Genomic DNA, 57,716 nt, shown 5'->3' on the forward strand with positions numbered 1-57,716 from the left:
GCAAAAATTCACTTTTGATGACTTTGTCGAGCGTTGATGTTGTGTGGATCGCTGCGACGACAGACAAAATAACAATTGAATCCTTTAACAAAAGCGAGAGAGAGCACCCTATCGACGACAATGGCAAATGGATCCGGGCTAGCCAAAAATGAGTTGTTCCATGGGCAAGGCTGAACAAACAAAACGCGAGGCAAAAACACAGTTGCCAATCGGCTGCTGCCGATGCTGCTGCAAAATTGTTGAAATTGCGTTGGCCAAAGTAAATAGAAATGTTGAATGCATCACTAGAGAGATAGGTTGAGTACGTTCATATGTGTGTGTGTGTGTGTGTTGATGCCACTGACACACATCTAGTAGAGGAAACCTACCCTAACCCATAGCACCCATAGCATCAATGCTTGCGGGGATTTAGAATTAAATATGCTTCGTTGCTGCTGCCATTTCGACTTTGCCAAGGTCCACACACTCGCAAACTCAACTGAACTCAACTCGGCTCGGCTTGGATGCTGTTCCTGCTCTGCTTGTTGTTGTTTCTATTGCCGATGCTGCTGCTGCTGCTGGGTTGTTGAGCCCTTTTAAGTCCTAATGGCCCTTTATTATCTGCCTTTAGACTTTTAATAGACTCAGAGGCGACGTTTCATACAGCTATATCTGTGTATTTGTCTCCCTCTCTCTCTCTCTATTTGCAATTGTGGTTGTTCGTCCTTCGTCCTTCTGTGTTGGTTTAATCCTCATCATTCTGTCATCAGTGACGTTTTTCTGCACATTGTTGCCCCTTGCCATTGTTTAGTTCTTAATTTGTAATTTTCCCTTTTTATCGCAGTTTGCAAAAACGCCATGAAACGTATTTTCACTTTTTGATTTCGCCCAACTTGAAGACTTGGGTGTGTGTATTGAAATTCTGAGACTAACTTGTACAGCAAAATCAATCCATGCTCTAGAAGTAGAGCCCCGTTGAGTCCCAGCTAGTCCCATCTAGTCTCGTCTCTAGTCTGTGGGTCAGTGGGTGTGTGTTGCTCTTAAGCCCAGCTCAGAGCGACAGCACAACTCTTCAGCTCAAGTGGTTTTTCGCCAGAATCCTGTGACGGATTTTCAGTAACACTTTTAATTCATAGATTTTCGTCGATTAAGTAATCCGCGCAGTCCGCTGATCAATGAAGGCCCATGATTAACGCAATTCGCGTAAGACGCATCCTTGCAGATGCCTCGCGACTCTTTCGCTCTACCTCCTTGCAGGCAGGTGTGGAAAGTACACGTCTCGCTGGCGACGGCAGGTTTTCTGTAGCACACAAGCTTAAGCCAAGCAAACAGGTCGAGACTCAGACCGAGAACGAGTCGAAGTCCAAGTCCTCGTTCATGTCCTCTGCCTTGTGGATCATTGCGTGCAATTACCTAGCGAAACAAAAACGCTGAGTATGCAAATAGATTTTAATGGGCTGGATTACCCTTTTGCTAAATGCTCAAATCCTGCCCGGGCGGTCTATGAGAGAAGAGAGACAACGCAGAGCGTAGAATTCTAGCAGCAAAGCAAGCGTTTTGCCCATTTGCTTATTGTTTTCAAATATAATGAGAATGTCTTTAAGCCAAAATATTAAACATCCGTTTGATCCTTGGCCAAGCAAGCCGATGCAAATCCGGCTTCCGTTTGCCTCATTGTTGTACCTGAAGTCAGTTTGGTTGAGAGAGAGAAAGAGAGGGGGAAAAATGTATAGAGAGTGGGAGGGAAAGAGAGGGAGATAGAGAAAGAGAGCGAGAGAAAGATCTGCACTGAACTGCAGCTAGCAAAAGTCAAAGCGAAACGACGTCGGCGGTTGTTTTTGTAAATTGAGTAGCTCGATTTATCGCCAGATCAATTTTCTATATCTGCCGCCTAGATAAGCAAAAGAGACAGAGAAGTAAAACTAATACTCTTACTCCTTCTGTAAGCATTCTAATTGTTGTGTGGCTTATGCTAAGCCTTAGCCGCTGGCTCTATACTCGTAGCTAGGATAGTCAGAAAGGTAGCTCAACCCGCAGCAGCTCGGCAGCTTAACTTACTTTAGTGGGCAAATGGCAGTTTTTCGTTTGAAAAATTCGTTTACATAGAAAATGGCATTGTTTGTGCCGCTTAGCTCGATAATTTGGCTTTTGGTTCGATCTAATGATGATCATTAGTAGCATGTATGTATTCGATTAAAGCAGCTGTCAAAGATCAGCAAATCAATTTCATTTAGTTTCCCAAGATCAGCAGCAGTTCATTTTGATCAGTTTCCCAAGTGACAATAAGGCGCAGACTTTTGCTTTAGGGCGGACAATCAAAAGCCAGTGAAGCGTCTGCTAATTGAAAGTACTTAGTCGACGAAGATCTTCTCGATCGTTGCTTGCGTCTTTTATACTCTTGCAGCAGTACTTGATGGCCCAAGTCTAAGTCTATCGTAAATCCTCAGTCTTCTTACATTTTTTATTGTTACAAACTGCGAAGCGAAGGGACAATAGGGTAACGAGGGCAGCTGATGAGTGGACCTCCTGGAGGTGAGAAAAATAGTATTGAGTGCAAATCCGTAATGTTGAACAATATCCCTTGGCAGCCAATCGAGCTCAAGTGCAACTTGCGTTTAACCTCAAGAAAGTTGCGATTGCCCGCATGTTTCATTCGCTCGAGATTCGCTTGAATTTCTCGGCTAACAAGTGTTATGCGATCGTCATGTCATGAAAGATTACGAAAGCTATCGAACAGCGGGATTAAACAGGACCACCAGGAGGACAGATCGTTGTGTGTGTTCCGAGCATAGGGGCAAAGTATGGGAAACTTTAGACAACTGTTTGCATTTGCCAGGATTGAAAAAAGGAAGCAGGATGCTGCTTCTGTCTGTTGATGTGGCTGCCTCGAGGCATTTTTCGATGACGTCGCAATCCTAATTGAATTTGTTGCCTTTCACATTTGATGTTGTCTTTCGCTCTCTACTTTATATCGTTATCATAACAAAAGCCGACCGCTACTGGCCCCCCAGGCGTCGAAAGCGACTGCGCAGATAGTTCATTAGGGTAACTCTCGGAAATCTGTCGGCAAAAAAAAAAGAAACAAGGTCTTATTCTCATCTCAAAATGGCGTCGCAGCTGCAGTAGCAGCGGGTAAACTATTAATTTGATAGGCAACTACTTGATATTATTATGTTGAGTTTTGCCTTTAATTAAGTTGTCGCACGAAGCGTCCCCATTCCCAATCCATTCCCCCGTGTTTTGTGGGGTTGGAAAAGTTTGAAACTTTTCAACTTCCGGTCAATGCAATGCAGGTGGTCATCATTAGGTGCATGGCATGGCGCATCCGTGCTTTCGATGAAGCCATTATCAAAGCGGGGAGACAACACGCAAGTCCTGGGAACTGTGGCTCAAGTTGACCGACAACGGCAATAAGTGAAAAGCAGTCGCGTCATTCCTCGCTTGCAATGGAGTGCACCACCTTTTGGCCTCGGGAGTTGCGACATTAACAAACGACATCATCATCATGAACCTCATCGATAGGGCCATATGTCAAAATAACAAGCAAGCGATTCACCCCTGGGCCGTAACGGTAATTTAGTCCAAGCAATGCAACCCTGCACGGCTGCATTCCAAAGCAGCGCGACAATTGACGAGAGTGCAATGCAAATATTGGAACTGGGCAGGGAGAATGGGGAGTTGGCAGGGAAAAAAGATTGGAGAGTGGAGAGTGGGAAGTGTAACGGTAACGGTAACGAGCTTTGCCCCCTTGAGATTGTAACAAATCGACTTTGACAAAGCTTCTGTGGGCACACACGGCGTATGAGAACGTTTGGGCGTGGCTGGGCCACTTCAGCGCCCAAGTGGCCACTTATCACACGAAACAACTCGAACAACCGTCAACCGTCGCAACACACACACTCACACACATTATTAGTTTTGCATTTGCGCGCTCCCAGGATATCGAGCGAAGAAACAAAAAGGGTTGCATTCTTTTTTGGGATATTGGCAAACCAATTTTCGAGAGCTTTTGTTACGCTGAACGACGCGAGTAAGCCACAAAGGATCAACAATGCTCGAGAATTATTTTGTAGTGCCAGCAAGCGAGGCACTTTAAAATTAATTTTCTATATGCGGTAACTTTGTTTCCAACTTGGCGAAATTTTTTGCACAAAACTGGCGACCGAGTTTGTTGGCGTCTGAAGTGCAGCAGCAACTCGCAATTTGTTGCACCTTTAAGCGCAGCTGTCAGTTTTTGCCACACAAAACCAAAAACCCAACAAAATCAACTTCAATTTTATGATTATGTTCACAACCACAATAAATTTCCTACTTTTTATCGCAGCCATTTTGTCAAATAAAAGGGATTTGTGCACTAATCCGCAAATGGGACCAAACTAGACTAAAAAAAAAGAAGGCCACGAGTTACTTTCTCTCTCTTCTCGAGACTGATCTGTGTGACATAGCAATTGACGCAGGGCCAGAACAACAGCTGGTTAACTGACTGCTGTTGACAGCAGTAAAAAGAGAGAAAGAAAAAAAAACGCTTACAATCAAAATTTGCGCCAGCAGCGAGATTAGCGAGCAATGAGAATTTTCCCCTCTCTATCTCTCTGTCTCTTGCAATTTAAACGCTTACATGGGAACTAATTTCTGAAGTGCCCTTGAACACTTCATAAAATACATAGACGACACATAGACACACGTATGTATTTGCATCATTTTGTGGCAAGCGGCGCGACAGCCCGCTGCGGGGATTAGCAGTTGAGCAAACATGGCGACAGTCAGCCAGAGAGACAGATAAACCGAGAGAGAGGTAGAGAGAGAGAGAGAGGAGGGAACATCTAACGGATCGCGTTAGGTGGCACTGACTTGGCATGGCTTGTCAGCTTCATGTGGGCTGCAGTCCTTTGGGGTGGCAATCAAATGTAAACAAGGATGCGCATGGTCTGTGGTCCAATGATGCTGCTTCCGCCGCGTGCTGTTGCTGTTGCTGCTGTGACTGAGTTGAGCTGCTTAAAAAAGTGCCATGACCCGTCACTGTTTACCATTCGGATCACACTCGAAAACCGTTGACAAAACTGTTAAGCTCACGCAAAGCAATTGCCATGCAGTTCACACAGACAACAAGGATGCGCTACAGCATTTAATTTAGTTGCGATTGCTAAGCGTAGCGCACTCAATAGTTGTCTACGACGGGTTCAAAGTGCGCCTCATTGTGCGTTGGCTCGTTTAATTTTAATGAGTGGCACTCCGACTCGCTGTCTAACTGTTTTGTCTGACTGTCGCAACTGTTTCAGCTTTGTACTGGTTCCGTTTTCAAGGGTGTCTCTCTCTGTCTCCCTCTCTACCATATTTAGGGAGGGAGGAAGCGACAACCCCGCTCGATTTGTCTGCTATGTAAATTGTCACATTATTGTCATAATTCTCAGGCTCTGGATATGGAAATGTGGAAAAACCCATCAACATGAAAATACTTATGACATAATTTGTGCTTTGTTGTGGTTAATTGCCAGTTTGCTATATATGGGGCGTGAGATTAACGACGCGCCAAACAATGCCAAACAACTTCGCTGCCTTAAGAAACTTATCCATCAGGTTTGAGCTGAGCACATTTTTTGGATAAATATATTAGGAAATTTCGAGCATAAGCAAAGTGGAAATGTGGTAACTATTAGACTGAGAAATAGATTGCAATTAGAGAGGAATTGTTGAAAAACAATCTGGGAATCGTTTGAAAATAATGCAAATGATTTAAATATATTGGTAAAATGTGAAAAATGAAAAAAAAACTCATAATTGTCGAAGCTAGAAACCTAATTTAATTTATTCTCTTTTAAGAAAGAGAACATATAATGTTTTATCATGTATGTATTATTTAATTTAAGAATATGTTTCCTTCTCAACTTGTCATATTGTCATTAATCACTAAAAGGCATATATCTGCAACTATTCTAATCTATATTTTCTCAAACAACATTTTACAAAAACTAAAATAGTTAAATATGAAAATGCTTACGATGTTTTCATTACGACCTTACATTTATCAAAGGGCGTAAGGAATGAAAATAAGTCGACAACATTTTTAATAAACACATTTTTTCCTTGGATTTATCAAGTATTTCTTTGCTCTTAATATGTGCATAAATTTTATTTATTTGTCCTTTTTTTGTGGTGCATATTTCTTTATCAGTTATGGCTATATAATACTGGCTATTAAATAGTTGCATTTGAAATTTTTTTTGATCCACATTTGCAATGTAATCTTTACTGTTCAAGTTTAAATTAATTCCTCCTGCTATGGGTTTATGAAACTATCTGTTGCATGACAAACTTATATTAAATAAAGCAACATAAGTTTAATAGGACAACTGTTTTGTTTAATATTGAGTAAGATTTTCAGATTACACTTAACAAAGGGCATACAATATAATCTAAATAGCAAATAAAACATAGATAGTCGACAATTTCAAGAAATATAATATAATCTAAATAGCAAAACAAACATAGGTTGTCGACAGTTTCAAGAAATACTTGTTTTCTCATAGATATCAAGCATATCTGGGCCCTCAACATCTCCCCAGTAGCCTCAGCCAATTAACTTGAAATCAATGAGCTGTAAAATCGCGCAATGCCAAAGACGCCGTTTGGAACAAACAACGAGCGAGCAGAAATTCTGCTGGCATTACTTTCAACATCTTAACAGGTATGTAAAAGATCTGGTCTTTGGTATGTGTTCGCAAACCCGAAATAATTGAAACCAATTAGTTTCGAAAAACCTTTTAATTGTGTGTGTGTCCATGTCCATGGCTGTGTGTGTGTGTGAGTGTTTCAATGCCCGTCGAAGCATGTGTAAATATTTTCGTAGAGAGCGGACAATGAGAAGAATGCAATGAAACGGACAAACATGTGAGAACATGGCAATGACCAAAATAATCCAGTTGATGAAAGGAAAATGCATTGCATTTTCTTTTTCGGACAAAATGGTGTAAGATATTGCCAAATAATTTTAGCCCAGCTACTGAGGCGAAGGCATAAAGACAGAAAATCAACCACAAGACTTTTGTCTTCGAACTCAAAGAAGACTGACAACAAAGAGGGAAACATTTGGCATACTCGTAGTTAAGTTGTTGCTGGTTCAATTGTTGCACGTTGCACGTTGCACGCTGCTTGTTGCCTGTTGCCAACTGTCGACGGGCTGTCAAAACTGTTTTGGCTGCCGCAAAAAGATGCGCAGGAAATATTAACAAAATACGCAACATACACAACATTATATAAGAAGAATGCAGAATGCATTGTTGATTTATTTACTTTTTGATTTTACGTCGGCTGCAGTTAATTGGGCCCAATTTGTTGCTCAGCCAGGCTAAAGATCAGGCCTAATGCTGAGGCTGTGTAAACAAATTTGAATTGCGACATTCTCATGTAATCAGGATGTGATTAGTTACAGTTTGGCATTAGAGTTTCACGATGGGAAATCTTTCGATGAAATAAAAATCTATAGCCACTTTAAGACCTTGCCAAAAAAAACAACAGCAGCACCTTTTGCTCCAAATTCCATAGCCATAATTAGCTACAATTTGTTGGTACGAAACGAAAAGAAGAAAAAAAAACAATTGAATTTTAATTTGATTTGGATTTGGATTTCCAAATGTTTCGCTAATGCCACTTTAAATGAAATCAATAAGCAGCCCAGTCCAGCAGAGCATGCTAATTATGATTGGCATATCATTATTACTCGTACCACAAGCACTCCTCGACTTCAACCAGTCTCTAAGACAACAACTACCAATAACCAACTAACCGGCTAATTAAGCAGTCGCAACGCCGTCGGCACACTAATCACCTGTGAAAAAGGCTGAAAAGTGGTAGACGAAAAAACACAACAAATGCGTACCGAAATAAACACTTGAGTTAAGAGTCCAAAAAAATATGAATTGACTTAAGAGTTGAGTGAATGAATGTGTATATAATATGATAAAAGACGTGTCATGCGAACGGAACTAACTGAAACTTTGGAACTGGTTCAAGTGTTTGTCTGTTTGTCTTTTCACTCATTTTATTATTATTATTATTATTATTATTATTATTATTGCTGTTGTTGTTGTTGTTGTTACTGCCTGCCAAATTCTTGCACTTTGACTTCGTTTCAATGATTGCAGCAGGTCCGGTAAACACACACACAACCACACAATATATTTTTATACACAATAAACAAGACAGAGAGAGACCAACCCACAATGGTGTACAATTACTCGCATTTATTGGCCATTTGTCGCCGTTGTCGTCGTTGTTGTTGCAATTAATAGTTCACTTGTTTGTGGCACGTCACAGCGGAGACACAATCGGCTGACATTGAAATTGTGATTATATTCGAAGCGACATGGAAATTATAACATAACATTTTTTTAATCGAATTTTGTCAGCTTGGGTAATTAATGTGTGTAATGTGACTTTAATTAATGATTCACATCGTTGACCTTTCAGCGATGACCCACAAAAAATAAAACATAAACAATTGTCATTCAATTCGCTTGTTAGCCAAATCAAAGTCTTTTAATTGCGAGAGCAAGTATTGTAATAGTTGCCACTTAAATTGAACAAGTCTTCTGGTCTTGATATCTTGCGGCTTGATCTGCATGCAAGGAGTTCAATACACGTCTCAAGGTTGTCAATTTGGGGCTGTCAAACAACTTTCGAAATTGCAGCAGCAGTCAACAGTCAAGGCCAAGAGGATAATTTGCCTGCCTGAGGATGCCAGCCAAGACAAAAGCAAAGCAAATCTCAGACTTGCAGTTTCCAGTTTTCCGCTTGCAATTTTTCCACACAGTCGTTTTTTTTTTATGCGGAAGTCTGCAGTGCAATAAACCGCTACGCATGCGCCAGTTAAACCCGTTTCTGAGCCAGGTCTAGTCGAGTTTTGGCCCGGCCCAAACGCGCACGCACTTGGCTCAAACGCAATTCCATCGGGCTGACGTTATTGACCTTGATATTGTGTGTGTCTGTCTCTGCCTTAGACTACTTGGCGGTGGGGAAGGGGAACAACTGAAGTGGGAACTGCAAAAAAATAAAAAGAAAAAACTGGTCCAGTGACACTTAAAGCCACGTTGCGGCAATTGCGTTTGCGTCTAAGCTGCAGACAAAAGCAAAGTTAAATGGAATTTAAATCGCAATGTAATAGAAACCCCATTTTGTAGTTCAGTTCGGTTCTAGTTCTTTACAGAAATTATTGGCAGATGCGCAATTAACGCTACATGCCCTAATCGCAAAGCAGTTCTCAAATTACAAATGATTGAAAACTGTCTGACTTTTAAAATAAAATCGCTGTCGGGTCATTCATGAGTCAGCGTTGAGTTTGGCTATCAAATCACTCATCACCATCTCTCGCTGGCCTCTCTCTGAATCCTGTGAATATCTCTGGGGCTTAGCGGAACGCAACAACTCACTCTCCGATATTCTTTGCTATATCGTATTTCTCAACAAGTTTAGCGAGTTTCAGTTTTGACTTCTAGGCGATCATATGGCGCTGATAAGCGTTTAGAATAGATTGTTAACCTTCGTAAAGTGAAATGTGTGTGTGTCTGTGGAAGGTACATCAAAAGTACATATATGGCGTATATGGAGCAGAGAGCAGACAATGCCAAGTCGAAGTTCGAAGTCGAACGCTCGACTGCATCTTAAATTACAAATAATCGCAATTGTCTAGCAAAAGGTTGCTTCCCTTTATTTTGTTTTTTGGTTTTTTCAGGGTGGCAGCTGAAATAATTGAGAGACAACGCAAAATTAACAGAGATGATATGCTGTAGTTTTGTGAGTTTTGCATGCAATTTGTATGCGACACACAAAAACACATATAGAACGGACTGAGCAACCCCTCAACCCCTGCTGTAACCCGCAACCCTCATTATCATTGTGATTAACTCGCCAGAAGTGAAAGCATCAAAATAAAAGCCTTTTTGCCTTGCGCACAATAAAAACAACAACGAGGCAAATCCAAATCCATCGAGATGAGTTTTAGCGACAGAAAAAATAAGAGAGAGAGAGAGAGAGGGAGAATGAGATTGAGAGAGAGAGGGAGAGAGATTGGACAGGGTGCCAGTATCGTCACATCGGCACATCAGGCAAACGCCTCGAAATCAAAAAGGCAGCTCGAAAGAACTTTGCAATAGTTTTGATCACAAGGGGCACAACAACCCTCCCAATTACACACACATACATATACATTCATATGTAACATAGTAGTGTATGTGTGCTGCACCCTCAAGCTAATCCAAATGAACAGAAAAATGTTGAAATGCCGTTTTCTAGCCTTCTTCATCAACGCCATTTGCTGCTGCTGCTTTTGCTTCTCCCGCTGCTGTTGTTGTTTGTCAACTGATTTAATTTCCTGGACTTGTTGTTGCTGCCACTTTTCGTGCCCCTCCCCTCTCCTGCTTGCTTGCAACACACTCACACACTTGGGTTGCCCCGCTGTGAGAGGGCGTGCACTGTTTCTGCTGTTTCTGGTCACACTAATGACAATAACAACTACCACGATGATGATGATGGTGTCGACGATGACGATGACGATGACGACTTGCAAAAGGGCAAATCCTTTTGTCGCAATGCTGTAAATATGATGAATGTGTTTGGGTTTTGTGTTTTGTACTTGAAAATTTGTCGACCACATGCGGCTGCTTTGTGTCAGTCAAATGGTTTTCCAGAGTGCGTATGCTAAGCGATTGCTCATTAAAATATGGAAAATCGTTTAGATCTTGCAATTAACACCATAAGCACTAGATCTTGTTCCAACACACACACACTCGCACACACACACACACGTCGCATAGGTGTGCACGTGTCGCCACAGAGACCTCAATTCGAACCACTCGAATGCCGTTGGCCATAAATTATGCAAATGCGAAAATGTGAGCGATGCATGGCTGAGAGACTTGCGTTTGGGCTTGGGGCTGAGGCTGAGGCTGGCGTGGGTGGGCGCTCCAAATGCACCACAGCAATACCAACAGCAACAGCAATAACATCAGCAACAAACAACCAATACAAGCCATGCAACCAGCTGTTGGCCATAATACAGCTCAAACAATGCCTTTTACTGACGGCATTTCAAACACAATAAATTATTGAAGCCAAGCGTAAAGTCAACAAGTCAAAGACATTACACCAACAACAACAGCAACTACAACACTTACAGCAATATATTTATTAACTGTTCTGTTTGCTGTTGCTGTTGCTGTTGCCAACCGCTGACCACACCACAGAACTGCTCGTGATATAAATCAGCATTTGAGACGGTTAATGCCTATTTATAATGCTTACTTAGCAGTTAAAAGCGAGTGTGCAACTTCAAACTACAACAGCAACAGCAACAACTGCAACAACAACAACAAAATACACCCGCGCTTGTTGCAACTTATCGCGAATTTCTTAATCTTTATCCGTTTTCCAGCTCGTCAAATATTCCAATCGTTCTGCTCTGCAATTATTGAAAGCTCGCAATACTCTAGGCGCAAATACAATAAAAATTCACTTTATCATCAAGTTGGGCAATTTACTACAATGTAGAAAAAATATAAGTATTGGTCAAAAATGTATTTATAGAAAAATTCATTTTCTTTTACACACAATTTTAATAAATATCTACATAAATAATCATACATTTAACTTACTATTTTAAGAGCATAATAATTAATTTATTTTAAAAAGTTCTCAAATATTCGTTGTATTAGCATATTAATTAATTTATTTTAAAAAGTACTCAAATATTCTTGGTATACTAATTTAAAACAAATTTGTTTTTAAAAGTTCTCAAATATTCGTTGTATATTTCTTCAAAACAAATTCTTTGCATTATTCCTAACCACAATTTTGTATATAATTCAGTCATTTTTCTAGTTCTAGATTAATATCAATATTTTTCTTCGCTAAGATTTCAATGCCATAGTTCTTATTTCGTTATATTATTGTATAATTTTAGTTAATTGTATATATAATTTTCAATAATTATAGGTAAAAAATTATATGATTTCAATTAGCATCAATAAATAGATAATAGAATTATTACTGGCTATTTATTGTTTAAAAGAATACTATTATGAAATGAAATACGCAAATTAGCGCATAAACTATTCCAATGGATTATCGAATTAAGAAAATCACCTTAAATTTGTTTTGATTGTTTGACAGCGTAAGTTTTTTTTTTTGTGTTTTGTTTTTGGGTTTGGTCATGTGCAATTTTGATTGTATGCTTGGATTGGTGGAACAAGTTTTGTTGGCCAAATAAAATGCATATTGCATCATGCAAAGCGCAGAAGAGAGAACATAACGATAGGGATCGAGATCAATTGGTCAAATTGAATTGATATGGATTTATGGGACTGCAAAGCACATGAGAGATTTTAAGTTAAATGTAAAAATAATTAAAAAATAGTTGCAGCTCCCCTAGCATAGAAAGCAAAAGTAACCGCTAAAAAAGCGAAAGAGCGCAAAACTGGTAAAACAGCTTGCTGTCAGAGCAACCAGCAGCAGCAGCAGCAGCAACTGTGGCAAAGCAGCAACAACAGCAACAGAGTTGACTTACTAGAGCACTTAGCTCAATTCTTGTTATTGTTACTGTTAATAATACCAACACAGGCAAAAGCCGCAATTACAACAACAAGAGTAACAAGAGCAGCAACAAGTTGGCCAGCTACCGCATAGGCGGGCCATGAGTTTTAGCCCAAGCCCGCGTCGCAGCGTCGCGTCTCGTTTGTTGTTCCAAGGTTTTCCCAGCTTTGCGTTTTGTGGCACTATAAAAGCTTGGGCGGCACCATTGCGGAAGGCAGTTCACTTACAAAACCCATTGCCGTCGGTCTGGCACTCAACTGGTGCAAAATCGTCGTCTATTTGTCTACCCCCCCTTCAATCCGCAATTAAATTCCTTGTTGACGGACTTCCATCGTAAAGGCTTCAATCGCGTGTGATTCTCGAGTGTGCAGTTTACGTAGTCGCTTTTCAAGGATATCTCTTAAACAAAATGTTGCGCTTTGTGAGTGTTCTCTCCCCCTCTATATAGTGTGTGTTTAATTACTGAATTTGAATTTTGAATGCAGCTCGCATTGACACTGCTGGCAACCTTGGCTGCTGGCCAGAATTATCATCAGGATCCCAAGACGGCGGCCATTATCAGTGAGCAGCGTTATTTGTCGGGTGATGGTAAATTTGGTGCCGCCTACACACAAGAAGATGGCATTAACTTCAAAGAGGAGACAGATGCCGATGGCACGCGTCATGGCAGCTACAGCTATGTGGATCCCTCAGGCGAACGTCGCACCATCTCCTACACGGCAGGCAAGAATGGGTAAGTTGATCGAGAATGTGGTAAACTGACTTAGATTAATCAATCTTATATTCTCTAGCTTCCAAGCATCGGGTGACCATCTGCCAGTGGCTCCTCCAGCTCCACCACAGCCCGTGCCCACCTCCGGTTATCAGCCACAGTCGCAGTACCAGCCACAGCAACAGTATCAGCCACAACAGCAATATCAGGCTCCTGCACAGCCACAGTCCTCGTTCCGCAGCAATGATTACGGTGATGATGGCTCCTACGATCCTCGCTACAACGATCCCTCGTTCGGCCAGCAGCAGCAGTCATATCAGCAGCCCGCTCCTCAGCCTCAGTATCGTCCCGCTCCGGCGCCACAATATCAGCCTACTCCCCAGCAACAGAGTTACCAGCAGCCACAGTATCAGCCACAACAGCAGCCCAACTATTACACCACAACCACGCCCAATCCTCATCGTTTCTCGCCACCCGGCAAGCTGTCGCTGAACCGCACGCCCGATGGCTTCACCTACTCCTTCAACAAGGTCTAAACGGTTGGAGAGAGAACCATATAGATTGAGCTTGTTTCTATTTTTGTAATTTAACACTCTTTCACTCTCTTTTCTCTTTCTTCTCACTATATCTCTCTCACTCTGTTTCACATTTCTTCTGCATCTCACTTTTTGCATTTTCTTTCACTATTTTCACTGTTCTATCGCAGTTCTTGACTTCATCAAAACTCTCTTGTGATATGTATAAGAAAAGAAAGAAAGAAAACTGTTTCAACAAAAGTATATCGTAATCTCCTACTAACTAACTATATGTGTTATGTATAATGGAGTGCACAGTTTTTGTTTGTAATTTATATATAATACTTCCTCAAATGCTGTTAAATCCCATTCTACTCTCCTATTGTGAAGCGAAACCAATAAACTTGTAAGTGTGTGCGGTTGAAGACGTTTAAACGAAACAAAATGAACTTTGCATATGTCTTTCAATCCACCACGGGCCACGGGACGTATACGCAATAACAACAAAATATTGTAACATTTAGCTGTTAACTGTATATGCACAATTTTTTTGTATAGACTTTTAAGCGAATATACGAAAATATTCAGACGTATCCCCAACAACAAAAACAACATAAAATTATTATCTTTCTTTCACTTTATTTTTTACCTCGCTGCTTCTCCTGCTTCTTGGTTGCAACAAAACAAGTTTGGGTGTGTTTGGCGAATAATTTAATTTTGAACAGATTTGTCTAAACACCTTGCCCGGGAAACGCCCCCAATGCATATTGCACAACCAACTTTCAATCTGCTTAAGTGTTGAATAAGAAAAAACACTCAAACAAGTTTTCGGGTTGTTGGGGATCCAGTTCAATTCTATGTAACAAACAAGGAAAAATACGAAACTGGTTTGCGGCAACTGTGCAAAAAAAGCAAAAATTTAAAGACTAACTGAATTCCAATTGAAAATGAAAATGAAATCAAGTAAGTATCTCCCTAAATCAAACACCCACAACTTTAACGCTAAAGAACCGAACAAAATTTGCTGTCTGCCGTGTGGGCTGAACCGGAACGCTATTCACATTGCGTTCGCGAATACTCAATGTATTCATTCTGCAATAATCCATGTTCAATTTCGGATTTGTCACGCTTCAATTGTTTGATTGTAACTTTGTTGTTTCATTAATTATGCGCTAATATTTTGAGTTCTCTGCGTGTTTGCTCAATTATCTGCCCCATCGATTTGCCATGTCGAATTGCAACTCGCTACCCCAGCTGGGTTGCCCTCTTTCCCTCTTCTTTCCGCACCCCACTGTTTTCCCTCTACGTCAAACAGGTGTTGTTGAGTTGAGCCAAGTTTAAGTCGACTTTAACGCTTACTTTCAACTTCTCTTGCGCACATTCTTATGGGGTTCGGCTTTGTATTCGTTTTGCTGCTTTCAAGGTCAGCCTCCGACTCCAGCTCGATGGACTCGTGTTTCGACTCGTGTTGCTGTTGAAATTGTTCAGTCAATTAAGAAAATCATTTTTTTTCTTGCTTTTTCGCTTTTGTTTTTACACCCAGTTGTTTTGTTGTTATTGGCAATCGTTTGCCTTGCTCAATTTGCGGATTTTCGATCACAATTTGCGAAAGAGGTAAAAGCTAAGAATTTGTTGTGACCACATTTGGGATTGTCTGTGATTGAGTGCCGCCCATTCAAACAGGTGTCATGCTCATAAAAGTTCATTCTTATACCCAGATCTATAAATACATTTTGTACGACAACATTGACTTTGATTTAAATAAAATTAAATGTATGCCGATATTTTTAAACCGAATCTAAAGTGGAAAAAAATACAATCAAGTTAGAAGATTGCGATTAGAGGCAATAAACTTAGAAGATTATGGAATAGAAAAAACTTTGTGCTGAAATTAAAAACGCTTTACACAAGTAGATTATACAAAGTGAATTTTTCAATAAGAGGAAAAGGGATGAATCCACTTAACATTTATTACGTTCGCCGGATAGCTTCTTGAGTCAATTTTCAAGGGTGCAGCAACACAATAAACGTTGCCTAAGTTCAAGGCGCAGAAATTGTAAACATACTCATAAATACAATATTAAGTCTATAGAGTTATTTCCAATTTAGATTTTTTAAGTTAATCAGCTTAATTTTCTTTTTACTGTATATTTTATGAAATATGCACATTTGAGGGAGGAGGAATCGGATTTACCTCTGCTGTATATCTCAGCATATCTTATGATGATTTCCAAGTTTAATAACGTAGTCTATGTCCATGGACGAAATTGACTTGCTTTGTATAATTAGCGCCATCTGTTGTTGACTAGCAACTGTCACAGTGAGCACTACTGAGTTGCTGAGCAGCTGGGCAATAGATGGCGCCAGCAAATTTGTGCTGCCAGATTGAAAACTAGCGGAGACAACAACTATTAACTTCAAATTGAAATCTAACAAAATATACGAAATTTGTTTTCGCAATATTCTCTGAAAAGTAACTGAAAAATATAGAATAAAGGATTTACTATATTTACATAAAAAAAGTCTATACAATTTAAAATACACAACTATTTTAGAGTTAGTTAAATAAGTAAGCATTAGCAAACTAACACTTAAATGCACCACGAACGCTCACACATTAATGACCAGTGCTGTCGATCTGTACTTTCGTTTGGGCTTAATAATGCGCTTGGACTTTGGGGAACGCTTCGGCTTAAGGCCTGGCGGGCGTCTACGTGATCTGCCCTTAATTACTGACGGTGGCGGATGATCGACAATGAAGCTGTTGTGCTGTGGCCCAGGACCACCCGCAAAGACTGGCGGGAATGTCTCAAAGTCTTCAATGTCTAGATCGGGTCGCGCCTCATGCGAATCGTGCTTCAAATACTTTTGTAGTTTGGGATTGTTGATCAGCTGCAGTTTGATGGCTTCATCCAGCAGTTCTTGCTGATCTTCTAGAAAAGCTTCGATCTGTTTCTTGGACGCAACGCTCTTATAACGGTCGTGACTCTTGGGGCGCGTGGGCACATCGTACTCCTCGTGATCGGGCTCAAACACTCTGTAAGCGTGGCTAGATGCAGCCGTTGCCTTAGGTGGCGGTACCAAATGGAATGGATCTGCCTCCGATTCGTACGATGCTGGTGTCCACTTCGAACCTTTCAACTTTGGCGGCTCGAGAGTATGATCTTCGCCAGAGTCATCATAGATTGGACGACCGCTGCTCTTGTAAGGAGTAGGTGAAGGATACTTATGCGGCTTGGAGTATGTGGAGCTAGAGCTGGCCTTCTTGGGCACCGTGATGGGATGCTGGACACGTATCTGGGTGCCAATTGTGTACTCCCGACTGTCATGAGGTGCGTCACCCGTATACTCTCCCGAATAGCGTTCGCTGGAAAAGTCATCGTCCTCCTAAAAATATCAAAAAGTTGTGATATATTTTGGTTAGCTCATTACTTCTATAACTGACCACTGAGAAGGGTCTATAGTGTGTCTTCTTGGGGTACTTCTTTGCCACATCGCGTCGGTTGCTTTCATTGGTTAGCAGATCGCTGCTATAGCTCGGCAGTCCACTAGCTGGTGGCGTTAAGCGTACCGGACCAGGTGGACCAACCGAACTGTAGAAATTGCGACGAGAATAAGATCTGGGTGGCCTCAAACCCGATGTGACCGAACTGAGCAGCAAAGCAGCCGCTAAGAGCTGCAATTGAATTGAGAACAATTTTAGAGAATATCACTCAATATTCGATATGCGATTGAACGCTTACATTCAAACAGCACCGCATTTTGTGTATAGAGTTTTAGGGGTTTTATTTAATTTGTGAACTTCACTCGCAATCACTTGCAGTCACTCGCGTTATTACCGAATCCGTTATGAACTTTCTGTGTGTGTGGCTCGAAAGAAACTGAAAGTTTGAGCAATAGACGCAACAGTTTTATGCCAACTTCCTTCCTTCTCTTGGTGGCCAAAGACGACGACGCTGCTGGCGCAACACGTTTTGCAACTCTGCCAAAGACGACTGACTACTGAACGAAGAGCACAAGAGCAGCGATTGAAATCTGGCAAGTGTTGAGGCGCACTCACATTACAAGTTTAACGCATAGACTTGGCTACTTTGCTGGCTGCTTGCCACTCTGCGTTTGTTGTTGTTGTTGTTGGAGGAAACAGAGGCCCCAAAAGCAACAACAGTTGGAGCACTTGAAGCCGCATCATTTGCATATCCATGGTATAGGAAATGGAGCACGCGGCATAAATAAAATGTTGTTTATGGCTGTAATTGCAAATAACCATTACCATTTGTTAGTTAGCTTGCCAACTGGCAACTTTGTTGGCGGAGGTGGAAAGACGATTAGCTGTGGCCGCCAACAAACACACACATTGAGGGAGGGAGGCATGACTTTATGTCTGTATCTAACTGTTAGATCTCTTTAAGCAGTTTACAGCTAGTAAGCTGGCAACTCGTTTCTCACTTTTTTCTTTGGCTGAAGATGTTGCTGTGGCTGTTACCCAATAAAAGTTGATGGCATCCACTTGCACTTTTTTTTGGTGGCCAAACAGTCAACAGTTGGTAGTTGGTTGGCAGTTAGTTTGCTGGCCTGAAGTTCAGGTTCAGTTTGGAAGCCAGGAAATGCCGGCTACTTCCAGCTTGGCACATGTCTTGGCCTTTTGGTGCGCATGCTTGGACTACTTTCTATGGCCAGGATGCGGTTCACAATCACGCTCAGATTCCAAGCCAGCGAATCGAAGTTGGAGTCAGCGTCGATGTCAGTTGCAATGCGGAAAAGTTGTCGTCGATGTTATTTTCATTATTTTGTCTTGTTTTTTCTTGTCTTGGCGGTGGAAATGGAAATAGAAATTGGTTGTGGTCATTTGCTATGTATGTGTGTGTCTGTATTTTAAACAACAATTACATAACATTTTATCACGCACTATTTGATCAATGTGTTTTCCGTTGCAGCCGCTTATCCTGTATGTAATTTTTTTCTTTGGCCACCTATGATCAGACTATCTCGCTCTGGTATCTCCCAACTTGGCTGCAATTAAACGCCGTCCCCTAATTAAATATCTGCGATTTAATGATCACTTTGATTGACGACTAATGCCCGCATATATGCATGCATAATTGTTCAATTTGTGCCAATTAATTGCTAACCATACTCGTATTTGTTGTGCTGTGCATTTTTCATTTTTCCCTCTTTTTCCCATTTCCATTTCCATTCCCAATTTTCGCAAGCAAGGTCAAGCTCAAGCTCAAGTTCAGAGAGCGTGACAATTGTTAGTTAGCTGGCTATTTTTACATGCAGCAAATCTTGTGGCAGCCAGCATACTCGATTGTCATAATTTCCGTTTTCCTTGTGAAAAAACACACTGCAAAAGACAATCTGGCTGCAGCTGAGAGCTAAGCGAGTTTGTAAGTTCCGTTAACAATGTATTTATAAAACAACAATACAAGTTCAGTCAACGCAATTTTAGTGAAATGGAAATTTTGGTGAAAGGCTTTACAGTTTAGCCTGTGTTAAAGATAGAAGGGGAGATATAGCCTGGGGAATTCCCTGACTGCCTTAAGCTCAGAGTCGATTAAGTTGCTTTTTTTTTAGTTTTAAACTATAAATGAAAACAAATGTCCATTAAGTTGAATTACAAAGCATTAGTTTTGATTATTTCCCTTTTACAATAAGTTGTATTAGCAAATTGATTATCGCTTGCTTTCGACTATAATTACAAATTGCAAATTTATTTATTGTTTATTACATTAATTTGTTGAGTGCGCAAAAAGACAGTCTGACTAATGCGACATTTATATGCAGCTTTCCAAATAATTGATTACTATTTATTATTGTTCACACCTTCGTATTACTTACTATTGTCAATTATACTTTTTATAAAAGCATTTATAATTTCTACTTTCAGTTGTAAACAATAATAAATTAAAATCAACAAAGTGGGCAGCTCTATCAAAATGTAGTAAAGGCTTAATTGTATTTTTCATTTCCGGAGTAAATTCTTTTAAAGACAAAATCAACTTTGAAATTCATTTTAAGCCTATTTATATAAACCGTTTAGGCAAATTTTTCAAATATGCAAAATGCCAAGTCATTAAATATTTAATCACCTGCTCCAAGATTTATTTGCTTCAAGTTTTGCTCTACTTTTCTTTGATTGCTGCGACAATAAAACCAAAAAGAAATGTAAATTTTTACAGATACACATTTTATTTATTAGTTCAGTTGTGCACAATAAATGCTTATCATACAGATAGTTATGTGTATTCTAAGTTAGTTCGTTTGTTTTTAGCTCAATTATGAAACTAAATTAATACATTTTGGCTGGCAAACAACAATGTGTGATTATCATAATCTTTTTTTTTTGTGTTTGCCTGGCATATTAGGCAAGATCATTAGCATGCTGCTTAAATTATTTATATGCCATCGATTTGGCTGTGCGATTGTGGGTGAAGTCGTTGTAGATGATGTTGATGATGTTGCTGTTGACGTCGCAGTCGCTGCGGCAGGTTGACGCATTCAATTAAGCTTGCACGACAGCAGCAGCTCAGCATTGAGTTGCATTCAATCAACAAACACACACAGTTACACTTGGAAAAATATCAAATAACAAATAAACAAAGCACAAATAACGACTTCAGTCTGGCAGCCCGACGCTGACGCGTTGCCCAGCAGAGCTGCGACGCGCCAACGCCACTGCCGACGTCGACGGCGCTGCGGCACCCACATCGACAACCAAAGCGTCGCCGTTGAAGCAGAGGCTGCTGCGCAGGTGCTTGCGTGGGTCAGAGGGAGATGGCAGCTGCTCCAGCATTGACACCTCTGCGGGGGCAACTGTTGTTGCTGCTGCTGTTGTTGTTGTTGGCAGTGTGTCATCAAAGCGGCGACTTCGCTGTGTTGTTCTAGTCGCTGATGTTTCCAGCTCTGGCAATTTTGGCAACATTTTCCGTGGCGAGCGCAAGCTCAGTTCGTTGTTGTAATCGTTGTTGTTGTTGTTGCTGTTGTTGTTATAATTATTATGACTCTTTTTATTATAGTTGTTTAATGATTTTGTATCGCGACCAGTTTCCACATATGGACCGCGCTGCTGCTGTTGTTGTCGGCCACTTCCTGTGCGCATATTTGGCTGAGACAGCGACTGCCTCAGCTGTCGGCCCTCGGTGGCTGCCTCATCATAGTAGGCATACTCGTCGGCCTCCTCGTTGTAGGTAACATGCTTCTTCAACGGCGCCGGACTGCGCAATTGCAGCTGCCGCATGCCATTGTCTATGTAGTCCTCCTCGTAATCCTCAATCCAAGGCTGCTGCTGCTGACGCTGTTGCTTCAGTATTTTCTTGGGCAGCATCACCGGAGCTCGTCTCATCGATTGATCCACATATTGCTCTCGCTCCCAGTTCGGACCATCATTTAGGGGCTTCTTGGTGACCATGCGTGGCAGCTGCTGTTCACGCTCCACGCTCAGATGCCGCACATTATGCTTCACCTGCAGCTTGGGACTGTTCTTCGAGTTGAGCTCCACTTCACGCTTGTTGTTCATGTCCATTTTGGGACGTCTGTTGTTGTTTGGCATGGCGTCGCCTTCGTTGACGTTGACGTAATCGTAGAATTGTATCTTCGAGCTGTAGGCTTGTTTGCGTCGTGCTGCACTCGGATCCTCCTGCTCCACGTTCTTGTGTGGCAACAACTGACGTGTGTCTGGCTCCACATCCGTCAGCTTTGGCGTCACCTCGCGACGCAAGCGTTGCAAACGCGTTTGATTGCTGCCGCTGTTCGGTTGCAAGTTGTCGTAGAACTGTATCGATGACTTGGCAAACTCCTTGTGAAACATTTGGCGTGTGTTCACATCTGGATTGTCGGATTGTCGCTGTGTTTGCAGCGGCGCTGGGCCAGCTTCGAGGCTGCCTCGACGCTTAACACGCGTCTCCACGGCACTGTCGACACGCGTATCGTCGGGCCAAAAGAAATGCGACTCCTGGCGATTCATACCGTTGCCGCTTTGACGCTCCACCATCTTGGGCGGTAGCCCTGTGTAGAACTTTCCATTGAGCATCGTGGCGTGACCGATCAACTGCGATATCCGACGGCGACTGTTGAACAAGAACACAAAAACCGAATCGATTTCAGGTTGAAGTCGCTGTCGATGTCGCAGTCAACGTCGTCGTCGTCGCCATATAGCGTTGTAGGCGTTCAAGTTGGCGGCGAACCGAGCTCAACTAATTTGCAATTCTTGCGCAAAAAAAAAAAAACAAAATAAACACAACTTGAAAACATTTGAAGTATAAATTTATTGGAAGCTGCGACGTTCGCTGTGACAGCGACGTCGACTGCGACGACGAGTTTCCGTTTAAGGTCAACCTGCCGCATTTTTCATTTTCGTTGAACGAAAAGTTGTTTTTCGTGAGCTTCGGCTGACCAAATGTCTGAAGATCGCCAGAAACTCGCAGTCTTGTCTTTTCTCAATTAAGCGAAACCACTTCGATCGAAGCTGCAAAAAGTGGCTTAAATTTTGTACAGCATTTTGTTTTTTTTGGCAACGCAATTGCTGAGAACAGCTGCCAATTATTGTGTGCTCTTAATACACCGATTTGGCAGCGAAGTGATTGTGTGTCAACATACGCGTCGTATACGTAACAAGTGGTTGTTGCCCTGCATAACTCAAATTTGTAGTAAATAAATAGAAGCAGCCACTCAAAAATTGTTAAATTTTATTTGTTAATTTAATATATATATATTTTTTCAATCATTTGTTCACATTGTTTGCCGTAGTTACGTGTATGCTTTCGCTTTTGTTTTATTTTATTTTCTTTACTTTTTGTATTTTGTTTTTTTTTTTGGGTGTGAGTATCATTGATGGACACACTACTGAACTACTTACATAAATTGAAGTAAGTACTTGAATTTTCGGTTTCACTTGTAAGACATAAATATTGTTTATCGGTTTAGCGTAATTAATTATAAACAATTGATTTAAACGCGTACTATACAAATACAAATATATAAACACAAACACATTCATTTTGTTGCATGCACATACATATTATTTTGGTTTTTACTTTTCTTTTTCTTTTGCTTTGCGTATTTACTTATTTCCATTTCAACTTAAGATGAGAAAACGAATTTTGTTTCTTTGGGAAATTATATCTCAGTTTTATGGCTGTTTTTTGTTTTTCATTTTGAAATGGAGACATTAAATTGAAAACGTTCTCAGCGTCATCATCAATTTGTTAATGGATATGTAAAATTACTTAGACTAATTAGTTAATGCGGTTTCATTTTCATTTCATGTATTGCAAATAGTTTGAGTTTGAATCGAATTGAAGCATTACATGCGTCAACTATTCGTAAAGATCTCATTTTCATCTTTTTCATCTTTGCTAACATCGGCTGGCATTTCGTATTTATTGAATTCTCTTACACCTAAACATAGACTTAAGAGTTTTCGTACTTTTTTGGTTTTTCATACTGATTCATTTTTTTTTTTTTGGTTTTTTTGTTTGTAGTTTTTTAAAAACTTTATTTACAATTTGTATTTATAGCTGCTTTGCAAGCGGCGGCTGATTGCCAGCTCTTGAAGACGGATGTCTGAGGATCCTGGGGGCAGCGAACACACTTTTTACTCCACTTCACTTTACTCCACTTCACTGCAGCCATCAGCAGCCAAATGCCTTTCTCTGCCAACGCCATCGCCATTAACTGTCGTTGAGGATATTGGCAGTAAAGCATTTCCCGCCAGGGGAGATTTCTAACTGCAATTTTCCGCCTCATTTTGTCAGTACTTTGAACATAATTTGCAAATCATGATGTTGCTGTTGCTGTTTACTATTGTTGCTGCTGCTGCTGTTGTTGCTGTTGTTGCGGGGGCAGCATGGGCGACATAACGATAATGTTGGTGGTGGTGGCAGCGGCTGCAGCGTTTGCCTGGCCATAGTCCAGCGGCAGCGGCTGCTTCTGCTGCATGGCAATGGCATCGTTAGCATCGGGGGCACGTGTAATGACACAATACTGATTGCCATTATAGGTGACGATCGGCATATTCATGTTGCCGGCATCGCTGACACCAACATTTACGGTTGTTGCTGTTGTGTTGCTGGCGTGTTGCAGGCCAGTTAGCTGCGCCTGCATGTAGCTGGCTGCTGTCGGTGAGTTGGCAATGAGGTGCGAGACGGGCACAGACACCTGGGCGGAAGAGTTGGAAGAGGATGAAGGGATACAGTGATAGTAACAGATACATTTACAGATACAGAGATACAGATACAATAGAGACTGAGTTTGCAATTTGTTGGTTGATTGTGACATAAGATTTCATGCTGATGGCGTGTGCTGTTGCGTGTTTTTTTTAACGTGTTGTTGTTATAGTTATTGTTACTGTTGTTATGGTTGTTCTGCTTGTTGTTGTTGTTAATAGTTAGTTACTTCGTGTCCCTGAAGAGTGCCGTTGTTATTATTATTATTGTACATAGGCGCGCTGGTCTGTTGCTGTTGTTGTTGCTGTTGCTGCTGTTGCTGTTGCTGTTGCTGCTGTTGTGGTTGGTGGTGCTTTCTGGCCGCTTTCTTGCCGCCAGCAACATGTTGCTGCTGCTGCTGCTGATGGTTGGCGTTGAGGATCATCTGATTTTGTATGATTATCTTCTGGCTGCGTTGTTGTGCCTCCATTTGCGGACTGCTGTTGAGTATTTGATTTTGGTTTGCATCCATTTGATAGCCGCGATTATTGTTGCTGTTGGTGTTGTTGTTGCCGTTGTTATTGTTGTTGCTGCTGGCGTTGTTATTGCTGTGACTGTTGTTCTTAACGATGGCGACTGCTGGTTTTGTGGACTCTACGACTAACCGTTCCTGTTGTCAATACTGCATTGATAGATAGATAGAGAGATTTGCCAGTTTAGAGCCGCCCCGCATAAATACCAAAAAATACTTTTTGTTTTTCGCCTTTGGATGCCTTAGGCCCCGCTGGACGGATGGCTCAACCGACATTTGCTCACCTCCAGATGACTCTTGGCATGAATGGACCACTCATCCCGGCTCGAGAACATGCGGCCACACAGCTCGCACGTCCACGACAACTGTTGCTGATGGTGCGGTATTATGATGCCCGGTATTGCCGTTGGCGCCCCCTGCGCCGACTGCACTATGATATTCTGGGCGGCCACCTGCACAGCCTGCTGTTGCAGCTGCAGCTCGAGACTCTGCTTGTTATCCTCCGGCGGCGGATCCGGTTGTTCCTTCTTCTTCACCATGTTATTCAGTCGCTTGCCCAGCGGCGCTATATTTGTGGGTGTCACATGCTTGAACTTATTCATATGTATGACCAGTTTATCCCGCCTTGCGAACGCTTTGTTGCACACCTGCAAGAGGACAAGAAAGAGAGAGAGAGAGGGCGAAGAAAGAATGCGTTGGCCAGGCCAAGTGAAATTGCGAGGTTAGTGCCAAGTGTCAAGTTGGGGGCGAGCAGACTGGCTGCACATAAATTTCAATGATTGCTTATACTTCACAAATATAGGGCTTCTCGCCGGTGTGAATGCGCATGTGTATGGTCAGCTTATCCTTGCGCGCCAATCCTTTGCCGCAGACCGTGCACTCGAACGCCTTGTTGGTGGCTATGGGGGGAAGAAGAAAGATATTATTAGTCATTGACTTAATTGGATACACTTTGCTCTTGCTTAAGATGATGATATCGGTCTAACTCGATAGGAAATTCTCTTTTCACTACTCAAAATTTTCATAACTTTATACAATCTAATTTCGTTATTGCTTCTTAAATAATTTAGTAACGTTTAGGATTCTCCAATTCAAAAAGTTAAGTGCCAATTGTTATTATTTTGGTCTATTAAATTAAAAAATAAAAATATATACAACAAATATAATATAAAGTTTAAGAAACAAATTACAAATACCAATTTTATAACCAATTTATAAGTTTAAACTGATACGTAATATTTGAAGGTCTACTAAATATAAAAAATAAAGGTAAATTAATGTTATTCTGTTAATGAAATTACAATCAATCAATGAATTTTAAGTTATATGTACAAAGATCCTTGGAAACTTTCTAGAAGTAGAAATAAATCTAAATTAATTTTGAATTGGTAGGCTATTACTGTTTTTCTTTAATTCTAGACTCTCCAGGAACTTATCCCCTAAGCCAATTAAGACCAACTGTACTAATTTTGTTTACTTACACTTTGAGGGATTGGTTTTGCGCACTCCCGAGGAGGCTTGTTGCACCTGTTGCAGCGCCTTGAGTCGACTGGCCGGATGCATGGAGCCACCCTCCACATATGGCTCGGTGAATGGTATCAGATTCGGTTTGGGTATGTTATAGGTGAGTTGTTCCCCCGCCGACCAGGTGCCCAGACTCTGGAGCACTCGGACGCCTCCCTCAAAGCCCATGCCATCGTCGGGTACCGTGAATGTGCTGTCTCCGGCTGCACCGCCAGCACCGCCCGCCGAACTGGAGGAACTGATCTGTGGCACCTTGATGGTGGCCGCATAGTGTTGCTGTTGTTGTTGCTGTTGTTGCTGCTGTTGTTGTTGCTGCTGTTGCTGTTGCTGTTGTTGTTGTTGTTGTTGTTGCTGTTGCTGCTGTTGTTGCATGTTGCCGTTGTTCTGCTGGCTGTTGTTGTTGTTGGCTGTGGGTGAGCTTTGCTGTTGCACGGAGCTCTGTTGCTGCTGCTTGAATTGTATGGCGGCCTGGGCCATTTGCTGTTGCACGGCCATGTGCGCCTCCAGATATGCGTTCTTCTGGGCCACCGTCATCTTGTCCATGTTAACGGTGCCGTCCTGTGAACAATGCACACAAACACACTTAAACAAACCGGCAATGAAACAAGACACCAACAACTATACTACACATCACTCAACATGCGCGATTCCCGTTTCGTTTTCGTTTTCGTTTCATTCCATTCCGTTCCGTTCCGGTTCGGTGTGTGTGTTTTGTGTGCCACCCCTAAAAGGCGCGCAAGTGTTGCGAAATTTCAGCGAACTACACATCAAACCTACCCCCCGCAATAAAGACGTAAACTCGTAAACTCGTAAAGCACTCAAACCGTTTTTGCCTGCCCTTGCGCAAAAATTTGCGACTTGAGCTTTTGGCTCGACGGCGGGCGGATTTTCAATGCTACCGCAAGCCGAGCAGCTCTGTCGCTGTCGATGTCGCTATTGCTATCGCTCTGTCTCTGAGCTGCTGCCCCTTTATTTGCCTCTCTGTCTCTGCCTCCGTTTTTTGGGGGTGGCTGGGTTGAGGAAGCCCTTTTTGCCGAGCTGTGCCGGCCGTGCTCCCTTTTCGCTCGCTTTGGCGGCGTTTTTCACTGGTTTGAGGCTTTTCCGTGTCTGCCTGAATTTATTTTAAGCGCGTTCGCTAAATTTTACACAACAATTGCCCCGAAATATAATTCGCTGTTTACAACGGCTGACAAAAGCGTTTTGCTATCGCGAATTTTGACGTGTTTCACATAACACAAGCACACACACACACATAGAACGCGCACTTTATATTGACATTTTCAATTGGCTTAGTTTTTTGGCCAGTTTTCAGGTTTTTCTGGACTTTTGCAATGTTTCCCAGTCTCTTTCTCTCTCTCTTTCTGCAATGCAAATGCCTTACCACAATTGAAAATCAATAAAAACGGACGCCGCACTTTTGCGTTGAGTTGGAATTAGTGCTGTCGATTTAGTTCTCTTTGCTTGCGTATTTTTTTTCGTTATTTTATATATGTACAATATAGTATATATATATTATTTGGTATATATAGTATTGCTAAGCACAAAAATGTTGTAGTTACTGCTGTCGTTTTGTCGTTCACTTCCTCGAGCCAAAGCCCAGCGCCTTTTGTTTGTGTATGTATTGCGAAACTGATTTTGGAGCGTCGACTCTCAGTCGCAGTCGCAGTCAACGACGACGACGACAACGACAACGGCAAAGGCAACGAGCACAATTTGAGTAATTATTTGTTATTCTTGAACAAGAAGCAGGAACGATATAAGAACGATGACGACAACGACAGCGGCAGCGACAACGACGGCCAGACAGATACTGAACATTGAACTGAACTTGAGTGAGTAAAGCGGAAGCAGCAGAAAGTATTGCATACAACGCGGCGCCAGGGCTGAGATTCCGTGCTCTCTTTTATTTTTCTGTGGGGGGTTGTTTTGCCAGCCAGTCGTGAAACGACTTGGAATTGGAACACGAGCCGAGGCGCAGCAAGTGTAACTTTGACAATGGCAGTCACGAAGGCCGCTTATCACCAACAGCAGCAGACGACGAGACGTTGCAAGTGTTGCACTTTGTAGTACTTACCTCAAAGTCAATGGCGGCACGCACCGTTTGCTTGGAAGCGGCATAGTTACGCATACAAATCTGTCGCCATTCGTACAAGTGCTCAACGCGATCCAAGAACATCTCGCATAGAAGCTACGGTAGGTAGTCATCCTTGCTTATCTGCGAAGTGATAACAACATAACACTAAACTTGCCAAGCGATGGAGCTGCAACATTTGTAGTCACCTACGGCAGTAGCTTGAGCATTAAGATGTGCAGCTTCGCACATTCTACACAACTCATCGAAGCTGCCAAAGTTCAGTTCCACCTCCGACTCAAACTCCAACTCGAGTTGCTGCTGCTGCTCCAGTTCATGTGCCTCCCTGGGGGTTGTGTAAATGTGGCTGCCATGTGTTGCATGCTGTTCTAGTTGTGGCTGCGCGTTATCTGCTGTGTGTCGATTGCTGATGTGCAACATCGCGAAATGCGCGCGTTTCAGTTTCTTACTTGCAACCAATCGATACACACTAGCTAAACTAATTGCGGTGGCTAGTTGCCCCACCTTTGCCTAAGCTACTTCAAAACAACGAAAAATCGATGGTCAAAAACCATAAAAAATAGTGATAATAACATTAATATTAATTGCAGTTGAAATTGTATTTGCTCTCTTCCCTGCAACTTACGCTTTGCGCGCCCAACTGACACACTTGCCGCACACATTCGTTGCTTGTTTTCCACTTCTTTTTTATTGACCGCAAAATAACAAATAAAAAGAGTGCAGCTAATGCAAAGTGCTCGTCCTGTTGCACTGCCATCTGCCACCTGCCACAGTCCTCTTGGTGAGTGTGAGTGAATTGTGCCAGTGAGTGAAAAGTGCATGCTGCGGTTGTGCCACCTTGCCACCTTGCTGCTGGCCATGGCGAATGCGCATTGCAGCTGCCTCAGTGGCAACAAAAAGTTTAGAGTGAGGTTTTTTGTGCTACGTGTGTTGGTTTAGCATGTTTGACGTTCTTCCTTCGTCCTTTCGCTTCCTTTTTTTGTATTTTTTTTGTGTATACCAGCAATTTTTTTAGATGGCCAACGAAAACAAAAATATTTTGCAAAGCATAAACAGGGCAACAGGTGCCAAATTAATCCGCCACCTTCTTCTGCTGACTGTTGCGCTTTGTTTATCTACTATCTCTATTTATCAGGTTCTTCGGCAGGCGGAGCGGGTTCCTCTTCGGCTACTGGAGACGGTGGCTCTTCGGCAGCTGGAGCTGGTTGCTCTTCAGCAGCTGGAGCTGGTTCTGCAGCAGCTGGAGGGGGCTCTTCTGCAGATGGTGTTGCTGCTGGAGCAGCTTCCTCCGCCGCTGGCGCTGCTTTTGTTGTTGACTCAACTGCTGATACCACAGGAGTGGCCGCTGCAGGTGGCGCCTCCTCTGATGCCGAGTCCGTTTCAACAACTGCTGCTGGAGCAGCAGCAGTTGGTCTTTCATCACACTCTGAATCTGTGGCATCATCATCGCCTGCACGTCCGCCCTCCTCATCCGGAATAGCCACTTCGCTCTTATGCTCCGACTCCTCTTCGGGCTGCACCTCCTCATAGACAACAATCTCCTTCCATATGATCTCCTCGTCCACGCATATCGGTTCATCGCTTTGCGGCTCCACGCGTTTGTTCAAATCCAGTTCGGATATGCACGGTTCTGTGCGCTCGAAGCCACCGCAAGTCACACAGGTGGATGTAGTCAACAGCACCGACGAATGCGGTTCGCTGCTGGACAGCAGAGAGCTGCTGCTCTTCGACTTCTCCTTGGGCTTGGCTTCCTTGCCAATGGTTTTGTACGTCATCGTTGTCTGCTGGGATTTCTCCTGCATGCCCATGTCAGGCGCAACTTGACACTGATTGCTGATCTGCGGCAACGAAGGATTGCTGCGCACCAAATAATCCGAAATGCGACGCTTCCAATCCTCGGGACTGCAGTCAACATTCTGCAAGAGGTCGTAAATCTCCGAAATTAATGGTTTTATCATGGGACGATTGCAGAAAAGACTTTGATCAAACATTTGAATAGGCTCGTGAATATCTGTAAAATTTAACGAATTTTAATAAATGTAAATAAAAAGGTTTTCAATGTTAATCGCTGTACTTACAATTTGGGAAAATAAATGTGATCTCGCGAGCCACGCTTTCGCTATGCTTGGTTACATGGATGTTACGCTCCAGCTCCGAGGCTGAGCCACTAGAGGTCAGTCATTTTAACCGCAAGAAACTAGTTGAAGATCGAGTGTTGAACTTACAAGTAGCATATCATGGTGTTGAGCAGATCTTGCACTCCATTCTCTTTAGTCAGTATAAATGCTTCCGAGATGCCCTTGGACAACAGAATAACCTCCAGCATGAAGCCCTTCTCATCCACATAGTCAGCATAGAACTCGGCTGCCAACTCTGGTGAAAAGTTCAGCCTGCGACTACCTTGAATCTGAAACCCAGCGGCAAGCAGCTTCAAGAGCACAGGACGCCGCTTGTGCATATAATCCGATTTGATAATGAGCAGCGAATCCTCAAACATTGTTGGATAATATAATATGAACTTATGTATGACAATATCAATTAAATTTTATTTGTTTTAAGTTGCCGACTTATTCTATTTTGGTGAATGCATTCTCTCAGGCTGCTTCGTTTTATGTTTTAAATTAAGTCACGTATTGTTTAATATTTCATTTCCTTAATTTCAACGAAAACAAATTGCAGTTGCATAGAAAAGGGCGTGTCCATATATGTATGTTTTTAGTCTTTTTATTGTATTTGTATTCATTTTAAAATTACAGTTTAGGTTTAATTGCGATGCCCACTTCGCGTACGCTTACAGAAATCAATAAGTTTTCAGTTTCATTCTCTAATATTTTCTCAGTTAAACTATTACCACATTTCCATCAACATCAGAATCATAAAGTAATCGAAAATAAATGAAAGGTGCAGAAAAAAGTAAGTAGGTTTTTCGATAATTTACAGTCACAATGGATTACAGAATGTAAACAGATAAGTAAGAATATATCATATATATATATATAAACCATGGCGCCAATTGCGACACATCACAATGCAATTGCGACTCTTTCAATCACGGCTGCATCTTAAGCTGCAAACGAATAAATTAAAATATATTAGTTATTAATACATTCTGTTTACTTTCAGCTTTGCAGCTACACACCTGAAATTCTGGCAAAGGCCAGAGCGGACTTCTCATGGTCAAAGCATTTGCCAATCTCGGCACAGATGTGCGATTGATCCATATACGAATGCTCAGACAAGCGCATCATGCTAATGCCATAAATAGAGATCATTTCCGAGCACTGAAAACAACAATAGAAACCAATTAATGAGACGCACATATTAAATTCAAGATGCGGGCGTATCTTACAATGTTATAGTACTTGGCGGGCAAGTTTTCGCAGGCCATGGAGACCATGTCCTGTGAGCTGACATTATCATGGTCCTTCTGCGAACGGAAGTAAGGCAACAGAACTTGTGAAGCGCCATGGCAGACGCCGCACTCGATGACCTCATCGTTGACCACCTCGCTGAAGCAAAGCTGCAGTTTTTGGCACACTTCCTTGGGCGGAACTGTGCTGGCCAGGCTGATAATAGCCGCAGCATAACCCTCCACAAAGCTATCGCACTGCTTGCGAACGGTCTTTGGCAAGTGATCGCAAACAGAGAGCAGAGCCTTCTTGATCTCTTCCTGTTCGGTTTTGTTCTTCAGATCCGCCTCCAGCTTGGTCATAACAAACTCGCAAAGCACACAAGTTGGTGGCTCATTGACCTTTGAGCTTTCCAGACGCGCCAATTTACCCTCATTGTTCTTGGGCAGCACAATGACATCATACTTCAAGGCCTCATCGACTTCAACTGCGATGTATAAAAGATAATTAATTTGATGTGTCTTTAATTGTCCATTTGGCATATACTTACGATCATCCTGCTCGCTAAAGAGGCACATGCCCAGTTCTGTGCAAATCAATTTGGGATCCATTTCCTTCAAGAACAGCTCGGCAATCTTATCACCATACTTGTCAATGAACTTGTGGCACTTGCTGGCCACTGGCTTCTTCAGCTTGTCGCAAGTGTGTTCCAGGGCATCCTTAACGTCAGCCTTGGTCGGATGCTTGCCCAATCTCTTCTCCACAGTCTTGACGACCTCTTCGCAGAGCAGACAGTTGGGTGTAACACCAAAGTCCTTGTCGAATCGCACTTCGACTTGTTCGTCTGAATCGATATCGTTACCAGTGATTTCCTCACTGCTGGATGACTTATCATCCTCATCGCTGCCAATCAACACAATGCCCATTTCGTCCAAATAGTCCTTGGTCTTGGGGCACAGCTTCAGTTGCACGCAAATCTCCTCGGGCTTGAAGTCAGTGATGAGCATGTCAATCAATTCGTTGGAGTAAGTTTCCACAAAGTCCGTGCATTCGGCACGCAGTTTGCTAGGCAGATGCGAGCAGAGACCATCCAGAACCTTCTTGATGTTATCCTTGGACTTGTTGTCACGAATCTTGATCTGAGCCTGCTCCACAGCAAACAAACAGAGTGGGCAAGTGGGCTTGTCCTGTTCGTCGCTGTGCACAGTCGTCACAGGGTTGAATACTTCAATGTCTTGCTTATTCTCAACGTTTTTCGGGCACATCTGCATCATGGGGCAAACGTTGCGTGGATTCAAGCCTTGAATGAGCAATGCAATAACTGCATCGCCATACATCTCCACAAAGTTACGGCATTGACCGGCGACACCCTTTGGCAACTTGGTGCAAATGTTTTCGACAGTATGTTTGATCTCATCGTCGGTAGCTGGCGTGGCCAGCGACTCTTGAATGAAGTGCAACAAGTACTCGCAAATGGTGCACATTTCACCGCCCTCCACCAGCTGGTTGGGATTGGGAGCTCCCATCAAATGATCAATTGGCAACTGCATGTTCAAGATTTCTTGCTGGCTGAACTTGGGCTCGTTGGCACCCAACTTCTTGATGGTCACCTTAATGTCGGCTGGGGCAAGAACAGGCAGCAGAGGCATGATTGGAGCGTTGTGGTTTACACCGAGCTGGCCTTTGGGGCAAACGCCAATGATGGTGCAAGTGCCGTTGGCATCCAGATTGTTAACCAAAGTGTCGTAAATGATGTGATAATACTGATCCACAATGCTGAGGCACTCGTCCTTGAAGCCACGTGATTGCTTGCAGAAGCCCTCGAGCACTTGCTTGAACTCCGTCTCCGTGGTGTTGGCCACCAACACATCACGCAAATGCTTCACCAGCTGCTCACACAGTGCACAGGGAATGTCATCGCTAACACCATCCAGGGTGGTCAATGCTTCTGGCTCCTGAACATCTTCCTCATGCTGGTGGTAACGTGCCACACACACGCCAGACATGTGGCAAGGACCACTGACAGCCAAGTGTTGCTTAACAGCGTCGTACATCTCATTGAAATAGGTCAACACCATGTTTGCGCAGGCATCTGAGAAGCTGGACATGCCGCCGCACACATGCAGCAGCTGCTCAACCATATCGTCGCGATCAGTGGCTTCGAATTTCTGCTGCATCTTGCGAGAGAGCAGATTGCAGCTGCCGCAGGTCAATTGTGCAACGCCAGCAGGCTTCTTCTCCACCTTGGCAACAGCACCCTGAACATCCACATCTTCCTCCTTGAGGGAGCCATCCAAAGCAGCCTGATAACTGAGCTGCATCAGCTCATCGATTTTGCGGCTGTTGCACAAACCGGCCACGGAGCAAACTTGCTATAATTGCAAAAACGAAATTCAATTAGTTACCAACATGATCATAATAATGTTCAACGCACATCGGGATTCATTTGCGAGGACAGCGCCTCAATCAGCTCGGGTATGAAGTTGTCGGCCAGCGTGATGCATTCCTTCTGCACCAGCTTAATGGGTATCAGCTTGCAGGAGCCCTCGAAGACCTCCTTCATTTCCTCTTCGGTTTCATTGCTGCGCAGTTGATCGCGTGCCTGAGTCACCATATCCTTGCATATCTTGCAAATCGAGTCATCATCGACGGGCACAACGCGCTTTTCCCATACGGTCTGAATGCAATGACGTGTCGCTCTACAGTCCTTTGAATTGCTGTCGAAAAAAGAAAAGATTAACACTTAGAGCGTTGAACAAAAAAAGCGGTCATAAAATAAATGAATGTGTTTTAAAGCTATGCGACACTTGGGAAACTTTACTGACTAGCAGACGGTGATTAAACGTTTCGGATCTATTAAGATAATTGTTCAATCTGATTGTTATTTATTATATATTTAACCGGGTATAATTCATTCTAGTTTAACCGGCTAGAATATCAAGGATGGAAAATAAACTACGGAAATGTGAAATATGTACAAATGGATACTGAAAGTGCTGAAAAGTTTCTAGTTGGCATTTTTTGGGAACCAAATAGAGACGCAACCCTGAAGGTCTTCAATTAGAATTCTTTCATTATTCATGGCAAGTATAGTCAAACAACAATTACTAATTCTTAATTTTTCAAAATTGATTAGCTTGATATTTTTAGTTTAGCAAAACAAATGGATCAAATGACCCGCATTCACAATCTGTGTCTGCAGTCGGCGGATTGTTATTCTTTCGCTGAATGAAAGAGCCAAGTCAGCAGAGATCAGAGTCCGAAAGCGTGTGTCGAGAACCCTCGCATGAATATCATGAATACCATGAGCCAGTTGAATGTACCCGCTGCACAACAACTTCAACATATATATGAGGGGATTATGTCCAGTTCCCCTCGATAATCTGATATTGCTGATGCATACATTTCGAACATCCGACAAATGAAACTCACAATGTTTAAACAGAGAGTCCAACACTAATGTGCTAATGGCAAATGATAAAATACACAAACACTTGCATATATAGTAAGTATGTATGTGCGAGAGAATGTCGAAACATTTTAGAATTTTGCTGAGACAGCCAAACAAAGAGGTCCGCAATAAAAAAATTAATAAACAAAGAAAGTAAAAGTATGCGATTAGAAGCTATCCTATTTATATTTACGATTGTAAAGTAGACCTATTAATCATTATTTTAATTTAATATCTTATTATAATCGACAATTTGTTGCTTGAAATAAGTGTCATAGTAGTTTAAATAGTTGTATATATTACTACTGCAATGGTTTTTGATTACACAGAGAGAGATTGTTGATAAGAACGTGAATAACAAACTGTCAGCTGATTATGGTGATACTTAGCGACAAACAAATCTATTATGACGAATGCTTAGCTTGGACATTTGAGTAAAGAAGATATTTGAGCTGCTGGACTTAATCGGAAGCCTAAGGCGAAGGCGAGCCTAACCGATTAGTCATTTGCAATCTGCTCAACTGATGAGTGTGTCATGCATAAGTATTTGTAACCATCGAGAGCTTAGCTGTTAATTTAATTTAAAGCGGAATCGAAACGTAAAACAAAAGCGCTGCATGAACAAGTGAAAGAAAGAGAGCAGGGGAGAGATAAAGAGCGAGCGCCATTGCGGAGAGAGTGCAAAGTGTAGTTGTATTAGATGATTACAAAACACACACGACACACATACAAAACTATTAGGTGTGTGCGAAAAAAAGAGGCAAAGCGAGGATGGGGAAGAGAACTGAATTAGAGCAACTGTAAAAACCCATAACAAAGGTTATCGATAGACTAAGCAGAATGGCGGCGCTGCTGCCGCTGCTTTGCCTTTTGCGCTGTCGCCGATTGTCTTATCAGAATTGCTTCTTGCGACAATTGTTGGTACACAAAACAATGAACTGAACCGCTGCAGAAACAACGGGAACAACACACGCAACGACGGGTTAATAACTGCGTAGTGGGCATTGTTATTGTGCTTGCAGTGGGCGAGAAAATCGAAGGGGAGCGAGGGAATAGCACATTTTTTGACTATGTGATGACAAAGCGTTTAATTGTGAATGCATTCAAGACATTTACCTGAGATTTTCGCACCAATAGGAGGGGCCCCAGGTGCATTTGCTTCCTCCAACTAGCGGCTGCTGAGCGACTGGCGTTGAGGAAACGCAAACGCCTGAAATAGAATTATTATATGCATATTATTGTCTTTGTACATTGAAAAATTTCTACGTATACGTATTTGACATTACGAAAAAACAAACGCGCAATATATTCACTCTATCGTCGACGTCGTCGTCGCCACTTACCGCAAACAAACACAGCCAAAATGGCCAAAAGGCCCGCGTCACGCATTTTGTCTGTTTGGTTTTATTATATAGCAAACACTAGAGTAAATTTACTACAATTTTACTTAATCTTGCACTTTTAAACACTCCAGCTGCCCAGTTGCAACTGCACCGAATGACTTTTTGATGATTAATGAAAAAAATAGAATTGCGTTACTTTGCTTTTGTTATTGTACAGTAGATATGAAGAAGTATCGATTACACTATCGATATATCGATATTTTAAAGGAGTATCGGTTAGTTTTCAACCAGACATCGTTCGTTTTTTTAAGCCAAATTATACAATTAATTTAAATTATTTATGATTGAAAATATTATACTTAGCAAAAGCCTTTCATCGTATAAATTATTGTTTAGACCTCTTTTATTGAATGACGCCCGTGTTGCAAAATTTCGTTGCAATAGAGAAATACCGAAAAGTATATTTAACGGTGTCTGTGCCACAATGCTGTGTTGTTTTTAAAATCAGTGATGTGTGCTATATGAAATTTATTAAAGTTAAAGAGCACTTCAGATTGAAAAACTTGTCTGACAATTTAAGGAAATAAAAAGGATTAACTATAATTTAACAATTGAAACATTTTTTATGGAACACTAGACCGGCTCAATCGCATGGAGAGCTGCCACATATTTGAAATAAGAAGACTAGAGCTGCCACTCTGATACAAAAAATTGTGTGACTTTAATTGAAAAATAATTACGGGGTCCCGAGTTCAAGCGTCAGAGATTTCAAAACGAAACTATCAATTTAGTAATTTCCTAAATGGACTGTATCGCACTTTTCGAAATTTTTTTAGAAATTAAGATATGATTGTAGTTCGAGATGCATAAGGCTTATGGAACACTTTGGTTGCGAATATGGGTTTAAAAATTGTTACGCGCAACTGAAATTATCGGCAATTTAATTGATATCAGTCTAATGTTTTTTGATTTGTGATTGTAGAGGTGGCGTCGTTAACGAGTAAAAGCACTTTATTTTCTTATTCTCGCACTTTTTATTGGCACTTGTAGCAAATATGAAAGGTTAACAGGTGGTGAAATTGTAACGACAAATATATAGTATGTATGTACATTGTACAATATACTTAAATTAAAAATAACTATCAAGTCAGACATTAGGTCATTCACTTAAAGCGAGTTTTGTTTATGTTTTTTTTAACTAAGCTGACTAAACTTTGGCTACTCGAGCTAAAGTATTTAACTCTCACAAGTGCTTGGGTTAATATTGCCACAGCATAAGTCAATTTTGCACTACGATTCAGTTACAATTACCAATAAAGCTTTGAAATATTGGTTTGACAATTTTTCGATTAAAGACAGTTTTAAAAAATTGTTTATCGAAGTGCAATTTTCGAATTCTATGCGCACCTAAATTTCATCAAGTTTGTTATTACATAAATCGCACTTTTCGAAATTTTTTGAAACTAAAATTTAATTATAGTGTGCTTATGGACCACTTTGTTTGCGAATTTGGGTGTAAAAATTGTTATTACTGAAATTATCGGCAGTTTTATTAATATCGCCGGGCTAATGCTTTTTGAGTTTCATTTTATATTTAAATTCCTATCAAGTCAGGCATTTAGTCATTTACTTAATGTGAGTTCTGTTTTTATCGTTATTAAATGGCTGACTAAACTATGGCAATAACCATCATTGCATGTTCTTGAACTCGGGCTAAAGTGTTTAACTCTCACAAGTGCTTAGTCAAACACTTAATATTGCCCCAGCAGAAATCAATTTTGCATTAAGATTCAATTGTAATTATCGTCAACGAAGTTTTCAAATACATAATTGATTTATGATGTTGACGTTTCAATTCAATGTCGTCATAGTGTAGCTAGATTTTTTTATGAATAGTTTTGATAAAAGGGAATCTTGAGAATTTCCCATTGGAATTACTTCATTTTTTCGCACAGTTAAAAAAACAGATATATGCTTAATGCGATGTTTATCGATGTGCAATTTTCAAATTGTAAACATATAATATGAACAACTAAATTTCATGTGCGAACTCCACGCAATCAAGAATGTTTGAGGCACTTGCAGCTGTGGCTGCATTGCGACTAGTTGAAAGTCGAGGCCAGCTAGTGGCTGCTCGGTTGTTGGTGGTGGAGCTTGCAACCAAAATGCCAAATGCAGCAGCCACCGATCTAACCAATATGGCTATAAACTGTGTCAAGCCGCCGAAGGAAACTTGAAACAAGTCAACGTCATGAGGTATGGCCAAGGTGGTCGGCTGCTGTTGCTTGCCAGATTTAATTACAGTGCTACGAAATTAAGAATGCACTTGACCACTGACAATGACGCGACGAGTCGCTTATGGCCGACTTTAAGAACTTGACTTAAGCACAACTCAACTCGGCCCGCCTCGAAAATGCGCCCACACATTCAAGTTCAGATTTAATTCAAGTTCAGTTGTAACGAAAATTAATTTTTCATTTGTACACAAATTAAAAACGCATAGAAATTGTGAGGGAACCATCTCCAACATTGTTCACACGGTGAGAGCACGTTCATTGCCAAATAATACTACTTTGGATAGGGGGGACAACTTTTTGGATGACTTATGGCGTGACATAGATACGAACATAGAGTGTATAGTATATACTCTCCATAGTTGGCGACGGGCAGCGAGAGATTGTCTGGTTGTAACCCTAATTACGTGCGTAATTACGAATGGTTGCAACTACTTTAGTTGTGGCAGCGAAACTTAAAGAGTGCGTCACATCTAATGGTAAATTGTTTTATTGCCCCTCGTTTGTGTCTTGTCGTAAAACTTGTGCAACTTCCTTGACGTGTGATAACAGTCCGAAAGCTGCAACACACAACACAACACAACACAGCACAGCACAACATAGAGTGCCAAATAGCAGTCATTAACGATCATTCTTTTCGTATATTGCCCATTGACCAAGATCAGTCCGATGCGGAAATGAACTTGACCTTATCGGTTAAGCCAGCCCCAAAGCGCCACCAACAGCAGCAGCAGCAGCCAAGAGCTGAAGTCGATTTAGCGGTTATACGAACGGTAGAAAACAAAACATGAGATAATAAATTCAATAACAACAACAACATTAATGCCATGGATCTGTGAGTCAAATGGTTACTTTAATGATAATAAAGCAACGGAACCAACCAACCAACCAACCAACCCAGTAACAACAGCCACTATTGTAATAGCTTTGAACGTGATCGAAGACATCTCTTCCGCATAATCGGAAGATCTAGTTCAAGTATCTATCGAAGCTAAACCCCAAATATCATCGTTGGACATCGACCCCAATTCACGGTATTGTCTATACCGGCTTTATCTATACAGCTTGTTTGCAACTTGAATCGATGAATTGATGAGCGATTTATCACTTGATATTCTACTTTGCATACTCCACGTGTAGAGTTTTTTACTTGAGAACTTTTGATTCACAAAACTTTAATTTCCTGTAAGTTATAAAATACATTTTTATTACCCTTTTGAAGCTTATTAGAAACAATTGGGAACCTTCGCTTTAAAATGCAATAATGCTCTTTGTGCCCTTGTCTATAATAATACAAATCTGCAGCTATCGCAGCCGTCAATCAATATTTTAACGAGCTTATTACTCTGTAAACTCTAATTTAATGTTCACTTCCCAAAACATACACAATTATTTTATCATATCTCACAGAATTATAGGTCTAGTCTTTGTTTTGGCCAACGAATCTTGATTTAATTTGAAGATAGCCGCCAAGATACCTACTTACCACATTATTTATTCGTCTATCACTTACGTTTTTCTCGTTTTTATGAGCGCAACATTTGCTGAGATACAAATACAATTTTCGACAACTGAAAATAAGCTGCTAACCTTCATCTACTTTGGGGTACATTAAACATAAAAAAAGAACCGAAAAACTAGTCAGGCTTTAACTACTACTTCTCATAGTTGTGCAATTAGTTATGGCCCCTGTCAAATTAAATAACGCAAATTGGGACAAATTATAGCAGCTTTCTTCATAATATGAGGAACTCACGCATATCTCATTGCTTATAAGTAGAAGAAACTTAAATTGAGTTGCAAATTTATTAATTATTTCGGGACGGCGCGAACGCCATTCCCGGCTACCAAAAATTACACGCACGAGTTATTCACATTAGGAATAATCGCAAAGGTCAACTCAGCCGAAGTGCAATGGCCAAGCCTCGCTCCGGAGGAACCGCCTTCGTGATCACGGTTAACCTCTACGCCAGGTAAGTATGCTTTTCTCTGCTCTGGAGCAAGCTACTCAACCAGACTGGTCTAGAACCATTTGGGAATCACAAAGTGAAAGCAGAAGAAAGTTGAACAACAACACAACCGAAAGCAGGCAAGGCCAACTGTGTGTATGAAATAGGGTGGATTTCTATGCTACAAACGTAGTCACTTTTAGGGGTTGAAATACAGTGAACAACTTCTCGTTGTGTATGATGTTATACCCTGTCTTATATTATTAGGTAACAGCTTAAATCAGTGTGATACAAGATTTTAGATTTTGAGTGCAAAAGAATACGTCCAAATAACATTGTACAGCCGCTAATGAAAGATACATTTTAATTCGAATAAATTTATTAAACCATTTATCTAAATTAAATTAGATTTAATAGCTTATTTTTAGTAAATAAGTGTTTATATAGATATGTAGGTTGCTTTGATTTGCAACATTTCCGGGTAGCATTAAATATATCTATCAATTCACACTTTATTACTGAAAGAATCCGTCAATACATATTTTGCTTGTGATGCGTATACGCATTGCACATATTTCGCATTCGCAATGCGAAATCCGCATACCCTTCACAATTCTGCTTTGTAGTTGCGAACGAACTCTCGCCATCCCTCTTATCAAATGCTAAATTTACCACAAGCAAGACAGACGCGTAGTGTGCTGTGCATATTGGCAATTTCACAGTTGTTGCCCTTGTAATTCCCAAACGGTTCTTGTGCTGTCGGGTTGGACTGCTTGCTGCAGAGCGGAGGAAAGCATACTTACCTGGCGTAGAGGTTAACCGTGATCACGAAGGCGGTTCCTCCGGAGCGAGGCTTGGCCATTGCACTTCGGCTGAGTTGACCTTTGCGATTATTCCTAATGTGAATAACTCGTGCGTGTAATTTTTGGTAGCCGGGAATGGCGTTCGCGCCGTCCCGAAATTATTGATACATCTTCAATTTAAAATAAAGCTAAGCCCTATCAACATATTATTATTAGAACTCCTAGCAGATATGTTGATATGGTATACAATTTAAATTAACGGGTGATTTAAAAAGATGCTATATGGCATTTATACCAAGAGCTTGGCGATTCTGTTTGGGTTTTTGTGGTGCATTTATTGTAGAATACAATTCGAGTCCAAGTTTAGATTCGTGGAATAATATCAACTCGTTAAAGAGGTCTTGGAGGTGCCTCGCTTTTTTATTACGTGCAAAAATTATGTCTCAATTATGCTCGCTTCAATGAGGTACTTGATCGTAATGCTCTGCGGGGAAGCCCGTTTTGATGTTTTGGGTTCTTTTATTTTTAATGGTTCTTGTATGCTTTGCTATGTAGATGAAGGCAAGCAGCTTATTCAATTGTCGAGAATTCTATTTGTGTGGCAGTGTAGTAAAAACGATGTTGTTTTGGAGCTCATAAACAGAAAAGCGAAAAAATATACGATATTTTGGTAAAGGATTAGTATCTCTTAAGTGCTGGGAAGTGCTGAACGCACAGTGACTTGCTTCTTTTGGCTAGAGCCGCTTTTTATTAGAGAAGCTGTTAATTTGTGTCTAATTAAAGAACGATTCACTGGCCCAGCTGTTACTTCCTAGATATGTGTAGACATCAACAAAGACTTCACTTTTGTATTTAGAGACGTGATAGAATAATTAAATGTCGGGGAAGTGGACATCATATTGTTTACAGATGCGTCTGATACTAAACACCATTGATTTGGCGATTATATAAGTTATTAAAGCAAGGACAGATAGAATAGAATATTTAACTATGTTATGAATATAAGAGTTCTGATAGAAAGTAATTAACATAGTTGAATATGCTAAACGTGTTTTGGAATTTTGAATTTTAAGTTGTAAAATCAAGTTTTTGTGCTATTCTTCTTTTTATTATGTCAGAAGTTCTATTGAACTCAATGCTGCATAATTAATTGGCATTAATACTAGTCTTTTAAATAGTTTCTATTTGAACGAACGAAACTAAGAAAGCTTTTCAAGATGTTCTCTCACATGCCTCTGGGCCATATCTTGCGTGTGTTGAACAGGTTCTGTTGAGCTGGTGAACAATAAATAAACTGATCGAACAGCAATCACAAAGCATAACGAGGAAAAAAGAATGCAATAAAAACAAAACACCAACTAGCATAAAATTAAATTGAGATGATGTATCATCATGAAAAAAAGTTAAAAACTAAACAAAAAAATTCTTTTCGGATTGTTAAACCTTCTACCTGTTAGAAAGGCTTACAGGGTATAAAATGACATTTAATTTGCTAAGAAGGAACACGAGTTTAAGCATCAACATAACTTGATTACCAACCCATACTCAGACCCAACCCAATACCAACCCAACCAAACGACTTGGTATTAAAATTGATTCAACGTTCTATAGAATATCATGCGGAACCAGTTATATGATGATTATTCTGTGATATCTTTTGTTTTTTTTTTCTGCGGTCTGCCAAGTCAAGTCGAAGCCGGCTGCCATGACCATGAAAATATTTTCCATTAGATGGATGCTGTGCGAAGTACGAAAGTTGCCATTGACCTTGAGCCACATTAAAATTCGATAATATTCAGAATTAAGAAATTATATTTCACATGTGAATGCTAAGATTCTAAAATTGACCGCCAACTCGAATTTATTGCAAAGTCGCAATAAAAATTTGTTGTGTATATTTTGCATTACAAGCTGAACAGTTGAATTATGAAATTCTGACCACTCAAATTAAATAACGCTCCCATTTTAGCGACAGACTCTTGTCTGGCGGACATGACACAGTAAAGTTTGTTTTAATTGCACTCATATAATGAAATGTGTATCTGATGTTTACACTTTACACACTTTACACATTTGCAGCGTTGACTGTTTTTAACGGCGACCAGCGTATTTTATTAGAATCAAGCGATTTCATCCTCAAAAAACAAAAACACTTGCTAATTGCGTGCTCAAAGGCCGAAGAGGAAAACCCAAAAACAAAACCAAATGCAAAGTTGAAGGCAGTTGGCAGGAGGAGAGAAGGCCCAAGAGAATCGTCTAGCAAACAGCAAAAATTGTCTGCACAATTAACTGCATATGAGTTTGAGGCGAGATACAAATACAAGGGCAGCAATCACAGCCGAAAAAATAAAAATGAAAATACTCGCATAAAAAAAGAGAAACACTCGTACAACAATTTGTGTCGGGCAGCCACGAAAAATAGCAACAACAAAGCGCCGACTCATGTTGCTCATGACAAAACATTTGGCAGTTGCCACTGTGCGCAGTAAAAACAGTTGTTGTAGTCGCTCATTTAGTAGTAGATTTTTCTACTGCCTTTTCACAGCCAGCCAGCCAGCAATCGCGATCGGCTTCATCTCCGAGTAAAACACACACATACACACTCATACAATGGCTGAGGCCAAGCCGAGCTGAAAACCCGAAACGCCAGCCGAAAATTTAGCACTTCTTTTTAAATTTTTATGCAATCTCAAACTTTTTGTTAGTTGTGTGTTGGAGTTCGCGGCGTTTGTGTCTCGGAGAGAGTTCGAAAACTCACAACTAGAGATCCGCTGATCGGGATTTGATTTTTGTGCGTGTTTCTTTGTGTTTGTGTCTGTGCTCAAAGGATATGTTAAATTGAACAATTATAAGAACATAGAGACTGCTCGCAAGAAAAAAAATGTCTTCGAAAGTATTTAGTTCATTGATGGCCGAGAGCTTATTGCTCTCGAAAGCTGCTCAAGTCGTATCGGGCTATTCACCTGTTACCATTTTTCTCTTGGCTGCCATCACAATTTTCTTTGTGGTCTACAACAAAAGGCGTGCGCGTTTGGTGAAATACATTGAAAAGATTCCAGGACCTGCTGCTCTGCCGTTTTTGGGAAATGCCATCGAAATGAATGTGGATCACGATGGTGAGTAAATCGGTGCTACGTGATTGTGAATCTGTGTGATATAAGTACTCGATCTGATGTATGTTCTGTATGTGACCCTGAGTCATTAGACTGCTCGCAATAGATCGATCTGATTGATTTGGCTAACAAAGCAGTGAATGATTTTCGCTCGCCTACTAAATAACGCGTATACGTACGAGGTGCTAATTAACTGACAAGCAAATATAATCAAATACAACTCGATGAGTGCCAACGATGCCTGAGATTCAAGTCGATCACTTTTGCTGGTGTTAATGAACTTTACATTGCTCTCCACTTTTTACTTTCATTGGCCCACATCCAATTAGAATAACTATTAACATCCATCGCTAGAAATATCTTTTGATTACGTGACTCAAAATGAATGTCAAGTGCAAGCAAAAGGTGCTAATTGAAAGTCAGTCACTCATTTATAAGGTGCAATAAACAATATTCGAGCACAAAGAATTGCATTATAAAGAGTTCAAAATCATTCCTTTCCTAATTCAATTTAAGCAATTTACGTCTTGCTGCATTTAAATTGCTAATGCGATTAGCAAACACATATTACAAATAATGCGGCAAAAGTGTTAAATTGATTTGTAGAATATCATTTCATTACCAATTAGCATCAACATTTGGTCACAATCTATTAAAAGTTACAGAATAAAATCAGCATAAAGTGTGCCAAAAATAGCACGAATCATGTTGTAATAACTAAATTCATCGTCTGACCTAATTCCCTATTTGAACTTGATGTGTGTCGCAAAAATAAACTGGAAATCACTTTCGCTACCAAAAAAAAAAAGTAAAATAAACATAATAGGGTAAAAGTGTTGAAATTTACACGAATTCGTTGCAATTGAAATGAAATTAGCTTTAAGACGAAAAACTAAGCAACTTTATAAAGAACCAGCGAAGAGAGAAACAAACAAATAATAAAAAACGGTAGCCGCTCATAAATGAGTTAAATAACAAGACCAACAAAAAACAGAGAAAAACCACTCGAAGTGTTATAAAAAACGGTCATAAACTTCAAAACTCTAAAAGAAGAAAAGGTCTCAGCGGCGGACGTGCCGCAATCGGGAGTGTTCAATCTTTTGGTCTTGGTTTTGCTGGTTTGGTCTGTGATCTTGATCTTGACATTCAAAAAAAGCAGCGTTCAACATTCGTGCAGCTTTGCAGTTGACGTAAATGTTTGATAAAAGCTCAAATACTATGTATTTTATTCAATAAATCTTTGGATGATTAATTCACATGCTTATATAACAGTTCCGCACCGAAACTACACACAAAAAAGCATAGACCAATTAACATACATTCAATGAGCACACAACAACAACAACTAGATATTTAACATAAATGCGGAAACGTTGCAAGAAACACAGTCCGATGGACAGACGGATAGATCGATAGATTGATTTTGTATCTTTGGTGTTGTGACTAAAGATAAGCAAATTTAAGCACATGCTATGCGACCTGCAGCTTTAGCTTCATTTTCGACTTTAGCCTCAGCACAAATCTCAATCTCATCATCAGTTCAGGCCAAGTTCAGCTGAAGATGTTAATCGTGCCATCGAAAATAAATAAATAAATAATTTTTCAAATATTATTATTCGATGAGGGGATAACACAAAAAAAAAATTGATCTTGGTTCTTTGTTCTTTGTTCTGTTAAAGATACTACTTCTATGAAGTGGAGTAAAGTGGTTTTTCTGGCTAGATGAGTTTTTATTCACCTTTATTTTTAGTGATTTCGGTGATTTTTTCTGTGTTTTGTTGGCAACTCACTTCAATATGATCGCAAGCAATTGGAACTGTCGGAAGTTGGCAGCTGTTTTTTTTTTTTGTGGATTGCTTCAGGGCAGCAAAATGTTAATGCATTTGATTTGAGATTCGTTGGTTATTTGCGGCGCAATCATAATAAAAAGTTCTACTAATTGTAGCTGAGAATGAATACAAAATAATTAACTTGCACTCAGCTAAATCCAAATCTATTGTTTGTCTTAGATAATCATCTAGATGTCTCTCAATGAAATTTTTGGGTTATACTACTGGTTATATTATAGTTTTTATGGTCTTTGAGGAATGGAAAATTTTTTTTTTCGAACTTTTACTTTTATTTATTGGAAATTCTTCTTAATTTTGAGACTGACAATAAATTGATGAATCTTAACATTAAAATTAAACTAACAGTATGCTAAAACTGCATTCTGGTTGCGCGTCGCTGGGTGGGTAAGTCATTGCGTCGAAGACGTGATTGATTGCTCAACCTTGTTAGACCTCTCGTCAGCTTGGTAAAGTACTTTTCCTTCTGTTCTGCGATCACTTCTTTGACTGGTAGAATGTTTAAGTTGCGATCTATGTTCTCGTTACGAACGTACCACGGTACCCCGATGATGGTGCACAAAATATATTGCTATTGCTGGCATTCCCTCATAACTGGGAGCCGTACATCCATATAGGTTTTAGTACCGAGTTATACAGCAGGAATTTATATTCAAGGCTAAGGGGAGACCGAGCGTTGATAAGCCAATGAACGCTGTTGGCTTTTAGCTTTAGGTGTGTTCTTTTGCCTTCATTATGCCGGCGCCATGTGAGTCTTCTGTCGAGGTGTACTCCTTAATATGTCACTTCGTCTGCTTTCGGGAGTAGAGTGTTGTTTAACGTTAGCGGCGGGCAGTTTTTCCCATTCAGGGTGAATGTAACGACCATATGAAGAGCTAGCTCAGTTGCTTCTTTCGGGCATTTTGAGCGGGTAAGAATAGCTGTATCATCAGCAAACGTAGATGTTGTTATGGAATGAACATGTATGCAAATAAGTATATGCTTTAAGCTTCGTGGAGGAGAAGAAGTAGTAATTAATTTTGTACCCATTTGACTTTTTGCCGATCTGCAGCGCACAGTTCAAGGCAATCAAGGAACAGCAGCCACAAGTTGTTTGATTATGTTTGTTGTCTGGCATTCAGTATATGATTTACGAATGAATGACTTGAGTGCAAATCAAGCGACAAAAGCGGTGGTGGCATCCACATGAATAGTATGATGCTGCAACAATTGGTTGAACGCTAAGCGCTAAACGCCCGAGGTCAGTCAGATTGTCGTGTTTAAATGGCCCAAGTGCCACAGCCAAGAGCCAGAGCCAAGCCAAGCTAAGCCATACATATTCGAATCGTAATCATAATTTTGCCATGCAACATCGCCTCAAGGCCCTCCTCTTCTCGGGTTTTCAATTCAAAGTTAACATAAGAACATTTGGCAGTCAGTGTCTCGGTTATCGTGTTGCCACTGTGTTGCAGTCTCTGTAACGTGGGTGCTTGCTTTGTTGCGTGGCATTGAAAGTCCGCGAGTTTGATTGACATCAGCATTAACAAAAACAACAACGATAGCGACATCTAGTATGTCTATCTACCACATCGACAGCTCACTTGCCAATCGTCGTAATTCGTAAATTATTTTTTAATGTGCAACTATTAATGCCACAATTTGTGGCCAAAATACGAATATGAATACCAATCTGAATCTGAATCCGAGACCGAGTCCGCCCAATGACACAAAACGCGAGTTGTAAGCGGCACATAAATTATTGCAAATTGTTAACGCAATTTGAAGCGGAGCTACAACAAAAATTGTTGCTGTTTGTCAACGCTGTCAACCACAAAAAGCAATATCAGCAGCAACAACAACAACAACAATAAAGAGTAGCTATAAACCAATTTCAAAGGGAAATTATAATAAGAGCCGGTAAAAATTGCCGAAATTTTGTTTTGTTTTCTTTCTCTTTTTTTGTTTTCTTGCCATTTGTTTTTGTTGTGCTTTTTTTTTGTCTTGCGCGCCGCAAAAATTTGCTACCCATTTTTGATTGTGGGTCTTTTGCGCGGCATTTAACATGCAAACTTCCGACCAACTTGGCAACTTCAGCAAAAAAGAAGCCAAAGAGCAGCCACATACTCCGAGATGGAAGGCGGAGCAATGTTGTTGTTATTATTATGTTGGGTGTTGCTTCGTGTTCACGCTCAAGTTTTGGGTTACATAAATTCATTATTAGACATCTTCAAAAGCGTGTGTGTTTGTCATCATTTTAATTGATGCAACGCGAATGGCCGGCTAACCGGGCGTATGAGCAACGTGCGACTGCGCATGCAATAAACCAGAAGGAAAGGAAGAAAGATACGACAAAAGTAAAAACCCTGAGTTGCTGCTGAGCTCATTTATGTGTTTACCTTTGTGATAAACAAGTGTAACATATTAAAATTAACACAACGCTTTACATGATGACGACCTTGATTGTTTTTTTTCTTCTCACTTGAATATGTTGTTATGGTTTTTCATCTTTAATTGATGTCGCAAACTAAATTTTCACACGTGAAGCTGCAACTGAAACACAAAAATTGAAACTGAAACTGGTAGCTCAAGAGCATTTGACAAGCGATTTATTGTTTGGTCATTTATTTATTGTTTATTTGCACTTTAAACGCTCGTTAGCTGTCACAATTAAGCGAGTACGTCTCTTAACTGGTTTTTAATTTGGTTTTTTTTTTCCTTATTTTTTGCTTTTTTGCAGAGCTCTTCAATCGTGTGATGGGCATGCAAAAACTGTGGGGCACACGTATCGGCATCAATCGTGTGTGGCAGGGAACCGCGCCTCGCGTGCTTCTCTTCGAGCCGGAGACAGTTGAGGTAAGTTCGAGTGACAGCTGATGTCAGCAACTAATTTAATTTAATCTTTGCGCCTTTGCAGCCCATATTGAATAGCCAAAAGTATGTGAACAAGAGTCATGACTATGATTATCTGCATCCCTGGCTGGGCACAGGGCTACTCACCAGCACCGATCGCAAATGGCATTCGCGCAGAAAGGTAGAGTCCATGAAAATGTCAACCAATTAAATTAATTACAATTACACATTACACCTTAATCAATTGCAGATTCTGACGCCCGCATTCCATTTCAAAATCTTGGATGATTTTATTGATGTTTTTAATGAGCAGAGCGCCGTGTTGGCCCGCAAATTGGCCGTCGAGTTGGGCAGCGAGGCATTCAATCTGTTCCCCTACGTCACACTCTGTACTTTGGACATCATTTGCGGTGAGTGTCAATGTTACAGTTCGTTATAACATTGTTGTTGTTGTTGTTGCTGTTGTGGTGGTGGTACTCTTATATCAAATGACAACCGGTTTTCCATTTCTAATTGCGTCACAGAAACTGCCATGGGTCGCAAAATCTATGCACAGAGCAACAGTGAATCGGAGTACGTGAAGGCGGTTTACGGGTAAGTGGAATCAAGAGTATTCAAATAATATATTTATTAATTAATTGTGATTATTTGAATGACGAAAACGTTGTGGTTTTGAATTGATACTTTAGAGAATGAACCAATTTAATTTGAATGAGAATAAGTTGGTGATTAATACAACATGTTGTACTGAAATATAGGTCAGTTTAAAGTAGAACTGGCACAAACGAAACCAGAATTCAAATATAAAAGTAATTGAGATGAAACAGCCAAAAATTACTATATGACGATGTTAACAATGAGTAACATTTAAAAACACATTTCACACATTCAATTTCTGAAGCCGAAATACTTTAAAGCGAACAAAAAAAGTTGAGCTGTTAATCAAGTGAAAGACATCTTTGATATAAAATGATATAATTAGAGCACATTATAATTTGATTTTTTTTGTTCACAATATTTGATATAAGTATGCACTGTTAAAAAAGAGTTTTAAAGTCAAGATTTTGTTGTTGGTATTAAAAATCTTAATTTAAAAACTGCATCGACAGCACAAAAATCTTGATGTATGAAAACGCATCTTGTTAAATATTATTTTTTTATAGGCAACAAATATGAGAAAATGTGTCAAAGCTTTAACAAATATAATACAAATATTTGTAGATATTAAGTTAGCATACTTCAACACTTAATAGAAATAATATACATTAAACAGAAAATAAATGCCGAAGTTAATTCAGTCTCTCCGACAAATTTAAGTTACAGTCTGATGTAATAATTATTCAAGGGTTTAACATTCAATAGTGCCAGTTAAATGAGCAAAAAGGTTATCAACTTTGTGGGGTGGGCAAAGGTAGAGGGACAGCTGTGTGAGACATTGAGAGCTGTCAGTGCAACTGTCGGTGGGTGTGGCACATTCACATTCACACACACGCCCTTACCTCCGCCCTTGCCCCTGCACATTATTTGGGGTGCGCTCCGCTCAAGCGCAAAATATGCGAGATTAAGATGTCAATGGGATGCTGCTGCTGCTGTTGCGTCTGTTGCTGCTCTCGCTGATAACATGGCTCATAAAACACACAGATATAGATACGAATATATACTATACTCGTCGTCTACTGACAGCAAAACACTTGACTAACTTTCAATTTAATGCAATACTTTCCCATCCATTTGCACCCTCATTTTCTCCCCCTACTCTACGCTGTACAGTATTGGCTCCATTGTGCAGAGTCGTCAGGCAAAGATCTGGCTGCAGAACGATTTCCTTTTCCGCCTGACCGAAGACTACAAGACACATCAGAGTTACATTAACACGCTCCATGGCTTCTCTAATATGGTGATACGTGAGCGCAAGAGCGAAGTGGCCAATAATAATAACAACAATAACAACAACAATATGCCCGATGCCTATGATGATCTGGGCAAAAAGAAGCGTTTGGCATTCCTCGACCTGCTCATCGATGCCTCCAAAGAGGGCACAGTCCTATCGAATGTGAGTTTGTCTGGCATTACTTTAATAAATTGTAATTAAAATGTATTCCTTCACTTTATTAGGAGGATATTCGTGAAGAGGTTGATACGTTTATGTTTGAGGGTCACGACACCACTTCGGCAGCTATTTCCTGGACCTTGTTCTTGCTCGGCGAGTATCCGGAGTATCAAGAGCGTGTAGTTGAGGAACTGGAATCCATATTTGGCGATGATAAAGAGACGCCAGCCACTATGAAGAATCTGATGGATATGCGTTATTTGGAGTGCTGCATCAAGGATGCGCTTCGCCTGTTTCCCAGTGTGCCGATGTGGGCTCGCATGGTTGGCGAGGATGTCAAAATTGGTAAGACATTCAATGGATTTATCTATTTTATTTTCAATAATAACAATTCGTAATTTTTAGGCGACAAAATTGTGCCCGCCGGCACTCAAGCTATCATCATGACCTACGCTCTTCATCGCAATCCACGCATCTTCCCCAAGCCCGAGCAATTCAATCCGGATAATTTCTTGCCCGAGAACTGTGCTGGACGTCATCCCTTTGCCTACATTCCATTCTCTGCCGGTCCACGTAATTGTATTGGTCAGAAGTTTGCCATCTTGGAGGAGAAGGCTGTCATCTCCACAGTGCTGCGTAAATACAAAATTGAGGCTGTCGATCGTCGTGAGGATCTGACCTTGTTGGGTGAACTTATCTTGCGTCCCAAGGATGGTCTCAGAGTCAAGATCACGCCACGTAATTGAGCTGCTGTCTAGCGACTTGAGTTAAAGTCGTTCCAAAGTATTTAATTTGTAAATAATTAATTTTAGTCGTAGTCTTTAAGTCTGTACATTTATATGCTAAATTAGCAAATAACACTTTGACCTCTATGCAATACGTATTCGTGGTACCTTTAAGCATTCAACTCAGTGACTTGTCCTTTATCCATTATTGGGAATATTCAAGCGTTTTTTTATTCAAATATCGAAAATCATTGCAGCTATACATTAAGTTGACTTTAAGTTGAAATACATGTTTTCTTGCCAATTCTATTAAATTAAACTTACGTTGTTTTATTTCTACCTAATGTTCTTAAACAGCTTTAAAGATTATCATTGAATAATTAAGAATGAATGATAATTATTCACTTTCATTATTGGCATTGTATCGATTCAAATTATATTCACAAATTTATTCAAATTCATAACTTCAGGTTATTTGATTAATTTGGAATTGACAACTGGTTCTTAAGACAAAATTGTGAATTAATCATTTTAGTGCTTTATTTTCTTAAATCATTTTTAGTTTCATTAATATTTTGGTCATAGTTTTCCAACTTCACATAATTGTACAATCGGTCTCACAGCATCTTCAGTATGCCAAATGTACCAATTGTGTCACTATTTTGGTACATTTGCACTTTTGCGTGCGCTTGCACCCCGCTTAGCTGAGACAACAACCTCTGTAAAGATCAGCGAATGTGGCTGCAAAACGATTTCTCGCTAGATGGCGCCACTGGTAGCGCCCGCTTGGCAGCTCGTTGACTATGCTAATTAGCATGTTGATGGCAATCACAATTTACCTGACCAGCGGCACACGGCACACGTTTCGTTGAAAAATGAACAATCATCAAGTCATCAAGGAATGGCGCCAGCTGGCTGTTGGCCTGGTCAATGTGTGCCCAGTGCACACTACATACATACATACATACATACACACATACATACATGTGTATATGGTAGAGTGTATCTGCCAAGCGGCTGTGGCCCGTTTTCCTTCTTTTCGCAATTGGAGCGGCGCCAGGGCTTAAAAGGAACTTAAGTGCGCTTACGCTGTGTAATGCACAAATAAAAAAAAAGAACAACAACAACAACAAATCGAGCGAGTGGGGCGAGCAGGGCACCTGGGCAGCAAACGATTGGTTATATCTAAATGGATATTATGAGCATATGTACTCGACTGGGTCGACTGTGGGGCTCTGTGTGTGTGCGTTAAGTAACTCCTAGCTGGAATAGATAACTAGATCGATAGGTTGCTCAGAGGCACAGAGATAAGCAGACACACTGCACACTACAGACAGAAGGAGGCGGAGTTGGTGGTGGAGGTGGAGGAGGAGCAGGAAGAGCAGGAAAAGCGGGACGACAGTCTGTGGGTTATGCGACGCTGGCGGCGAATGGGCAAACAATCAATTAGAATGGCAAAATCTTGCTAAATAATAGTAATCCACAAAACGCAAAAGGGTCTTAAAAAGTAATTCCCGAGCGAGACAAGAAATAAGCAAAACATGCGATTCAAAACGCGCTGAAAAAAAATGGCGAAAATGATTTGTAAAAAAGAAAAAAACGCGCAGCGAGGAAATGCACTTAGGCAGAAACTATTATAGAACCACAAAACTCGAACATGGTCAATTGCAGCTGGCTGCTTGGCAGATTGGCAATTGGCAATTGTCGCAATAAATCGATTGCCAATTGCAGTTGCAGTTGTTATATTAATTTATGAATTTACAATGTCAACGATTACTATTTATTTTAGTTTAACGATGGGGGGGTTAAAAAGCAATCGATCACAAACTGGTTTGATTGCCAAAGGCAAAAAAGAAGGAGAACAAGCAACCAGCTAGCGACAACAATCAAATGTGTCACTCGAAATCTAAAAACTGGATATTGACACGAACATATGCTACTCCGAATCCAGGCGCCAAAGGCCAAACTCCCCAAACACAACGACTGACGACCGACAACCGACGACAGGCCAAAGTAATTATTGTGATTCTGTGAGGAGGAGAAAGAGGATTGTGTCTTTGAGCTCACTTAAATGGATTGCTATAGCTGGCACATCAAAACAAATTGCACTCCCCTGTGTAAACACACACAACTCACACAAATCTGATTAGAAAAACATTTACAAAACGCAAATCGCAAGTTAGCAAGACGCAGACAAGCGGAATGAGAAATGCTACAAAACATCCCTTCAACACCAAACAACCAACCAAAAAGACAAAAAAAAAGAGGCGAAAGTTGAATGTGTGAACTTTGGCACGGCGAATGCTCGACCTAATTTGATTGACGTTGACGTCAACGCGCAATGGTAAAATGTGGGAACTCGAGTGAGCAAGTGAAAGTAGCTTTGGCTTTGGCTTTGGCCAGTGGCTTTTTCGGGCAGGTAGCCAAAGCAGTTAGAAAATAAGAAAGAGAGAGAGGGAGAGAGTAGAAATGATATCCAAACAAACTCAATTTTTTGGTGGTGCTGCCAAACGCGTTTTGATAGATTAGCAACAAGAACGAAAGAGGCGCGACATCGACACGTGACCAGCGCAGCGATGACGTTGACTGGACCACGACGGAGGCAAGGAATTGGAATTGGAATAGAATATGGCGGGTGTGAAGGAAGGGTGTGAGCCAATGTCAGCGAGCATACGAAATTGATTTGCTCGTTGCACAGCAAAATATTTGCCAGCCTCTTGCCTCCCATTAAAACCAGCTGCAGAGGCTGCGGCAGCAACTAGGACACGTGCCGCGTTCTGCACTTGCAGTTGTCACTGCTGCTGCCTTTGCTGTTACTTCTGCCTGGCGACACGTGACATCCCGGCAAATTAAACAAGACCCCCAGGCTCGATGTAGAGCAACAAAAAGTTTAACAATGCAGAAAATTGAAAAACAATCAAAAAGGAAACAGAGACACACACAACAACATCCGCAACTCTGAGGGGCACAAAAGGAAACCGTTGCTCTTGCCGAAAGTTAAGTGCTGGCATCCACAAGCAGCGGCAGCATATCCGATCTACATCCTTCCCATTCCCCCTTCTCTTGTGTCTTCTTTTGTTTGATCAGAGCGTGCGTTTCAATTCGTGTCGCTTTATTTGGGCATAATTAGCTTAATGCGCGAGGCAAACAAGCAGGACACACTCGTCCAGCAAGCAGGACATGCTCGTTGAGCAACCAGGACATTCAGAACTCCCAGCTTCGCAGCACTCTCAACAAGGAGCTGTTGCCGTGCGTGTCCTTGCTGCCAAATTGCCAGGCCAATGGCAAAGCAAACAAACGTTCAGCAAACGCAACAACAGAAAAATAACAAAAAAAATTAGTGCAGGTTATGACGAACAATTAATACACTAATTTAAGGCTGAGTAAACAGTTTTATAGATGATTGAAAACCTACGAAAGTTACTCATTTGAATATATTGTATGTGAGCTCTATAAATTATGGTTTTATACATCTAATAACAAATGACAAACGTTTTAATATGTTGCCCAAGAAAACCAAATTTGTCCCATCAACAACCTCTTCAAAGAATCGTAGTAGCTTTGATTAAATTTCAATTCATTAATCTTATATCTATAAAGACATAAAAGGTAGTCTATATTATGTCACTCTTATTACCATCAAATTAAATCGACAATCCTTTAATAGCTCATACATTTTTGCCATGACTCAGAAACATTTACAGTTTGTATTTATAAACATAAATTTAATAATGCGTTTTACATTAATTGGCAAACCGCTTAATTAGTCATTTGAATTCTTATTTTGTAATATAACTAACTGAATTCAGTAATACCTTCAAAATAAATGGATAATTATACTATTAGGTCTAAATTCAAATTTTAAATCAAATTCTTATTTAAATAAAATTGTGTTTGAATTTTAAAGCTTACCTATTGTCTTAACTTTACAGAAAATTAACCAATCAATTCTTTCAAGCTTATTATTCTTAATATTTAGTCTAGATTCAAATTTAAACTCATATTTTATGTAATTTTGAATGCGTCAAGTCATAAATGACAAACCGCTTGACAAGTCGCATATACCCTAAGAAGCTGTAGTGCAAAGAAAGTTAAATCAGGAATCCCTTAAAAGGTTCTTAATCTGTGGCTACTGTTGCTGAATTTTGTTGCTTCATTTGCGAGCTGCGTGTGTGTCGCTGTGTCGTTCTGTTGTTGTCCCCCCTTGCGATGTTACTCATACGCAGCGTTTGCCAGCGCTAGTCGTCTTCGTGAGTCTAAGGTGCGTTTCTCTATCAGTTTGGTTTTTTTTGTTAGTTTTTGGCAAGAGCTGTGAGCTGTGAGCTGTCAATGAAGTGTCCGGCGACTGTCATCTAGAATGAGTCGTCGTCATATGACCGCCAATCAGCTGCCAAATTGATTTGTGTCGTGTCCCCAGCAAATGGCATAATGAATTTTGGAACTGATTTATTTATATGCCCCCAAGTAGTCACGGGAAGTACTAGAAGTAGTAGTAGTATTAAGTAAGTGTATGATCAGTGAGCGCAAATGCAATTGCTTCGTATAAAAATTATTGACCCTGTGAGACGCAACAGACACTCCAGACGACAACGGCGACAACAACAACGACGACGACGACGACGACGACGTCAGCGCCTGTGGGTCATAAATTGAGCAAACATTTTGTAGTCGTCGTTGTTGTCGTGGTCGTTGTGGCGTTGTTCATCGTTGTCGTTGTCGATTGCGTGCAATGCAATGCAAGTTTTATGGCACTTTCAGTGATAGCAGCTCCGAGGCTCGAGGGCAAACAAGAGCGCTTTATGACAGTCACACACACAAACACAACATACAACTGCAAAAACAGCAGAAAAATTTCAGCGATCAATAGCTAAAGGCTAACAACGACGACAAAACCGGGGGCAATAAGCAAAATGTAAATAATTTTACTGTCCCCAGTGAGAGAGAGGAGAGAGAGTGAAAGAGAGAGAGAGCAAAAAAGTGGCAAACCTGACGCAAATAAAATAATAAATTTTGTACAAAATTGACAAGCTGGCTTAGCCGCAGCCTGTTTGCTGATAGCAGAGCCAAACCAAAACTGGCCACATTGCAGCCACGGAGCACATGGAATCATTTTACGAGTTTGCTCTATAGTGAGAGAGAGAGAGAGAGAGAGAGGGAGAAAGAAACAATAGACACTCATACACACAGTAGCCAAATTGGTAGTTAGTGGATGGCTTAGGACGGGCTGTAAAGTTAAGCACATAATTGTGAAATTAAAGACAGCTGACGGTTAACCGCCAGTCTACGAGGTAAAAAGATTGTGTAGTTCTATTGTAGTTGTTGCTGTTGTTGTTGTTGTTGTTATTGCCTCGATGCCAAGCCATTGATGTTGCCAATTCCCACGCCTCGTTGTCTGCGACACAAAATCAAAATGAAAACAATGGCACAAAACGTATGCTACAATTTTCTAAAAACAACTACAGCCAGTTGCCAAGTGTCTGCCACATGCCAACAGCAACAGCAACCAAAGCAACAACAACAACTGCCGAAGCAATGACAACGAATTTAAATTGAAATTATTTATTTTTGCATTTTAAAAGCGCTCGCGCGTGTCAAGGATTCTCACGCACACGGGACCGCAACCTCCCCCGCCACTCTCTCTCTCTCCCCCTCTCCTCTCCTCGCAAGCCAAGTGAGACAACAAAGCCGCTTGCCTTTGCTTTTATAATTTGAAAAATATAAAAATAACAAAGTGCCAGAGTAGCAAAAGTATGCGAGTATCCGAGTTTGCCGAGCTGATTTTCAAATGTCAAAGTTCCCCCAAACCGAAGCAACATCCCTGAATATGCCACATCATTGCACAGTGGTTGCGTCCATAGGCCAAAAATAAAAAAAGTCATAACAA

At 40.8% G+C, this 57,716-nt stretch overlaps 7 protein-coding genes and 2 non-coding genes across 11 annotated transcripts; 3 read left to right on the forward strand and 6 right to left on the reverse strand.

The window, feature by feature from the left end:
• The first annotated feature begins 12,767 nt into the window (after positions 1 to 12,767).
• Positions 12,768 to 14,233, forward strand: LOC132784103 (pupal cuticle protein Edg-78E). The gene is made up of 3 exons (XM_060789509.1): positions 12,768 to 12,982; positions 13,047 to 13,294; positions 13,353 to 14,233. Exons 1-3 carry the CDS (start codon positions 12,971 to 12,973, stop codon positions 13,807 to 13,809), a joined length of 717 nt encoding a protein of 238 aa, XP_060645492.1. The 5' UTR covers positions 12,768 to 12,970; the 3' UTR covers positions 13,810 to 14,233.
• A 2,042-nt stretch (positions 14,234 to 16,275) lies between these two features.
• LOC132785180 (uncharacterized) lies at positions 16,276 to 17,479 on the reverse strand (the record flags this gene model as incomplete). The annotated part of the gene is made up of 2 exons (XM_060791172.1): positions 16,276 to 17,175; positions 17,234 to 17,479. Coding segments are annotated over 2 exons (1,023 nt in total), but the record flags the coding sequence as incomplete, so codon positions are not given.
• Positions 17,480 to 19,956: 2,477 nt separating this feature from the next.
• On the reverse strand, positions 19,957 to 21,989 carry LOC132784099 (putative uncharacterized protein DDB_G0290989). The gene has a single exon (XM_060789502.1). It carries the CDS (start codon positions 21,815 to 21,817, stop codon positions 20,405 to 20,407), a length of 1,413 nt encoding a protein of 470 aa, XP_060645485.1. The 5' UTR covers positions 21,818 to 21,989; the 3' UTR covers positions 19,957 to 20,404.
• Positions 21,990 to 22,584: 595 nt separating this feature from the next.
• LOC132784102 (uncharacterized) lies at positions 22,585 to 28,154 on the reverse strand. 3 transcript variants are annotated; one of them, XM_060789508.1, is made up of 6 exons: positions 28,061 to 28,154; positions 25,944 to 26,544; positions 25,252 to 25,361; positions 24,747 to 25,109; positions 24,181 to 24,600; positions 22,585 to 23,943 (listed from the first exon to the last, which is right to left on the reverse strand). In XM_060789508.1, the coding sequence occupies exons 1-6, from the start codon at positions 28,112 to 28,114 to the stop codon at positions 23,587 to 23,589; spliced, it is 1,905 nt and encodes a 634-aa protein (XP_060645491.1). In that variant the 5' UTR covers positions 28,115 to 28,154; the 3' UTR covers positions 22,585 to 23,586. The 3 variants fall into 3 exon arrangements, with proteins under 3 accessions (XP_060645491.1, XP_060645490.1, XP_060645489.1); XM_060789507.1 differs by lacking the exons at positions 22,585 to 23,943; positions 28,061 to 28,154 and adding an exon at positions 27,546 to 28,010 and having other exon boundaries at positions 24,520 to 24,612; XM_060789506.1 differs by lacking the exons at positions 22,585 to 23,943; positions 28,061 to 28,154 and adding an exon at positions 27,368 to 28,010 and having other exon boundaries at positions 24,520 to 24,612.
• Positions 28,155 to 28,743: 589 nt separating this feature from the next.
• On the reverse strand, positions 28,744 to 30,647 carry LOC132784101 (proteoglycan 4). Its single transcript, XM_060789505.1, has 3 exons — positions 30,304 to 30,647; positions 30,157 to 30,245; positions 28,744 to 30,089 (listed from the first exon to the last, which is right to left on the reverse strand). Exons 1-3 carry the CDS (start codon positions 30,573 to 30,575, stop codon positions 29,203 to 29,205), a joined length of 1,248 nt encoding a protein of 415 aa, XP_060645488.1. The 5' UTR covers positions 30,576 to 30,647; the 3' UTR covers positions 28,744 to 29,202.
• Positions 30,648 to 30,786: 139 nt separating this feature from the next.
• On the reverse strand, positions 30,787 to 36,400 carry LOC132784096 (uncharacterized). Its single transcript, XM_060789499.1, has 7 exons — positions 36,223 to 36,400; positions 35,996 to 36,089; positions 33,863 to 34,145; positions 31,979 to 33,800; positions 31,428 to 31,915; positions 31,218 to 31,359; positions 30,787 to 31,145 (listed from the first exon to the last, which is right to left on the reverse strand). Exons 1-7 carry the CDS (start codon positions 36,266 to 36,268, stop codon positions 31,141 to 31,143), a joined length of 2,880 nt encoding a protein of 959 aa, XP_060645482.1. The 5' UTR covers positions 36,269 to 36,400; the 3' UTR covers positions 30,787 to 31,140.
• Positions 36,401 to 40,332: 3,932 nt separating this feature from the next.
• Positions 40,333 to 40,497, reverse strand: LOC132787909 (U1 spliceosomal RNA). Its single transcript, XR_009632606.1, has one exon. It is a non-coding gene; the product is annotated as a U1 spliceosomal RNA (small nuclear RNA).
• A 763-nt stretch (positions 40,498 to 41,260) lies between these two features.
• On the forward strand, positions 41,261 to 41,425 carry LOC132787910 (U1 spliceosomal RNA). The gene has a single exon (XR_009632607.1). It is a non-coding gene; the product is annotated as a U1 spliceosomal RNA (small nuclear RNA).
• A 2,556-nt stretch (positions 41,426 to 43,981) lies between these two features.
• Positions 43,982 to 52,151, forward strand: LOC132786442 (cytochrome P450 4c3). Its single transcript, XM_060792975.1, has 8 exons — positions 43,982 to 44,384; positions 48,945 to 49,060; positions 49,122 to 49,238; positions 49,308 to 49,467; positions 49,582 to 49,651; positions 50,828 to 51,110; positions 51,173 to 51,452; positions 51,513 to 52,151. Exons 1-8 carry the CDS (start codon positions 44,150 to 44,152, stop codon positions 51,851 to 51,853), a joined length of 1,602 nt encoding a protein of 533 aa, XP_060648958.1. The 5' UTR covers positions 43,982 to 44,149; the 3' UTR covers positions 51,854 to 52,151.
• The last annotated feature ends 5,565 nt before the right edge of the window (positions 52,152 to 57,716 follow it).

This window comes from Drosophila nasuta, chromosome 2R, assembly GCF_023558535.2.
Source record: "Drosophila nasuta strain 15112-1781.00 chromosome 2R, ASM2355853v1, whole genome shotgun sequence".
Classification (NCBI taxonomy): Eukaryota; Metazoa; Arthropoda; class Insecta; order Diptera; family Drosophilidae; genus Drosophila; species Drosophila nasuta.

Coding starts and splice junctions, on each gene's coding strand:
- LOC132784103 (XM_060789509.1), top strand. Junction 13,295..13,352: donor TACACGGCAGGCAAGAATGG/GTAAGTTGATCG, acceptor TATATTCTCTAG/CTTCCAAGCATCGGGTGACC.
- LOC132786442 (XM_060792975.1), top strand. CDS start 44,150: ATGTCTTCGAAAGTATTTAGTTCATTGATGGCCGAGAGCTTATTGCTC. Junction 49,239..49,307: donor AATGGCATTCGCGCAGAAAG/GTAGAGTCCATG, acceptor AATCAATTGCAG/ATTCTGACGCCCGCATTCCA. Junction 51,453..51,512: donor TGGCGAGGATGTCAAAATTG/GTAAGACATTCA, acceptor CGTAATTTTTAG/GCGACAAAATTGTGCCCGCC.
- LOC132784101 (XM_060789505.1), bottom strand. CDS start 30,575: ATGTTTGAGGATTCGCTGCTCATTATCAAATCGGATTATATGCACAAG. Junction 30,246..30,303: donor AACACCATGATATGCTACTT/GTAAGTTCAACA, acceptor ACTGACCTCTAG/TGGCTCAGCCTCGGAGCTGG. Junction 30,090..30,156: donor CACATTTATTTTCCCAAATT/GTAAGTACAGCG, acceptor TAAATTTTACAG/ATATTCACGAGCCTATTCAA.
- LOC132784102 (XM_060789508.1), bottom strand. CDS start 28,114: ATGCGTAACTATGCCGCTTCCAAGCAAACGGTGCGTGCCGCCATTGAC. Junction 26,545..28,060: donor GTGCCGCCATTGACTTTGAG/GTAAGTACTACA, acceptor CATTGTTCACAG/GACGGCACCGTTAACATGGA. Junction 25,362..25,943: donor CAAAACCAATCCCTCAAAGT/GTAAGTAAACAA, acceptor TTCCCCCCATAG/CCACCAACAAGGCGTTCGAG.
- LOC132784096 (XM_060789499.1), bottom strand. CDS start 36,268: ATGCGTGACGCGGGCCTTTTGGCCATTTTGGCTGTGTTTGTTTGCG. Junction 34,146..35,995: donor TATTGGTGCGAAAATCTCAG/GTAAATGTCTTG, acceptor TTTTTTCGACAG/CAATTCAAAGGACTGTAGAG. Junction 33,801..33,862: donor CCTCGCAAATGAATCCCGAT/GTGCGTTGAACA, acceptor TTGCAATTATAG/CAAGTTTGCTCCGTGGCCGG.
- LOC132784099 (XM_060789502.1), bottom strand. CDS start 21,817: ATGCTCAATGGAAAGTTCTACACAGGGCTACCGCCCAAGATGGTGGAG.